General features: G+C 36.4%; 1 protein-coding gene and 1 long non-coding RNA gene across 2 annotated transcripts; one reads left to right on the top strand and one right to left on the bottom strand.

Moving 5' to 3' along the window:
* Positions 1–11,694: 11,694 nt before the first annotated feature.
* On the bottom strand, positions 11,695–47,705 carry LOC129902291 (bifunctional aspartokinase/homoserine dehydrogenase, chloroplastic-like). The gene is made up of 18 exons (XM_055977461.1): positions 47,421–47,705; positions 42,387–42,460; positions 41,925–42,299; positions 41,483–41,571; positions 41,069–41,372; positions 40,908–40,960; positions 40,604–40,818; positions 40,441–40,528; positions 40,250–40,363; positions 30,692–30,790; positions 30,296–30,490; positions 28,459–28,541; positions 27,541–27,766; positions 27,191–27,336; positions 26,901–27,036; positions 25,982–26,065; positions 25,807–25,899; positions 11,695–12,266 (listed from the first exon to the last, which is right to left on the bottom strand). The coding sequence occupies exons 1-18, from the start codon at positions 47,693–47,695 to the stop codon at positions 12,021–12,023; spliced, it is 2,895 nt and encodes a 964-aa protein (XP_055833436.1). The 5' UTR covers positions 47,696–47,705; the 3' UTR covers positions 11,695–12,020.
* A 6,605-nt stretch (positions 47,706–54,310) lies between these two features.
* LOC129902034 (uncharacterized) lies at positions 54,311–56,491 on the top strand. Its single transcript, XR_008770030.1, has 3 exons — positions 54,311–54,514; positions 56,064–56,187; positions 56,307–56,491. It is a non-coding gene; the product is annotated as an uncharacterized LOC129902034 (long non-coding RNA).
* The last annotated feature ends 15,598 nt before the right edge of the window (positions 56,492–72,089 follow it).

Here is a 72,089-nt window from a genome sequence, read left to right as displayed (position 1 = left end):
CTACTTTCTTTGAGTAGGCGCGTCGTTTCCTTATTTCTCTTCTGCAGGTTTGTAATCTCGCCTTACTTTAAGAGCCTATGCATTCCTTGCTACTTAAGCTCGACGTTTACTCAAGTAACTTAGTTATGTAAGACGTCTAAGTCGGTGGCTTACGCGAGTAAGTCGAGTCCTACGACTCACTACTTGACATCCCACTTCTTCTGGATTCTCATAACCCTATTTCTAATCTTCTCTATTATGGAGTATCTCATTCTCCTTTCCTTAGGATTCTTTGATAGAGTTATAAATTATCCGACTCACATGACAACTTCTAAGAAACTTAAAAGCCTTCCCAAAAACTTAAGAGGCATAAGAAGCGTTCCAAGGTATAAAAGTACGGGGTGTAACATCGAGGATATTTTACGGGCTTGTGTTATGGATTTTAGGTTTTAGTGGGATCAGTTTTTGCCTTTTGCGGTGTTTACGTACAACAACAGCTACCAGTCTAGTATTCATATGGCCCTATTTGAGGCCTTATATGGTAGGCATTGCATTTCTCTAATTGGTTAGTTTAAGTCTACGAAGCCCAGGCCATGCAGTACAGACTTCATGTAGGAGGCCTTAGATCATGTGAAGGTGATTTAGGATAGGCTTAGGACAGCTCAGAGTAGACACAAGAGCTATGCAGATCATAGGCATCGACCTTTAAGGTTTGTCATTGGTGATAGAGTATTCCTCCAGCTGTCTCCCACGAAGGGCGTGATGAGATTTGGGAGGCGAGGCAAGCTTAGCCCTCGGTATATTAGCCCTTTTGAAATATTGAGGACAATTGGTGAGGTTGCATATGAGTTAGCTTTGCCCCTGGCCTTCTCATCTATTCACCCAGTTTTTCATGTTTCAATGATACGCCGGTATGTTTCAGATGAGTCTCATGTGCTTCAGTATGACGCGGTTGACTTGGATGATCGTTTGAGCTACATTGAGGAGTCAGTTGCTATTTTGGCCAGAGATGTCAAACAGTTGCATTCCAGAACCATTCTTGTGGTTAAGGTCTGTTGGAGGATTTTCTAGTCGAGGAGGCTACCTGGAGACCGAACATGAGATGTCGGCATAGTTTCCTGGCATATTTGAGCCTTCCGGTACTTTTTGACTCCTACTTTTGCGGAAGAAAGTTCTTATAGTAGTAGATGTTGTAATGACCCTCTAGGTTATTTTTGAATTAAAGCATTCATTCCGCATTCCTATAGCGACTCCAAGTCATTTATGACTTGTTGGCACTTACTGTTCGGTCGTCTGGTCGCTCATTTGGGTTTTAGGCCCGTTTTCTTGTATTGGAGCTTTTATAACTTGAAAAGCTTACTTCATTCATAAATTTAGGAAAATGACCTCAGAACAGAATTTTAATAGTTCCATCAGCTCCGAAATGGCCAAATTAGGCTGATAGCATGGTCGGCATAAGTACCAAGACAATCGGTACAAGTTTAAGACCATTTGGCATTTTTGCTTATGAAATTTGGCATATAGTTGACTTTGATCAACATTCTTGGAAAATGCGCTTGGATGAAAATTCGGACAGTATGGTTAGTTCTACAATGTCGAGTTTAGTTTGGAACGACCTTTCATTTGCTTCCAGAGGCTTTCAATCTGATCATGAGGCCCATTATGGAATTTAGCTCAAAATGACCCTTGGGTGTGGGACCCCCTTTCAATTGTAACGACCTTGTATGGAAATTTTGACTATGCCATCAAGTCTGAAATGTTGATTTTGGTAGGGTAGCATATCTGGTTTGCAAGCTCGAGATTCTGAACAAATTCCGAGCACCCCCATCGAAGTATTTGAACTTGGTGAAAACACAGCTTTTAGCTGATATTTGGTGTAGGCTCCGTGATCACGGGCCCCAAGCCGTGTTTGCGAAGGTCCATGAATTTGTTCTCCGCGATCGCGGAGCCATGGTCGCGTTCGCAGAGGTCCATGAAGTTGGTCTCCTTAATCGCCGGCCTCTTGCCGTATTCGTGAAGTTCAATTTTCTTGATCGTCACATTCGCTGAGTACTGTAGCCGCGTTCACAAAGGCAAATGTCCTAGTCTTTTAATAAAGACCAAAGATGATTTTCAGCTCATTCTTCAAACTTCAAACATCGATATTTCCATCATTCTAATTAGTTGATTCAAAGGTCCAAACTCAAGAGAATTTCGTAGGGAATCTAGTGGTGAGCTCGGAAACTAGAGGGGGAGCTTCATCTGAGGTAAGAATTCGTAATTAGCTATTGGTCTAGTGAATTTCGGAGTGGTATTTTGTTGAATTTGTAGAGATTGTATCTTGATCATATGAACTCCATTTTTAGTTATTTTGAGGCTATATTGTGGGGGTTTTCGCAAGGAACGTCATGGTTATCAGAATAGTGTTTTCAAGAGAGGAGAAGAGGGAGAGCAGAGGAGACGGCGGAGGAGATGAACTCACTAGAGTTTTTTATCACACTCCTTATCTCATTAACTTAACCATGCTCCTTCCCTTGGAACCAAGAACCATCTTCTTCATTGCAATTTTTCTTGGCAGATTTGATTTCTTTTCTTGAATAGTCTTGGAGTCACATGGGTGATGCCTCAAGATGGGAGAAGTTACTAATTTTCTAGCAAGGACAGAAGATCAGGAAAAGAAAGAAGCAAATCTGGCAAAGTATCCCATTATGCATCATGTGCATATACTTGGAATGAAATAATAGGTGTTTTGAAGGAAAGAAACAACCTCCACATTTTGTAAAGTATAGAGGCCTTCAGTTTGTTTATACATGGTGTAGGAGCAATATGCTGGACTATCCAACTTCTCTTTTGGATTTTTGGAAATTTAGACATTGCAAGTGTTCAAGTGATGTGAGGATGGAATAAAAGAGATAGGAGGATTTGGAAGGAGATTGGCAGATTCGGAGAGGAGAAATGGAGGTGGTGCGGCGATGGTTTTTTGGAGGAGAGGAATGGGTCAAAAATTTAGGTTTAGGGTGTTAGTATATTGAAACAAGAAAATAATGAGGGATTAAATTGTGGTCATTGATCAATATAAATGAACGGATGTGATTGAAAGTTAGGATTTAAAATTAGGTCATATTGAATTCAATTAGGCTAGAATTGAAATGAATTGGAAAACCTTTTGGCTAGAGCTTAAATATATTGGATAAAAAGGACTGCTTTAAATAAAAATAGAGAAAAATTGAATAGATTGCTATCTAATTAATAATCATCATATATATTGAATAAGTAAATTACAAACTTTATCAAGTAATAACTTTTATATATATATATATATATATATATATATATATATATATATATAATAAACACATATGTGCATACCATGTAAATAATACGTACTAAAATAGGTGTATAATATATATATAATTAAGTAAAATATATAATAAACTTAAGTAAGTAACAACTTTTTATATGCACACATATATGAGATGTATAAAAATTGATATAATATATATAAGTAAATTATAAAATAAAATTAATTAAGTAATAATTTTTATATAAAAAATATACACACATACATAATATATACTATAATATACATGTAAAAATATTTGAACATACGAACCTTGTTATTTTAAAAAAAATTAATTAAGAATACCGATAATAAGGATAAAAGCAATAATAGTAATAATAATAATAATAATAATGAAATAATAATAAAATAATAATAATAACTAAATTTTGTAGATTAAGAATGTCAAAATATACGATTTATTGAGTAAAATTAAATATAAACTCATTCCCTTAGTAAAGAAATAAGTTTTGAGAAATGCCTATTTATTAAAATCGCAATCTGAAAAGTAATTATAGATTGGTCAAAATTGGGTGTCAACAGCTAGTACTCAGACTTGCATCACGAAACAGATGCAGAATGTAGTATGAGTACCAAAATAATAGGTACCTAGTAGGCATCATAGGCTGACTGAGCAAGATAAGCAAAAGTAAGCTGAAATGCGAGAAAGTAATCATAACCAAAGGCAGGGCAAGAAGTAAATGTAGGTATGTACATGAGCGTACTCAACACGCAAAGAGAAAGCACTAGCTAAATCCACCAGGCTCCTATAAACCCGACGGGTATGCTTGTGCACAAGCCTGAAGGTAACAACCTGAACGGACCCCCATAAGTCCGACAGAAGCAAAAGTAGTTGAAGTAAAAAGAGCAGATCCGATAAAGTTCCAACAATGCTACCAATTTTTCGGGCTTGAACCGAATCATCCTAAAATCCTGAATCCTTAACCCAAAGTTGAGAGTAGATAAGGACTTGAAACGATGATTCATCAAAGGATCAGGGACCCGAACCGAGATTTGAAAGCAGCCAAGGACTTGAACCGAGTGATAGATAATCCTAGATTTGAACCACGTGTAATCTAGACCACGGACTTAAATCGGGTAACAGTAGCTAAGGAGCCGAACCAAAGTGAGTAAGGAGTGACGGACTTGAACTGAGGTTGTATAAAGGCAGTGGGATCGAACCATGGCTAAGTGAAGAGCGATGGACTTGAACTGAGGTTATGATAAAGGCAGTGGGATTGAACCACGGCTACATGAGGAGTGATGGACTAGAACCGAGGCTACAATAATAAGCATGGGGCTTGAACCCCCCCAGTGGAGTGAAATGGGGACTTGAACCACGAGCAGAGGCGAGCCGGTCCTAATTAGGATCAATGGCCAACCGAGCGTCACGGGGAGTACCCCCAAAGTGAGCGCCATCAATGAATCACTCCAGCCTGAACCACATCAAACCAGAATCATCAAAAAGACTTCCAAAATTAAGAACCAAGTGATATAGGACCGATAGGAGAATAGGGTATTATGGAGGTAAAGTCTCAAAGCTGTGTTACTGCCCAGATAAATCTCAGACTATCAGACTCAAGTCTGTTATATCAGTCTATAGGGAGCCAAGTTATCCGAAAACATCGAAGAAGTTCTAAGTCCCAACGGCACCAAAATCGTGCAAGTCTAAGGCAACACTAGTCTAAGCCTAGACTAAGGAAAAACATGCTCCCAAATATATAAACCAAAGGCACAACACACACCACAAGGTATGGATGATCAATAATAACCAGATACATGCTTTAACAGTCTTACAATACCCCAAAAATAACACCTAGGGCATGAAATCTAGGAATTTAGCATGCTCGACACCCAAACCCTCCAAATCCATACAATTCAGTATACAAATGCCTAAACATGCTTGATCTAGAGAGAGAAAAACTACAGCCTACCTATAGGTCGACTGCATGCTCCAACTCGTGAAATCTGAGTTTTCCCTTTTTGAACGGCCTCAAAATGCTGCCACATTGTCAAAAATAGAATCACGTCGTTGTTACGGTCGTTTAGACACTAAATTCATAATTTTCAAAGATGGACCAATTTTGAGGTCCAAAATGGGAAATATGGGACCCGCGTCTGAAATTCTGAAATTGACCCCAAAAAGTAGGTCCTAGACGTTGTCCCAAGCTAGTGTTCCAAAAAGAAATACATTTTTTGCAATAGAATTAACTACAACCACACATGCATCAAAAGTCCCACATTTCAAGCTAAAGGAAACAACTATGGCGGCTCCTATAGGCAATGACTTATCAAAAACGAAGCTCCCATGACCCAAACCAAACATACTACGATGTTCCTTGTGGAAAAACCCACAAATTAGCTTCAAGAATCATTGAAAACGGACTCAAATCAGCTAAGAACCAACCTCCAAAAATTCACTAAAAGAACACTCCGAAAATGGAACATACAGAGCTAAAATATCAAATTTACCTCCAATGAAACTTCTAATTCACTACCCGAGCTCACCAATGCCTTTCCCTAGAAATTCTCTTGAAGTTCGACCTTTGAATCGCCAAAATTGATAAAGGAGAGAGAGAGAACATGAGTTCTAAAACTTGGTAGAGGGTTGATTCCCGTTTCTAGTCTTAATTAAAAGATTAGGTAATTGCTCATCGCGATCGTGGGGACATATGTCGAGATCGCGAACGGCTCCCAAAAAGATCATCACGATCGCGAAGGTCAGATCTCACGACTGTGAAGACCAATTGGGTAAACCTCTAGTCAACTCTTCATCACGATCGCAAACAAGATGAGGAAAGCCACTTGCACCAACAACTACTGCAACATGGGGGTTTTGGCATTGTCTAAGTCTCCGATGGAGTTCTCAAAATTTATTCGAAATCTTGTGTGTGCAAATGAGATATGCTACCCCACCAAATTCAACATTTGAAACTTAATGGCGCAGTCAAATTTTTCGTACGAGGTTGTTACGACTGAAAGTGAATCCCACACCCAAGTGTCATTTTGGGCCAAACTCAATAATGGGCCTCGGTATTAGATCGAAAGCCTCGAGAAGCAAACGAAGGGTCGTTCTAGATCAAACTCGATATTTCGGAGCTAACCGCGTTGTCAAAATTTTCATCCGAGCATGTTTCCTAAGAATATTGATTAAAGACAACTATAGGCCAAATTTTAAAAGCAAAAGCACCAGATGGCTCCAAACTCGTATTGATTGCCTTAATACTGGTGCCGATCATGCTACTAGCCTAATTTGGTCATTTTAAAGCTGACGGAACCATCAGAATTCCATTCTGAGGTCATTTTTCTGAAGTTATGACCAAAGTCAACTTTTTAACTTATAAAAACACCAAAATAGGGAAATGGGCCTAAAACCCAAATGAATGACCAGGAGACCTAACAGTCAGTGTCAGCAAGTCATAAATGACTTGGCGAGGTTCATTACAGTTAATAACATTCTAACTTCAAAAATACTTCAATTCCAACTCTAAAATACTCAATTCATAATCTAATTCATAAAACTCCAATTCAAAGTAAAGCCCTAAAATTAAAACTATAACTTCATTCACCAATTCACAATCAAATATACATATTAACTATTTGAATAGAATAAATTTAATAAACTAAATAAAATAAATAAACTAACAAATCAAAAAATTCTTAAATTACAAAAAAAAAACTAACTAACCAACAATGAGAGAGGGAGAGAGAGGAGAGAAGAGAGATAGAGAGAGAAAGAGAATAGGAAAAATGGGAGAAAACTCATAAATCTAATCAGATATTTTAAAAGAAGTGATGGAATGCGTCGCTAAGTCCGTTGTTTTTAAAAAAAATAGTTGATCAGACTTTGACCAAAAAAGCGATGAACTAAGCGAGCTAATTTGAAATAGTTGACCAAATTAAATTGACCAAAAGCAATGGACTTACACACGGTGTCCGTCGCTAAAATTTTTTTAAAAAAATAAAATTAATATAGAATGACGGACTGTGTCGTTAATATTTAATTTATAATAAATTAGTTATAATTATGGGCGATAGACTGCATCGTAATATATTAAAAAATTTAGTAATTAATTAAATATATATATATATATATTTGGCACAAAAATCTGCTAAAAAAATGACGGAAAAACACACACTTTCCGTCGCTTTTTCTAAAAAAATAAATAAAGTGACGAACAGAGTTGCAAATATTGTCGCTTTTTTGCAACGACGTTGTCCGTCGCTCTTTGTCCCGTCGTTTTTAGCTCTTTTTTAGTAGTGGGTATATAGGAATTTTCATGAAAATAAACTTTCTTGAACTCTTTCTTGAAATAATGCACTTGAAGCTAAATACACTTCCTAAAATACTTCTTTAAAACTTGAAATATATATTTTACTCATGAAAATAATGTATATAAACTACGATGATCAAGTTTTCAAATAACTTTGGTTAAGAATGTCTCATGTGATAAAATAAACATGAACCATCAATCAAAGACCATCAATGCTATGAAGAATATTAATTTCAATAATAGGATCAAGAATCAACAATCTGAAATAGAGAGAATTTGAAATCATAGACTTTTATCTTACCATCTGAAATTGTAGATGTAGGGGCATTAGAAAAAACTAAGTTCCTCACTATGATAGCCTTACATGCCTTGAATCTCTCCAATTGAAATCATAACTTTGAAGAAGAATCACAAAAGTCTATTCTTGAACCTTAAGATGAGTTATCTTGAAAATCCTAGATTTTGAGCATAAAATTCTTGCTTAGGATACATAATCATATGCTAAAATCACTAGAAAATCTTTAGAGTATGTATACCTTGATTTAGAAGGAAGAAATACGGATGGAATTATTTACATCGTTAGAAAATCATTTAGAGTATGCTTATCTTGATTTGGAAGGAAGAGCTACGGATAGACTTACTCCAAAATTCAAGTCTTGAACCCTAGAATTGAGTTCTTAATTTTACTAGAGATAGGAGGGTGATTTGATGTTAGAATCTTGTAAAACAAATTAGGATTTATATTGTAAGATCATGGAGATACTTATCTAGACTTGTTAGGGTAGAAGAGAGCTCTTGAGGTTGTTGGGGTCGATCAAAGAGTAAAAAGTGAGAAAAAAACTCAAAATATCATTATAAAATCTAAAATAACTGATATATATTGATATATGGGTTGTATACATGGCCTACAGACCATAGAATTGAAGGAAGGTCTGTCATTTGACTTGTTCTACCCATAGGAAACTTTTCCACTCGCTACCAAGAACCAAGGACCATCATTTGGACCCGTGAAGCGAACCACGGTTCGTCATTTTGGGTCGTCAATTGTCATTGTTTGATTGTGCTTTACTAAAATGCGCATAACTTTTTACTCAACACTCGAATTTACGAATGGACGGTAGTGTTGTAAAGAAGACTCAAAGACCTATAACTTGGTGGGTAATACGACATATGACTCTTCATATTCTAAAATATATGATCATTTGAAGTTGATCTTTGCATATTCTTGTGACAAAAATTTAATCAATAGGGAAGCTTTGAACTCGACTTAGTGCTAGAGGTTCCTTATGACCCTAATTCACATCCAATACACTTTCCATACTTAGAATTTTATATTAACACCTATGTACAATTTGCATTTTCCGAATTTAGGCTTAGGAAAATAAGAAAAAGATGAAAATATCATCAGGAAAACTCTTATCCGATCGAGACCACGAGGACCTTCCACGACCATGGAATTCCTTCGTGGAACTCACACGTCTTGTCATCTATCAGGTTCTCATCCACTATTTTGTTCCATGGATTGTGGAATGATCTACAGATTGTGGAGTGACTGTGTATAACTCAGGCTTTTTGATAACTTTCATGTACGAGTCTAGGAGGTCATTCCACGACTCGTGGATGCCGGTCGTGGAAAACCTGTTACTAAAAAATTTAAGGCTTCTTTTTCCAGCTTAAGCGTTAAATATTTGTTTGCTCAAAATTCGAGGTATTATAGTTTTGCCTTTTATCACAGTATAAGTGTGTGAGTCTCATTCTGGATGAATTTGTATATTTATAGTCAAGTTGTGCTTTCCAGTCCACTAAGAACTCCTGCTATACAAGAACTCTCACCTTGCTTTGATGTTGAAGTCTATATGTTTGTGAACAGAGTCTTGGATATTTTTTGTACAAACTTTCTGATCTTTTCTCCTGGAGACTCCTTCATTCCAGAGAGTCCTTCATCAACATGGACTCTGAACTTTAGAACATGTGTCTTCAACCTAGTTCAACAACTTATTCCGTGTCTTTGTCAATTATCAAAATATATTGAACACAACTTATCTCATGAAAATGTAGACATAAACCATAATATGAACTTTGTACTATATTACTCTTTTAAAAAAATTATTCATGAGTCAGTTTTTGAACTTACAAAAATATATATTAATAATTCAAAATCATAAAAAAGATTCACTATTTGTTAAATTAAAGAATTTAAGCTCATAATGTGTGATAAATGCACATATATAATATATAAAAAAAAAGTTCAAGATAGATTGGACACCAAAATAATGAATTTGGCACTTCATTTCTTACTCCACTAAAATCTTTTCAGAAAAACTTTAGAAATTAAAATTTCAGATTATGTATTCAACAACTAACTTATAGAATTCACATCTCCTCCATTCGATATCGAAAATTCACTAACAATAAATAATTGAAAATATTTTGAAAGGATCTTTGTAGTGATATAGTAACTGCAAACATCAAAAGTGTAAAGAGGGAGAAAACGAGCTCGAAAGTTTGAAAGTTCATGCTTTAGTTTTTTTCTGTTGGGGCAACCAACTTTCAACACCTCATATCTCCTTCATCCGATACTGAAATTTTACAAATAATATATCGTTAGAAATATATCAAAAATATATTCATATTGATATATGATTCACATATTGTTGAATCCTAGAGAGGGAGAAAACATATCGCAAATCTGAACATTTATGTTGAAACTCCAGATTTTTTTGCTTTGGACAGCCGATTTTCAACAATCGTCTCTCCCTCATCCGAAATTAAAATTTTATAATTAATATATCGATGAAAAAATATCAAAAAACTCTTTCCATAAATATACACTTACATAATGAAGAAGCCTATACATGGAGATAATGCAATCTAAATAGAAATATTAATCATATTTTTTACAAATCTTGTGGCATGCAGCATCTCTCAAATGAAAAATTCAACTTCTTCAACTTTAAACCATACAACGATGAAGAAAACACATCTACCATCCTCTAATACAAATGAAAGATATTGCATAATTAGACATACCTTCTTCTAGGATCGATTTATGTTACTACCACCAATTGTCTCAGTGGTTTCCTAATAGGTCACTTATAAAGTCTTGTAATTAATCTCCTTTAAGCGAATCCGATGAATTTGAATAAAGATTTATAACAAACATACTCTAATACAAAGGGATTTCAGCTGAGAGTTTGATTATGGAGGGACCTCAAAGTTATTTTCTTTCATTGTAACTATTTTAACAGTTGTGCAAATATGAACTCTACGTCATAACTTCTTCTTTCTCCTTCACAAGCAAAAAATTTGTATTCCTTCTACTTTTTTTCTTTCTCTGGTTGTCTCATCTATTTATTCACGCTTGTGTCTCACATAAATTCTTAATTTTAAATTTTTCTCATAAGCGAATACAAGATCTGAAAATGTTTTCAATGCTTTGCATATGGTTTCTCCTTGAGGAAGATGAATTTGTCTTTCACTTTCATTTGAGACAATTAACATAACACAAATACAAATGGTCAAAAGAATCTTTCAAATGATTAGAATCCATTACTTGAACGAAATTAGCTCTTGTGGAATAATATTGTATACTTTCAATACATTTTGTTCCTTGCTAGCTTAGGCAATCCAGCAAGACCTTTGTGAACAACTTAACAAGAAGGTAGAATGAAGATGGTACGAAATTTCTCTAATCCGGCAAAACTTGGGAACAATTGAACAAATACTGACAAGTTTAGCCAATACAGCAAAACTTTTGAACAATTTGTAGTAAAAATATATCTTCTTGTCTTAACTTGTAAACAAGACAACTTTTATTAATCCAGCAGAATTTTGTGAACAATTTATACCAAAGCTATGCCTCGCCCAACTTGCGAACACGATAAATTTCATCAATCCAATAAGACCTGTGTACCAAGGTTATGCTCAAGATGTTTTTGCACAAATTCCTTAAACAAGGAAAAAAATTAAATGGCGTTGTTGAAGTATCCTATTTGTGCAGATCTCCTAATTTGAAGTAATGCAAAATTTGGAAATTATCAAAACACAACTTTGAGACTCTCTCCTTAATGAAATTGCAACTATGAGCTCATACAACAGATTTGAGCAAAGGAAGCACGAATATGGAGTAATTAACTCTAGACAGTCGAGAGAAACAATGCCTTGAACACTTGATTGCATCGAAATACATCACCAATCTACTTTACTAAAAAGGGAGTATCCCTGCAATATATGTGCATCTCGGCCAAAATACAGCTTAATCAAACCAATTCATAAATGAGCAAGTTACAATAACTCCTATAGAAGAAGAGGAGAGCCTAGTCAACCTAGTCACAGAGTGAGCCACACTTTTGCTGAAACTGCAACACCATTCATGTGAAACATTACAGTGGCAGAAGAAAACCTGATGGTACTCAGAAAGGCAGATTAAGTGGATCGCAGTAAATGAATTATGATGGAGCGCCAAGATATGATGCAAGCCGCAAGATGTCACAGAATACTCCACCGGCTGTCACATCAGCCCCAGCACCAGGACCACGCACTATTAGAGGTTGCTTCGCATATCTTTCAGTTGTGAATGCAATTATGTTATCTGATCCAGAGAGTTGTGCAAATGGATGCTCTTTGTTGTATCTTTGCAGCTCAACAGTCCCTTTTCCGTTGACAACATCCACAACTCCAACGTATCTCAAAACCTTCATCACACATCAATTTTTCATATAAAAATGGACAAATACAAGAAAGCAGATCATATAATACATGCAAAGTGACCTACTCCAACAAATGGTAACAATTTTGAGACGGAAAATACTTTGTCATGCATGTGCAGATGTGCTGCTGCTGAAATAGATTGAACCACACAAAGATGATGCTTGTGACCTAAACAACCATTACATTAGACAAACAATTTCTAAGATCTCCAGGCATCTTCCAGCAAAACTTCTCTCACTCAGTTTTTGCCACAAAAGATTGAATCAAATCAGTAACAGCTCTACATTCTATGAATAATCAGGCAATTCTTTGATTGAAATGCAAAATGAATCAGCTATGCAATAATTTTTAACGAGTGAAATACGCAAATATTTCATGCTTCTCTCTTTCCTATTGTTCTCTATCTTATTAAAAGTTGTATTACATCCTAAATTTAACTTCCACGTTCAACATAGTACAGATATTAAAATGGCATGGGAAAAGGTGTGTTTGCCAAAGTTAGAAAATTATCGTCAGCTTCAGCATTTTCAAGAGTATAGAGAAAAAGTTTGAATGTGAAGTGTCAAATGAGTCCCATGTAAAGTTTCCATAGTTGTGTAATGTGTGGGAGAACTTCCCATTCTTGGAAAATGATTTTTTTTGCAATTGAAAGGCAAACATCAATTTCTGATGGAAGGAGTACGAGAGTAGGTTTCTTTCAGAGAAGATAATACGATCTCAAAAAAAAGAAATGAAGAAATTGTGATAGTCTAAGGAACAACTTGAGAGTTCCTGAACAAATACCCAAAGAGAAGAAGAAGTAGCAGTTGACTGATTTCAAATTAATTCCCCAAAAGATGATTACAAAAGGCTAATGAGCCCAGCTTATATCTAATTGAAATTGCAAGGAATGAGAATTGGTGGTAGTAGTTATAACTAATTGAATCCAGCACATGCCTCTCATGTGTGTTGTAACAGAATTATGAGTTAACTTCTCCTAATTACAATCTAATTGGAAAATCAGATAGAAAAGATACACAACAATGCCTTAGAATCCTTGTCCTCAAGGATGAAAATCTGGAAACTTCAAGGTGAAATCCTGCATCTTCCCAAGTACTATCCTCTTCTGAACTGTTCAGCAAGTTGACAAGCACCTGAGCGATAGCCCTCTGCCCCTCTTTGGGGCCATCCTCCTGGCTAAGATGGACTCAAGTGCTAACAAAACCTGACCAGAGTCTGAATGAACCTCAGGAAGGTGAACTGAAGCAATGTGATTACCTAGATGCTTCTTCAGCTGAGATATGTGGAAAGTGGAGTGAACTTTAGATTGAGGAGGCAAAGCCTACGTATAGGCAACAAGTCCCACTCTAGCAATAACCTGAAATGGTTCATATAACTTGGCTGAGAGTTTCTGAAAGGAGTGATCTTTGAGGGAGAACTGTCTGTAGGATTGAAGCTTGACATATACCCAATCACCAATGGCATAGGACATGTCAGTTCTCTTCTTCTCAGCCTACACCTTCATCCTATTCTGAGCCCTGAGAAAATGACACTTCAAGGCTCTCAAAGTGGCCTCTCTAGCCTGTAAACTTCTGTCAACAGTCTCCAAGTGGGAATCAGAAGGCATGTAGAAAAGCAAGGGGGTGGTTTCTGGCCATACACTACTTCATAAGGATTCATCTGTGTAGAGAAGTGATAGGTGGCACTGTACCACCATTCTGCTAATGGTATCCACTGCAGCCATTCCTTAGGTTTCTCAAATGTCATGCAGCTGAGGTAACACTCAAGACCCCTGTTGACAACCTGAGTCTATCCATCGGTGGCGTTGGAAGTCAGCAATGAGACCTTCTGTAGCTTGAACAATTCCATCCAGAACTTGCTAGTAAAGATCACATCCCTGTCAGACACAATGGAATTTGGCATACCATGTAGTCTGAAGACAGTGTCCAAAAACACCTTAGCCACATCTAAGGAAGACTAAGGGTGCTCGAGGGTCATGAAGTGAGCAGCCATACTGAGCTAATCCACTACTACAAAAATCACATTCTTGTTTGCAGCTTTAGGTAGCCCCTCTATCCAATCCATGGAGCTATCCTGCCATACCATATCAGGGATGGGAAGAGGTTGGAGTAGGCCAGGTGAAGGAAGCAACATTCTCATGTTTACACCTCTGGCACACCTCACACTCCCTTACAAAAACATAAACATCCTGCTTCATTTTCTTCGCATAAAACTCCTGCTTGAGACTCTTCAAGGTGGCAGAAATGCCTGAATGACCCCCTATTGAGCTCCCACGGTAGAAAGCAATAAGTTGCTTTCTGATGTTAGGATTGTGGCCAACCATAATCTTACCCTTTCTACTCAGTATGCCCCCTTGCAATTTATAGTAAGCCTTGTGAGTAGTCCCTGCATTGATTGCTTGCAGTAGCTTCTGTAATTGAGGGTCCTGACTCCAAGTCAGCTTGACCTCATCCAGTAGGGCAACCTGCACACCAGATATGCTAAACAGCTGGGGTGGCTCCTCTTTTTATGGAGAAGGCATCAGCCGCAATGTTTTCTTTCCCTTTTTTATAAGAAATGTCATAGTCATAGCCAAGCAATTTCACCAACCATTTCTGCGGGCTAGGTGTTATTTACCCTCTACTCCAATAGGAATTTAAGGTAGTGATGGTTTGTCTTGATAATAAAGTGCCTTCCCAACAAATAAGGCCTCCACTTCTGTACTGTAGTAACTAATGCCAACAACTCCCTTTCATAGACTGACAAAGCTTTGTCATTCATGGATAAGCCCCGACTAAAAGAAGCAATAGATTTGCCCTCTTGAGTCAACACTGCTCCAATGCCATCTCCTGAGGCATCAGTCTCTACCACAAACTCTTTAGTGAAATCAGGAAGAGCAAGGATGAGGGCTGATGTAATCAGTTGTTCAAAAGCCTGAGTGGCAGTGTCAGACCAACTGAAACTTCCTTCTCTTTAGCAAGTCAGTGAGGGGTCTAGCAATGCTCCCATAGCCTTGGACAAACCTTCTATACTATCCAGTGAAGCCAAGGAACCCCCTTATAGCTTTAATGGTTGTTGGTTGTTGCCAACTGAGAACAGCATAACCTTCTGGCCATCCATAGCAACACCATGCACTGAAATGATGTGTCCCAAGTAATTAACTTGAGTTAACCCAAAAGCACACTTGCTTTTTTTGACAAAGTTTGTTGGCTCTCTGTGTCCTGAAAACCTCTCTTCCAAGTGCAACAAATGATCCCTCTAGCTAGAACTGTATATCAACATGTCATCAAAAAATACCAGGATGAATTTCCTGAGATAAGGAGAGAAAACCTGGTTCATCAAGCTTTGGAAAGTAGAAAGAGCATTGGCTAAGCCAAATGGCATGACCAAAACTCATAATGTCTATGGTGTGTCGTGAATGCAGTCTTGGGAATATCCTCCTCAACCATCCTAATCTGATGGTAGCCAGACCTCAAGTCCAGCTTTGAAAAGTACTCAGCGCCATGTAGCTCATCCAGTAGATCCTCTATCACAGGAATTGGGAATTTATTCTTCACTATGCTGTTGTCCAACTCCCTGTAGTCTACACACAGCATTCGTGTACCATCCTTCTTTTTTACCATCACAATTGGAGAAGAATAGAGGTTAATACTATTCCTTATAACTCTGATTCAAGCAGTTCCTCCACCATCTTTTCAATCTCATCCTTCTGAATTACAGGATACATATAAGGCCTAATGTTTTTTGGTGAAGTACCCTCCTTCGGTAAAATCTTGTGGTCATGTTGTCTAGAGGGTGGTAGTTCAGAAGGAACTTTAAAAAGATCCTCATACTTATCTAACACCATTTGTAAGTCTTCAGGGGTTGCAGGGTCTTCTACCTACCCTTCCATAATCAAGTGGCTATCATCTATCTATGGGGCCAACAATGCTTTGCTGGAATAGTTTAGCAGCAGGAGGTTGGAAACCTTTGAGACACCTTCTGTCCGATGAGAGTAAACTCCATTTTTAGCTACCTAAAATTCCATACAATGTCCCCCAGTGTAATAAAACATTGTGTGCCCAGCACCATGTTACAACCTCCAATAGTTAAAACCAGCATATCAGACTCAAACACCACACCTTGCATTTTCTAAGTTAACCGTTTACACACATAGTTGTTGTTGACTTTGTTCCCATCTGCTACAGACACAGCAAAAGGGTTAATGGTTGTCGAGCAACACCACAACCTATAAGCTGTGTTGAGGTCCAGAAAGTTGTGAGTACTTCCTGTATCAATCAAAACTTGTATGGCCTTTCCCTTTAGAGATGTGGTGACCCTCGTAGTTCTGAAGTCATATATGCCATTCATAGCATGCACAGACAGATATGGCATGATGAATCCTTCAGAGTCAGTAACCAACCCTTGGTCTATCATTGACAGCATTTGAGAAGGATCTATCATACAGTCTTCTTCATTGATCTCTTCCTCCATAGACAACTCCAATTCAATTGAAATAGTTGTCTTTTCCTCTTACATATATTACCAACAGTGAATTTTTCATCACAATTGAAACACAATCCTGTGAAACCCTGTGGTTTTTTTTTCTTGCATAATATATGTAACGTGGCATTGTTATATAAGGTGTATATGACTTGGTATAGCACATCGGGAGAATAATACTGCAAATGTCTGGTAATATCAAGAAATTGAACTAAAGTTTTAAGTAAAAGGAATCCCTTAAAAAAAAGGTTCGTGGTTAAAGAAATGGCTCAGGTAGCACCCCACCTGTTCGGAAGGTATAAAATAACTTGCACCTTCGGGATAAGACTAAGAGTGTCTAATATGCTAAGAATAATGTGTTATGAGGTATTATAATAGCACAATGGTCGTATGTTACGTTTTGAAGTCAAGCTAGTTGCAAAATAAAGGTAGGCAAAAGTTATAGTTAATTTTTTAAAAATTTGGGTCAAATGTCTCAGATCATTTCTCTCAATATATAAAGAGTAATGGGCCCATGACCTATCAAATCGAAGGTCTACAAGTCTAGTTTGCAACCAAAAAAGGGCACGTCAAACCGACATCAGAGTAAAAAGTTATAACAATTTTACCACGGACTGTTTAAGCTGAAACCAGGTACGAACCGAGTCGGGTCAAAAATTTGGTCAAGTCAGCATTTGGATGTTTTAAGCCATCAAAACATTTCATTTCGGCTCATAAACAGTGAACAAACTGAAGAGAAGGTTCCATGGTGTTCTTGAATGATTAGGTGTGTTTTTAGCGATTTCTATCATTAAAGTTTGCCCTCGTGCCTAGAAACGCGATCTCTACGCGTGGCAATCGTTTTCCCCTTCCATTAGCTACGTGTTGAGCTATTTTTGGAAGATAGGACTTCATAGTTTATGGTGTTTTTTCAAGCTTTACACTTGTTTTTCAAAGGTATCATCTCGCGACTCTTTTATGATCGTTTTTATGAAGTGCTACAAACGTTTCTCCAAGTTATAATCCTATGGCAAATCTGCCGATTTAAGCTCAATTATAAATTGTTTATAGGTGCGTATAAGCTGCGTATATATAGTGTTTGTGAAGCTTAGGATGTAAGGAACAACTTTCGTGAAGGAACTACGGGCATTCGAACGTTCGTTGGAAAAGTATGTTAAGGCTAAGCTTCATCCTTCCTTTTAGCATGAATTCTGGGAAATTCCTAAAACGCCAAATGTGATATTTTACTATTCTATTGCTAGGAAGACTTTCTGTGAAAGGCATTGTGATCGCAGGTTAAGTATTTTCATGATGCTATTAGGTTGATATTTCACTTGTTCGGCTAAATAGGGTATTCGACATATTTATATGTCATTTTGTCGGCTTTCTTGACCATATGTCCATATGTATGAATTCTTATTCGTCTTTGGGTGGTGTGACTTAAAAATATTATGAAAGGCACTCAGTATTTGCGATCAGTCCTTCTTCCTTGTTAAAATGTATTTTAAAAACTTTAAAGTAACACGTCGATTCCAAAAATCTCAAATATAATTTTCACGTTTAAACTACTAAAACACTTTATTTTTGAAAATTTTGTCTTTCACTAATTATCAAGGAATCAGGAACAAGAACTAAGTGAAGCACATTAAGCTCTTTATGAACATCTTCAGGGTTAAGTTATCTTTCTAAAAAGTCGAGTTAAGTTTTCAAGCTTATTTGAAAAACATATGAGGTTCCACGAGACATTTGTATGTGATACGAAAGTGATTATGAGAATAAGAGTACTAATGAGCGATTGGCTAAGTTTTTGTAATGGCCTAATATGTGCATTCAAAGTTCATATCATACATGGCATGTTATGCATGGACTCTGAGCTATAATCGAAGGTAAGGGGCCTATGCCCAGAAGATTATATTTATTGTACAGATGGCCACAGGTTGGCAATATGATGCCGGTTAGCTACCGGAAGAGACCGCCATTGCTAGCATTTGGTTGAGTATGTCATGCATTTGCATCAGTATATATATATATATATATATGTAATCACAACATACTATTACACGAGCATACCATGCATGTTTGATTACTATGAGGTCAGTTGTCAACCATGGAGGCTATCAGAGTTTCAGTGTCGGGTGGTATCTCGATTACCCTTTTTACAGTAGCTATTTATGATTCTACTTTCTGTCTTACATACCAGTACATTTTTATTCGCACTGATGTCCTGTGGCCGTATCCTGGGGACACTTCATTTTTGTTTCATGCGTGCAGGTCCAGTTCGGGATTCTAATCGACCCCTCCATTAGGATTCTGGGTTCAGCTGTGAGTTGGTAAGCTCCACCTCTTGCTGGAGCTTTCATAGGATGATTATTTTTGTTGTACAGTTTAGGTATAACCGGGGCTTTGTCCTGACAGTGCTTATGACACTCTTAGTGGCTATTGTGGACACAGTATTCTAGGTTTCCTTTTTACAGCTTTCAGTCTCTAGCCCATAGGCTTGGCATGTATATATATGTGTGTGTGCATGTATGTCTTCAATTACGGCCTCGTCAGCTACCTAGTACTTTATCATTTTGGCTTATCTACCTTTGTTTATCTGACTTATTGTTATTCAAGTCATGACTTTAACAGTCCAGACTTATATTTCAGATGTTGTGCTGCCCAATCTTTTGGGCCCCAGTTTAGTTAGCTAGTATGTTCAGTGGCTAACTCAATCGAATACAGTATCGAGTGCCAGTAGCGCCTCCCCTAGTTTTGGGGCGTGACAAATCCCTTTGCTCTCCTTTCATCCATCTCAGTAGGAGTCAACAATTTTGATCTAAGGATTACTTTGGTGAGTAACTTAGGCCTGGGAAGGGTTGGTTTTGGTTATGGGATGGCTGGTGGTAGGTTGGGAAAATGCTGGATTTCTGTAATTTGATCTAGGTAGGGAGGGGCTGGAAGGGTAGCTATTTTTGTTAGATGGTGGTTGTTGTAAGGCTAGGGTTTGTTCTTGGATTCTGGCTAAAGCTAATAGCCCTCTGTACAGACGGGTGTAACACCCCGTATTCTCCATATGATAGTTCTATTCATATGACACTTGATATAGCCTCATCGTGTAGGTGATGGACCATGTTTTTTATATGAGTAGTGCTGGCTTAACATAGATTGGAAGGTGTTATAACGCTTTGCACATTTCAGCATGTATACTCAAAGTTAACCTTGACGGAAGTATTTAAACTCGAGGTAGTAAGGTGGTATTTGGATTTAAACTTTAAAGTGAAGTGTTAGGCTAAAGCAAAAGAGATTAAGATTTAGAAATGGAATAAAATAAGTTGTTTGCTTGACTTAACTAAGCTAGTAGGTGACAATTAGGTGCATCACCTACTTAGACTTATTGACCAGCCTAAGGACCAAGTAGATGTATCACCTACTAAAACACTTTTGGACAGATTATTGGGCCAAATACACTACCACCTACTTGCATTAATTCTGGCCCAAGTTGAATTGAAAAATAAAGGGAAAATGGGCAGCCAAGGCCTAATAAACATAAGTCCACAAAGGCCCAAGTAAAAAGTCCAAGTAGGTGCATCACCTACTTGATAAATTATGGCCCAAAATAAGTGTGAAGGTCGGCCAAAGAAGTTCTCTTTAAAAGTGATTGAGATCAGCTCATTTCACTCATTTTTAACTTGGAAAAAAAATCTGATTCTCTAGGGTTCTCTCTTGTTTTCTCTTAGCTTCTTATAGTAGTCATAAAATACATTAGGGTTCTTAAATATCCCTATTTTTAAGCTAAGATTGTAGGAGAGTTCAAGCACTTGGAGGGTATAAACTAAGAGAATAAAAATCTCCGCCAAGTAAGGTACACTGCAATTTTCTCCCTCTCTTGTGCTTGAGTTAATTAGGACGTTTGGTATGTGTTAGTGAACTTGGGATTGTTCCTCTTACATGGTGTAATCTTGGGGAGGATGTTGTGGTAGTTTGTGCATGTTGGGACAGCCATGGAGGGGATTCCCCTTTAACTTCAATTGTGAGTTCATTGGAGTATTTTAAATGTAATGTTAATTGGAACTCATTGAACAATGGTTGGATGCCATGATTTCAGATTTCTTCTGCCACACTATGATGTTTAGCTACTGTTTTAAGTATATTATAATAGAGGTGTATAGCTGGAGGTGTGAAGAAGTTATGAGGACTTCTTAAAGGACAAAACGTAGAGGATGGCGATATACCACTTAATCGAGTATTGCATGAGTGTGCTGCCCGCCATACTTTGGTATAATATTTTGTATGTGTTATGAAGTCCAAGGAGTTTTGTGGCTCCTTATAAGAAGGTTGTATGGTATATAGACGTAATTAGAGGAGAAGGGAGGGAAAGGATACCCTTGGTTTGATAAAGTATGGGTTTACTGGTTTACTGAGATCAAGTAGCGTAAATCTGTTGATTAGCTACTACTACTAATTTTATTACTTATTGCATTGTAGATTAATAATCTAAAAGGAAGGAGGTTAATTCGTTGCACTATCCGAGTGGTACATCAAGGTATGTATTTGATTCCATATTTTTTGGCATGAAATCATTGTGTGACTACCAACAAGTGAGCTTCCTAGGTGCTCTTCCAAGTAAAAGATACATAGTGGCAGCATACAATCTCCAACGTAGCTAACATTCTTTTTTCCCCTCTTTCTTGTGTGTCAAAAGACCTCGGTATGTGCTACTATTAGATCTGCAGTTTTACTTTTCCAAGCACTAGTATGAAAAATGTACTTTCAACAGTAAGCTTCGTAGAGTCAATTGTGTCATTTAAACTCCTAAGTTATTACATTGATGTCACATTTGTTCCTTATGTCGTTGTACTGCCTTAAGTGATATTCCCATGTCTTATACTATTGGTCCATAGTTCCAAAGCTTAAAAATGATCATGACCACCAAAATAACAATTTTAAAGATTAAAGAACGAGGAGCAATCTGTACAGTACGGGTGGCAGCCCAGGGGCGAAAGCCTAGGGTTGATCCCAATTTGTGAATAAGGGTGGCAGCCTAGGGGCGAAAGCCTAGCATGGGCCAATCCCATTTATATATTTATGAGTACCGCATCCCAAGGGTCTAAATGCCTAGCATGGGTCATCCTCTCTTACCACTGATCAGTTGGTCATTTGTATCACATGCCTTACAAAGATTATAAAGCACAGAAGAATAAAGAAAAGAATATAACGCACATGATTCCACAAGAATAAACAAAGGTATTTATTCTAATTTATACATTGAGGTATTGATACTGGATTTATTTGAGTTCTTGATTTACATATGCTACTTCCTTACATATTCAGTACATTCTTTCGTACTGACGTCCCTCACGGGGGACGGTATGTTTCATGCCACAGGTACAGGTACTCCAGCTAGCAGACCTCCTCAATAGGAGCACACGACACTCAGCTAATTTTGGTGAGCTCCAAGTTGATTCGGGGCTGTACAGAGTCTTTGGTAGATGCATTTTGGTATTGTATATTAGTTATTACGGCAGGGCCTGTCCCGACCTAGACTAAGTTTCTCTATCTTATAGAGGCTTTGTAGATTCATGTATGTAGTGAAGTTATGTTTGGTTCTGTAATGACCTTGAGGGTGATTTTCGAAAATTTGTACAAAACACGCGTGAACAGTAACACGCGTGAACAGTAACTTTTTGGGCAGAAAATGTCCCTTTCTTCCCATTTCAATATTTTTCATCATTTGTTTGAGTTATTGAACTCTTTGAGGTGATTTGAGAAGAGATTTTCGAGGCAAAGTGTTGGGTAAAGTGATTTTTGACCTAAAACCTTCCTTTTTCATTAAGTTTTTGACGATTATAACTCTTAAATGTTAGTTTCAAACCCCAAAAATCTTTGTTTTTTCCCTAATCCGAATTTAAGGAAAATTGTGATTTCCAACTCGTTTTGAGCTTTATTTTTATGGGTTTTTCAACCATGAGTTCCTTATTACCAATAGAATGGGATTGTTCAATAAATTTCCAGATTTGACCCTTTTCGAAAATAGTTAATTTTTGGACCATTTTACCCCCGGTTCCGAAACCTATCAATATGGGTGTCATTGGACTCCTTGTGACGTGTATGTTTCATTGTTGATAGTGGGTTGTCATTCCGGGCGCTGAATTCGAGAGTTGCTTGTCCGGTGGAGGTATTCGAGTGCGGTTTCGGCAATTGAGGTAGGTTTGGCTATCTTTCTTTGAGATTGAGATGGGGTAATTAGTCATTCATATGTTATAGACTTTGGGATGGGGTTGTAGTATGAGTTGAGAATGTTATATATATTGTGATGCCCGTGTGGGGGCTTATTTATTAATGTGTTGCCGTGTGGGGGTTTATTCGTATTACATAGCCCGTGTGGGGGCCTTATTTGTTATCTTATTTGCTTTGAGAGCATGTGATTTGTGATTTGCCTAAGAGAGAGGCTTGAGTATATTATTTGACTTGTGATGCCGCCTGAGAGATTGAGTTGGGTTTTTTGAGCATACTTGAGTATTGAAATATTGTTGAGAAAGGGGTGAATATTTAAAAGAAAGTGTTTCCTTCCCGTTACTATTTATTGAGGGTGAATATCATGTGTAGGTTAAGTTTTGAGAACTTTGAACCTTATACCACATGTGAGTTGAATATTACTTCCATGCCATATGCGTTTTGATGCATTCATCCTCATTCATCATATCATGAAACATGGGAAGTTGAGAAATATGGAAATTCTTTTTGAGAAAGAAAATGAAACACCTTTAAACCTTTGTATCTTGAGTCCCTGACCGAGGCAGTTTTCCGGCAGGGTAGTGGATGCATTGTGATTTCAACCTTTGTATCTTGAGTCCCTGACCGAGGCGGTTTTCCGGCAGGGTAGTGGATGCATTGTGATCCCTTGACCACGAGGAGGTGGCAAGGATAATGAGATATTGTGATTGAGGTATATGGTCTGTGAGACCCCCATGGGTCCTGCTTGGTAGCATAGCTCAGCAGGTGTATACGACAATCTTGATTCCACCGTACCACCACATCATTGCATCATCATATTGCATTGCATTACATTGATATTTGTGCTGCTTGAATTATTTGATTAATTATGATTATGAGCTGTTATTATGGGTTTACTTTACTCGTGCCACTATATATATAAAATGGCGGCACCGATGCCGAAGTGGGACTTTTCTGTATGCAGGTGGAAACGTTCCTTAGTTTATTTCACAGGTTTGATTAATTCCTTCTACTCAGTCAGCTAAAACCTACTGAGTACATGTGAATTGTACTCACCCCTACTTTTGTATCCCTTTTTGATGCAGATACTAGTCGGGGTACCTCACGTGGCAGTTAATATTCTAGCGGATTGTGTATTCTTAGATTAGTGGTGAGGTCCCAGAATTCGAATCGTCACTAGTCTATCTTTATTTTTCAGTCTTTTGTATCATTCAGAGACTTATGTTGTATCTTCAGATTCGAACCTTGTATTAGATGCTCTTTATACTTATGACACCAGGTTTTGGGATAAATTCTTCATTGTTTTTTTTCTTTTTATTTAAATCGTGGCATCACTTTCCCCTTTGGGAGTCTTGTATGAGTTTTATTTTTAGGGTTACACATCAGATTGGGTTTTGAGATGTGTGCCATCATGACCTCAGTTTTTGGGTCGTGACAGGTTCCTTGACAATTGTGGTCTCAACGGCCAAATCATGTACATAAGTTATGTCCCTAGGTATGTTGGCCTTTCCTACTGTATCTTATATACGTATCAAGCTTCATGATTTTCATATTTATTTGCATGGTAAGTACAGGTTGTAAGCTAGTTCTCCCGAGTCGTGAAGGCATCGGGTGCTTGTCCGTCTAATGGGATTTGAGGCATGACAACGGGGGACCTAGGAGCAAACATCTTCACAATTAGCCCAATTTCAAGCTTCAATCCCCTAATAAAACAGCCCACCACATAGTCATCTGCCAATTCTACTCTAGTTAACAGTTCATCAAATGTATCAACATAATCTTGTACAAATGATACTTGTCGAAGGTCTGTGGAATCCCCCGTAGGATCATCAAACAGCTCTGTCCCAAACTTGGAGTAGAAGCATTTCACATATTCTCCCCAACTTGGAATCCCCCGTAAGGTCATCAAACAGCTCTGTCCCAAACCTGGAGTCCAACCATTTCACATATTCTCCCCAACTTGGACATTCCCTGGTAAGTCGATTCTTCACGTAGGTTTGATGCCACAACAATGCTTTTCCCTCCAATCAACAAGAAGCCAATTTGACTTGAGAAGTTGTTGGTATCTCATCCACTTCAAACAACTGGTCACATTTGTACCGCCAGTCTCACAACCCACAACCATCAAATTTGGGAAATTCTACTTGATAATTCTGTGTGGGTAACTGATATTCCTCCCCTCATTACTTCAGGCCTTCTGACTCCATTTTCCCTCACAGGAGGCAATTCTCCATTTTTCCCCTTGTTAATTTCAGGTTCAGCAAGTTTTCCTGCTGACATAGCAGCGATCATCTTTTTGATCTCTCATCCATGGCCTTCGTGACCTCCAAATCAACTGTTCTGCCCGATTCTATCACAGATCCCACTACTCCATCCATGTAGCCCTTCAAATTATCGATTTCCCTTCTCATCTCTTGCATTCTTGTACTGTGATCACCCATTCCACCAATCCAAGGAGCGATGGCTTTGATACCAATGATACAATCTCACAGAAAAAAGAAGAAATTGTGATATTCTAAGGAACAACTTGGGAGTTCCTGAACAAATACCCAAATAGAAGAAGTAGCAAGTGACTGGTTTCTGATTGATTCTCCAAAAGATGATTACAAAAGGCTAATGAACCCAGCTTATATCTAATCGAAATTGCTAGGAATGAGAATTGGCGGGAAAAGTAGTTATAACTAACTAATTGAATCCAGCACTGCCTCTCATATGTGTTGTAACAAAATTCTGAGCTAACTTCTCCAAATTACAATCTAATTGGAAAAATCAGATAGAAAAGGTACATAACACAAGATGACCATCACAAAACAAAGTATCTGTAACATTCAAGCTCATTTCTGCAAAACTTAAGTCCAGAGTACTCACCTCCCCAGTGTCTTCAGCCTCTTGCCTCTGCGCAGCCAACTGTTGATCAAATTGTGGCAACTGCTGCATAAATTCCTCGGGAGATGCACTAGCCTGAAAAAAACAGCCAAAAATTACTTTATGGGGGAAAACAGCTATCTAACTAATGCTGCACATAATTAAACGAAGAACTCACCCTTAATGGTTCAGGCACAAGGCTCTGAATGGGGATATCTGAAAGTTCTAGCTGTAACCCACTTTCCCTAGCAAGAATTATCACCTGGAACAGGGAAGCCATTGTATAAGAAAGTATAGAACTAATAGCTGTGGAACCAGGACTTGTTTTAATTTTTTATGTTTTGGATGACAAGGAAAATCTGCACAAGTAACAGCATCAGCTGGACATAGTATATGGACAGAAACAAATTGATCAGTATGGTATTTGCAACACAAATTCATGACTTAGATTTTCATTATACAGGGACCATCTTTAAGGATAAAATCAGAGTATTATACTCTGGCCATGTAGTGCTCCCAAGATGTCATTTTCTGCAGAATGCAAATCACAGACTTAGTGGGAAAATGGAAATGATGAATCAGTTTACTTTAGGCTACCGAGGATATATCGGAAACGGACTCTCTACCATACAAAGATAGGGGTAAGAATCTGAGTACATCTTATTCTCCCCAGACCCAACAACAACATACCCTGTGAAATCCCATTAAAGTGGAGACTGGGGAGGGTAGGATGTACGCAGACCTTACCACTACCTCGTGGAGGTAGAGAGGTTGTTTCCGAAAAACCCTCGGCTCAAGTGCATCAAACTCGACTAAAAGAGGAAGAAAACAGTGAAGAAAGCATAACAGTAAAATATAAAAAGTAGTATAACGTCTACACGAAAGGAACAATACCAACAAGTAATGTGATAATCGAAACACAATACACAATATATGACAGTAGATAACAAAGGAAAGACAACACTCTACCCCTATTAACCTTCTACCCTAACACCCCAAACCCCACTTGTGGAATTACATTGGGTATGTTGTTGTTGTTGTAGTTATTTAGGCTATCAATGAAAAGAAATAAAATACTTGAAACCATCACCAAATACCTTTCTGGCAACATCTATTCCAGATAGGTCATCCCTTGGATCTGGTTCAGTATAACCCGCCTCTTTTGCCTCCTTCACAACTTGGCTGAACGCCCTTGAGTTTGTAAAGTTATTGAATATGTAACTCAAAGTTCCACTGCAAAAACGAGAGAAAATAAACTGAATACGAGGAAACCAAACTAACAAATTTTATTTCCCATAGTGCATGAGATAGTGAAGCATGAGTCACCTTATCAGTAACAATTTTATATTTAGAAATTTGCAACAAGTGCAAATCACAATGTACCAACCTAAAAATGCCCTCAATCCGCAAGATCTTGTCCCCAGTTTCAAGAAGTCCGCGTAAGGTGCTAATGATTGGTAGACCAGCTCCAACGGTAGCTTCATAGAAGTAATGAGTGTATGATTGACGCTGTAGAGCTCTCAGCTTCAAGTACTGGAAGCAATTACGGAAAGAAAAATGCAATACTCAACTATTTCATAATTTTCAGTGAAGAGAGAAATACAACACTTCCAAAAATTGTCATCTTTTCCCTCTATGATTGAGTGGAAAGAAGGTGAAAGCAAAAAATTACCAGAAAATGATGAAAAGTTGAAGATCTATTTCCAGAAAGCGGGCAATATGAAAGTACTTAGTTACCTGGTCTAGCGGTCCTGAATTAGCCTTTTTATTCGGGGTGACAACATGTATTCCTCTATGCAACCAGCTAAAGTAATGGCTTGCGATATCAGAGTCTGCAGTGCAGTCCACCATTACAGTGTTTGGGATAAAATGATTGCCACGTACATGGTGAACAAACTTATTCATGTCGGTCATTTCTCCTTTTACACTTAGCAGCTCTCTCCATCTTGACAAGTCAATACCCCTGTCAACATTGACAAGAATGCCTTAGCATCATAATCCTAAAAAGCATTTAATATTATCAATAGACGATATGTACAGCATTTATAACCAGCCAGCTAAGAAACATTTGAAGTGTCATCCTTCTGAGTTGAAACTAAGTTTGTATTTTCTTTGTTAATAATTCTTCAACAAACTCCCTCGTATTTAACACCAAATCAATTATTTTAAAAGTATTTCTAACCAAATAAACCATTCAAACTTTTTTTTCTTGTTCTTTTTAATAAGCCATTCAAACTTTATTCTTATCCCTTTTTCCTAGTGAAAGGATAAGATGGAAGGAAATTTAGAAGACTATATTTCTCCCCTTAGATTGACTACAAATCTCAATATTATTTTACTGAAGCAATACAAATTTCGAAATTTGACTTCCATTATTCTGCGACCTCAGCAAGCAAGGTTTACAAACTGTCATGCAAACCAAATCATAATAAAACTTCTCTTGGAGGATTAACTGCAGATAACTTAGTTCAAACAACAGAACAACTTAGTTCTATTTAGTTCATCAATAACTTGCAGCATGCTTAAATGTGCTGCTCTTTCATCTTTTATTCATAAAGTGTTTTTTCCCAATGTCAAAGCTGGGCCTAAGGCCATATTAGAAGCATAACATACATCAGTGAGCATCTAAAAGAACATATGACTTTCAAGACTTACGACTCGCTCAGTAGCATTGTCCTCGTTCCAGTTATACCCATCACACGTAAGTCAATGTTGAATTTCTCCTTTAAGACAGCTGTCTGCCAAAGAAAGAAAATTGTTGAAGCGCTTTTAACCAAATTTTCCTTGAAAACTTGCCACAAATTGCAGAAGAAATTAACCGGTTAATTAGCACTCTAGTTTTGTATTCCTCAAGAACCTGAGTGTTGCATTCACAGCACTAATGCATAAAAAATCATAATCAATTTAACCCAATATAATTCTAAGCTACTGGGAGAAAGACCAGGTGTTTGAACTTGAAGAGATATGCAGGCTTGCAGAGTATTCAACTAGTAAGAGAATAATGAAAGGTTTTCCTATGCATGCCATATTGTCTTTCCACGAAAGTTCTAACCTTTGAAACAAGTCATATACAATATTTTGATAGTGTCCTCAATAAATGTCAAACAACATTCCAACAGAAAAAAAAAACTATGATGGCTCCATGACATCAAACACAAAAATACTCTGGTTCAGGTCCACTTCCAAACATACTAACAACCACAACAAGTGAACCAGATCACCAGAATATTCCTTACTGGAACTGTGGCATTGCAGAAAGAGACCCTTCAGAAAAAGAAGAAAACAATTAAGCAATAAGCAGGAAAACATGTATAACAGGCATGCAAACTTGGCCATCATATCCTGATGTGTTTCTTTCTACTTATGCTAGTTCTTATGTGTTTTACTCGCTTCTCTTGGTTCCTACTTATTTCTTTTCCAGGAGTAAACAAAGGGGGAAAAGATAAAACAAACAACATCAATTTGTTGACCACGGCTTATATCTAGCAAAATGGTTTATGAAAAGATATTATTAATTTAAAAATGAGGGGCAACGTGCCATAACCTGTGAAAAATATTGTTCCTCAAACAGAAGAATAACATTTGAAACATCCTTACAAGCAAAAGACCTTATCAGACAGAAGCTAACATAGACATAAAAGTTTAAAATAAAGTGTGACTTGTTAGCTGATATTGTGTAGTGTTAAAAAAATTGAAACAGTTAACCACATCTTCCGGCACATGTAGAAATAAGGAGAAGTAAACTACTACAACAAGAAAGTTTTTAAGAAAAGTAGAATGACCTGCAGCTTGGAAATGCTGAAAGTCTCAACTAGATTAGATCTTTAGAAATTTAATGGATGGGGAAAGGGGAACAACTTTCTATATAAAAGAAGTTAATAAAGCAATAAATATAGCAAACATCACTCAAGACACTAAAATTATGAATAAAAATCAGCATACTAAATGTTTGTAAGCCACTAGCAACAAAGGAAACTCCATGGCACAAAAAGGGAGGAGAAAAGAGTGATCAAAGAACAAGGAGATTCTAAACGATACATGACCAGAAATTAATAGCCAACATCAAGCAAATGAAATCATGTCAAAATTGAAATTTAAAAGCAAAGTTGCAAAAGGCAGGTAAAATTTCAATTGCAGTAGGTTAGAAATCATTTTATTGTATAGTTTTATGTGCTAATCAAATTTGAAAGAAACACCTATTGTTCAGAGCTGAACAGATAGAAATGTGAAATTGGACTTGGCCTTCCTCTGACGATAGTTATGGGCTATGTTCCTGAGATCAGCCTTCAAAATTCTGGAGACTCAAAATATTACTGAGGGGCATGGAGGGAAAATCAAAATATATTCTAGAAACAGTCATGGATATTAATATTATAAAAGAAATGATAACCAAAGATTAAAAAGTAACTTAAAAAGTAACTACTTAATTTCAATTGGAGAAGTCAGAGCAAAACAGGAAAGATCAAATTAACAAAAGGTTGAATTGACAAACCTGATCCTTTAATTGGTCAAGCAATGTGCCTCCAATCAATCCAGGTCCAACAATGCCCACAGCAATTATTGTTCTTGACAAATAAAATTTTGAGTGCACAGCACGTAAGGCTCTTACACAATCTTCTCGCTTAACAACTACTGTAATGTTGTACTCTGTGCAACCTTGAGCTATAGCACGGATGTTGATATTAGCCTGCACTAAAATGCTACTTTTTGAAGACTGACATTCAGAAAAATTACCAGGATCCAATATAATTACATTATTCATATTATAGTGGTTTGTATAACTTCGCATGACATTTTGTTTGTGCTACTGTTGTTTTCACGAGATACAGCCACATACATAGTCACATAGAGAATTTTTTAGATAGATAAGGGTAGAAAATTGTCAAACCTTTGCAAGTGCAGTGAAAAGTGTAGCGCTGACTCCAGGAGTGCTAGCCATTCTCTGACCAACAGCTGCCAAAATACTACAATTCGGAACTACTGCAATCTGAGAAGAATTGAAAATATTAGCAGGTTGTTTAAAAGGTACCTTTAATCAGGTAGCTATAGTATTATAATGCAACACCTCGGAAGTTGGAAATTTGATTTGGAAAGAAAGTTGCAGAAAAGTTGTTAGTGCACTGGTTCTACGAGCCCAAGTACGGACCGTAGATGGTTGTACGGGCCATGGAAACCAGTAGTGGTTACAGCCTTGAAGGCCTGGAAAGTGTAAAGTTTCAGATGACTTTTTACGAGCCAACAGTACGGCCCGTGGTTGGGTTCGTAGATCATGCCACTGGACTTCAGGAAAATTTGGATTTAAGGATAGTTTACGAGAGGTTGTATGATTCGTATAAGGTTCCACAAACTGTAGACATGGCCATAGATAAAACTTCAAAAAGTGGAAACTTACCTTGCACAGGACGAAAGGTTGTACGGATTGTGGAAGTGTTTACAGACCGTAGACTGATCTGTAGATTGAAGCTCTGAAACTTCAGAAATTCAGAGAGTCGCCTGCCTTTTACGGACGACCAGTATGAGTCGTAGAACCCTTTACGAACTGTAGAAAGGGGTCGTAGAGTGAACTTCAAATTTCAGAATTTTTCCTCCCGTCTTCTACAGAACACTTCAAGGACCGTAGAAGTTTATACGGCTGGTAGAACCTGCCAGACAGTTATTTTCTCAGGGCTAATTGGGTCTTTTCCAACTCTTTTAATATCTAGACTCGTCGTTTCTAGACTATTCCTAAGCCCCATAACTGTTTTTACACTTCAAATTTCTCCCATTCACTCATTCTCTCAAAATCCCAATGGCTCTCAAAGTCTTCTCCAAGGTTCCCTCAAGGTGATTCTAGAGTTCTTCCAGCTTCAAGTCTCCCCTTCCAAGTTCAAGGCTAGGATTCGTCAAGGTATGTGGAAAATTCATCAATGGGTTCTTCTTCACCCATTGAGTCCCAAAGAAACCTCAATTTCTCAATGTATGATTTTTCTAAATTCTAGGGCTTTCATGATTCTTCCATGGTTCAATTGATTTTAACTTTACTCTTTTAATATCTAGACTACATCGTTTCTAGACTATTCCTAAGCCCTATAACTGTTTTTACACTTCAAATTTCTCCCATTCACTCTCATTCTCTCAAAATCCCAAAGGCTCTCAAAGTCTTCTCCAAGGTTCTCTCAAGGTGATTCTAGCGTTCTTCCAGCTTCAAGTCTCCCCTTCCAAGTTCAAGGCTAGGGTTCGTCAAGGTATAGAGGGAATTCATCAATGGGTTCTTCTTCACCCATTGAGGCCCAAAGAAACCTCAATTTCTCAATGTATGATTTTCCTAAATTCTAGGGCTTTCATGATTCTTCCATGGTTCAATTGATTTTAACTTTACATGTAACGATTGATTTTATTATGCATGATCTGATCATAATTTAATGTTTTCAATGATTTTTACATGAACCCATGTCCTATGATTATTTTGATTATGAAATCAAGCTTTGAGATTATGCATACATTATGAATTAAAGAGCTGCCTGTAGAAATCCCCTCATAGAACTCCTCTCCGTCTCTCTCTCAAACACACACACACACAGCAGCGATGGCTTTGAGGTTGTGTGCATCCAAGCTTTTCAGCTCCTCCCAATCCGTCTTTTCCAACTCAGGTTAATTCCTGCCCCTTTTATTCTTGTTTTTTTTTCTTCATTTTTTATTGCATTTTTAAAATGAAGTTGATAATCCCACCAAATCAATCGGAATGAATATGTTCTTTCATGTTTGTTTAATCTATTGTGATTTTTCTTGGAAATATGTGCTTTGATGGGTCTTTATCTTTCTTTAGATCTATTGATTTTCTTGGTTGTGAACTTCTCTGCTGACCTACTTGATTGAATTGTAAAATCCCCACTCTGCCCAAGAGAAAATAAACAGAAAAGTTTTATGTATACCACATATCATTTCTGACCACATATGTTTGCATACAGCGGAAAAAAGAAAATCTTTCGGGACAATGAGGTGTAGCGTGACCGAAAGATTGCAGGTTCATTGGTGATCAGGTCCATCACACAAGTAAATATACGTGGTTGACAAGTAATAAAGAGATAAGTAGAGTACCGATCCCATGTGGATGTGTTGTTAACTATTTACTGAATACAAATTATTTATTCCAAGAAGTGAGTATATCTAAGGAATACTACAACGACACTATGAAAGAAGCAACTAAAGAACATGAGGAGAGTTCAAGGGAATGTGAGATCCTAGGGTTATGGTAGCTAACAATTCTGTTGAGTTATCCATGAGAATTGAGTAATTAATTTTTCTATTGCTTATAGACTCTCCCGAGACCTTATTTGCCTATTCAAATTACTCTTAACACATATATCCCTATGGAATTATCATTAATAAGAACATAATTATATTTCCTTTATCTGACCAAGCAAGCCGAGTAGGTATATTTCTATTCTAAACGCAAATCCATTTTCCGATGCCCAGGTTCAAGAACAAGTCCTATCCAATCTTTTATGAAGTATATAATTCCCTCTCATGAGTTCAATTCTGGATTAGTAGATAGTCCCTCTAAGTCAGCTACACAAAAGATAATTGAGAGCAAGATTGAATAACTAAATCAATATAATCAAGTCAAGTATCAAACTACAACAATCATGTAGCACAAACCTAAGAACTAACAAATTACAAGAGAAGAGATAGAATAACGCTTAGGATCGACGTCGCTTGAGCCGTTGTTCTACCCCTCATTGGATCTCCTTTTCCTCTTCGGTGTTTCTCTCCTTTAAACTAGTATAATCCCCTAAATATGACCCAGTGTTGTGAAAGGCGGTCGCCTCGAGGCAACGCGACCCTTCATCACCTATTAGCTTTGTAGTGAGGCGATCTTCAAAAGGCAACGCCATGGCGACAATGGCGACAATGGCGACAAAGGCAAGAGGCGACAAACGCAAGAAAGGCATCGCCTTTTGTATTTTCTTAAAAAACGGCGACCAATTTAGACTTTTAAAAGTTAAAAGGTAATTTTAGGATTTTTTCTTTCCAAATTTGCACAATTGCACTCTTAGACTGTGACTGAGACTCCGACTCCAACTAGTTGACTTGACTAGACTTCTCCAGCGATCAGCCAGACTTTTCCAGCCACTCCAAAGTCCAACAGACATTAATCTGCTTGGACCATTTGAATTCATGAAGTTTTCAAATGACTACGGAAAATCAATTCTCTTGGTCATTGCCTGCTGTATTTCTTGATTGCGCTCCGTGTCCTCAATTAATCTTCTTCGTACAAAGTAGCAGTAGCCCACCACTGCTTGTGCTATCCGGCAAACAACAGGATCCTTTTCCAGCGAAATTCTCTTTCTTACTTTCTTCTTCTTCTTTCTTTTTTCGTTTTCCGGTGAAATACCTCCAGATCTGTTTAGATCGGACCTAGATCTAGTGGTTTCCGGTGAGATCTTTCCGGCGAACTTTCCATCGAATTTTCCGGCGGCTAAATATCTCCGAGCCAGGTTTTATCTTTCCTCTCCTCAACTAATTATTTGAAGTTTGATTACTATTCTTCTTTACTAGTTCCTACCTTTAGTGTTTTAGTTATTGTTATTCACTTTCCTTCTTCACTTAGTGTCTAAGGTTGTCGATTTGCATATTAGCTAGTGTGTGTTGTCTCTTTATTATACATTCTATCTTGTCAATTATTATCTCGTTGCTTGTATTCTCTTAATTTATTTGTTATCAGTTTTTTTTCACTTTGTAGTTCATATCGTTTTAGTGGCTTTGGTTACTGATGGTGGACTAGGGTCATGTCCTCAATTGGGGTGAAGGCGAGGGGAAATAGCAGTAAGAGGGAGACGGATTTTCATAAGTTAAGAGTAGGATTGTGGAACATAGGGTCGCTTACACGAAAGTCCATAGAGCTAGTAAAGAGTCTTAAAAGGAGAATAATTAATATAGTCTGTGTTCAGAAGACTAGATGGGTAGGTTCCAAAGCTCGGGATGTGGACGGATTTAAATTATGGTACTCAGGAGGCTCAAGAGATAGAAATGAAGTAGGTATTCTAGTCAACGCGGATCTTAGGGAGTGTGTGGTAGAGGTAAAGAAGAACAGTGATAGGATGATGTTTATTAAGCTAGTTATAGGCAGGCTTTTTGTGAACGTTGTTAGTGCGTATGCACCCATGTGGGTCTGGATTAAGAAGTCAAAAGGCTCTTTTGGGAGAATTTGGATGAAGTAGTCAGTGGTATACCTAGTACTGAAAAGATTTTCATTGGTGGAGATTTCAATGGTCATATCGGTACAACTTCTAATGGTTTTGATGATGTCCATGGAGGCTTTGGTTTTGGGGAAAGGAATGGCGGCGAGGTTTCTCTCTTGGAGTTTGCCAAAGCTTTTGAGTTGGTTATTGCTAATTCGTATTTTTTGAAGAGGGATAATCAATTGGTCACTTTTAGTAGCACGGTAGCTAGGACTCAGATTGACTACTTACTCCTCCGGAAGGTGATAGAGGCCTTTGTAAGGATTGCAAGGTTATTTCGAGTGAAAATATTACCACATAATATAAGCTTTTGGTGATGGACTTGGAGATTAAGAGGGATAAGAGAAAGAAGACCATTTATGATCGACCGAGAATTAGATGGGGGGCCTAACTCTCGCCTTTTCTCGGGAGATGGGGGAGAAGTTGAATGGTTTAGGGGCCAGGATAATAGCGGGAATGTGAACAACATGTGGAACATGACAGCTGGTTGCATTAGAAAAGCAGTTGTCGAGGTTCTTGAGATATCAAGAGGAATCTTTGATGGTCGTCAAGGAGACTGGTGGTGGAATGGAGAAGTACAAGGCAAAGTGAAAGCCAAGAAGGTTGCCTATACGGAGTGATTGGAGTGTGTGGAGGAGAAGAATAGGCTTAAAGATATCTATAAGAATGCAAAGACGGAAGCGAAGTCGGCGGTCATCAGTGCTAAGACGACAGCTTTTGAACGCGTGTATGTTGAGTTAGGGGAAAAAGATGGGGATAAGAGATTGTATAGGCTCGCCAAAGCGAGAGAGAGAAAAGCACGCGATCTGGATCTAGTAAAGTGCATCAAGGACGAGGAAGGTAAAGTGTTAGTGGATGAAACCTCTATCAAGCAAAGGTGGCAAACTTACTTCCACAGACTCCTAAATGAAAAAAGGAGACAGCGACATTGTACTGGGTGATTTGGCGTACTCTCATAGTCTTCGAGACTTTGGGTATTGCAGGTGTTTTAAGGTTCAGGAGGTTAGACGTGTTGTAAGTAGGATGAGGAGGGGGAGAGCATCAAGGCCCGATGAGATTCTGGTGGACTTTTGGAAGAGCACTGACAAGGCAAGTTTGGAGTGGTTGACTAAGTTGTTTAATGTTATTTTAAAGACTGCTAAGATGCCTGATGAATGGATGTGGAGTATCATAGTTCCATTGTACAAGAACAAGAGTGATATCCAAAACTATAATAATTACAGAGGTATCAAACTACTAAGCCGCACTATGAAGATTTGGGAGAGAGTGGTGGAGATGAGGGTGAGGAGAGAAGTGTCAATCTCAGAGAACCAGTTCGGATTCATGCCAGTGCAGTCAACTACTGAAGCAATCCATCTTATGTGGAGACTGGTGGAGAAATTTAAAGAAAGAAAAGGGGATCTCCAATTGGTGTTCATTGACCTTGAAAAGGCTTATGACAAAGTTCCGAGGAATGTTCTCCGGAGGTGACTGGAGACTAAAGGTATCCCGATGGTATATATTAGGGTAATAAAGGACATGTATACTGTTGCCAAGACTCGGCTTAGGACGGTGGGAGGTGACTCAAAGCATTTTCCTGTTGAGGTGAAGGTGGGACTACATCAGGAATCGGTGTTGAGCCCTTTTCTTTTTGCCTGGGTGATGAATGAGCTGACACAGTCTATTAAAGAGGAGGTTCCATAGTGTATGCTATTTGTGGACGATATAGTGTTGATTGATGAGACTCGAGACAGAGTTAATAATAGGTTGGAGGTTTGGAGATAAACGCTTGATTCTAAAGGGTTCAAATTGAGCAGGACCAAAACAGAATACTTGGAGTGCAAATTTAGTGTTGCGATGTATGAAGAGGGCAGGGAAGTGAGGCTTGCCACCCAACCTATCCCCAAGACAGAAAACTTTAAATATCTTGGATCCATCATCTAGAGTAGTGGGGACATCGATGATGATGTCACGCACCGCATTGGGGTAACATGGTTGAAATGGAGGCTAACCTTTAGAGTCCTGTGTGATAAGAAGGTACCGCCTAAACTTAAAGGTAAGCTCTACAAAATGATGGTTACACCAGCGTTGTTATATGGAGTGGAGTGTTGGCCAGTAAAGAACTCTCAGATTTAGAAGATGCATGTTGCGGAGATGAGGATGCTGAAAAGGATGTGTGGACACACTAAGAGTGATAAGATCAGGAATGAGGTTATTTGGGAGAAGGTGGGAGTGGCATCCGTGGTCGACAAGATGAGAGAAGCGAGACTGAGATGGTTTGGGCATGTGCAAAGAAGGGGTGTCGACGCTCCAGTTAGGAGGTGCAAGCGGTTGGATTTAGGGGCTATGCAGAGGGGTAGGGGTAGCCGAAAAAGTGTTGGAGAGAGGTGATTAGACAAGATATGGCGGTACTCCATATCACCGAGGACATGACCTTAGATAGAAAAGAGTGGAGGTCGCAGATTAGGGTAGAAGGCTAATAGGAATAGAATGGTGTCTTACCGTGTGTCGGTTTAGGGTAGTCGCAGGTCTAGGCGTGCCTTTATAATTGTGTTTCTATTGCCTTTGATTATTGTAGTACTTTGTTATAGTTATTGTTCTTGTCTTGTAAATTTTGCATTGCATTGCATTTTTATTTTTATTTCAATTTTTACTTTTTATTTATTTATTTATTTATATTTTTTATTTTCTTTTTTTTTATGCTATATATTTATTTTTTCTCTCGTACTTGGAACTGTGACTTTCGAACCGAGGGTCTTTCAAAAACAGCCTCTCTATCTCCATGAGGTAGTGGTAAGATTTGCGTACATCCTACCCTCCGCAGACCCCACTTATGGGATTCCACTAGGTATGTTGTTGTTATGAATTAAAGAGATTATGATTTTAGGATGCTTTCGAATAAAGTGCCAATATGATTTTTATGAAATTAGGTTACTTTCGATTGAAGTATTCTTATTATGAAAGATTACTATGATTTAGCCACTTCCAATTGAAATGCGGTTTTACTATGAAAAGACTACCATGATTTAGATGCTTTCGATTAAGTGTCTCTTAGGAATATGCTAAGAAATCATGATTTTATAGGAGTTATTCTTATGATATGAAGTTATTATTCATTTGGTACTACTAGATTCTTACCACTTCAAAGATTATGAATACGATATGATTATGCATGTGTTCCATTGGGAGATTACTTAGCACCGAGTTGGACTAGTGGCGATTACCCAAGTCCCAAAACTCGTGCCCCCGTAGGATTGTCCCGAATGGACATTAGCTAGTGGATCCACCTAAGCTTAAGATTATGGTCCTTCCCTTGGCAAATAAGACACTCTCTTTTCGGTGTGGGAGCAGTAAACTAAACTCCATATTATAGCTCACATGATTTATGTCGGTTAATGGCATCTCCCACAACAGTTTATCATGTTCAGAATATTGCATTGACCTTGTATTATGTTTTATGAACTCAGCTTATCGGATTACTATGTCATTTTTTTACTTGGTCATGCATTATCATGTTTTCAAACTTATCATGCTTCCATGTTGTATTCATGCATCTTTCCTCATACTCAGTACATTCCATAGTACTGACCGCATACTTTTGTCTATATTGCCTCATAATATAGGTTTTGACGCACATCCTTCAGGACTCAGTTAGTATTGGATCCTATCAACTTGCTTATTGCTTGGTGGGTCCTCATGTTTCGAGGACATGCCTCTTATGACTACTTCTTCAAACTTTACTTTACTTTCAGTTTCAGATTTTAGAGTTAGCTAGGGACATGTCCTAGCAACTCACCTATGTTAGTAGAGGCTTTCAGACATAAGAGTTAGATTCCGCATATGTGTCTTCAGATATTGTCTTTTTGCTATATAAGACTCTTATTAGACTATTCATGGTTTTAATCTGCTTTCATGATTATTTCAGTTCAGTATGTTATCTTTATGCCATGTGGTTTAGCTTAGGGTCTTTCGGAACTCTAGGTACCGTGTCACATCTAGGGATAGTCTTGGGTCGTGACATAGAATGTTGCAACTAGTGAAGTGACTAAAAGAAGTGGAAATGATAACTTGATAGAATCTGAAGTTAGAAGAAAAATCCCCAAAAACTCCAACCCTCTTTGCTACAGTAGAAAGAAACAAGCAAATCACACTGTTTCAAAGCTGAATCCAAAGGTCAAAGAAACCCTACACATTGAAACCATAAATTGCAAAATCTGGAAAGTTGAGAAAAGAGTGGCTCAAGTCCTTTTTGGTCTTATAGTCAATGCTTTGAATAGTGGGAATTTGTTTAGCAGCAGCATTATAGGTCAAATTAGTTTGTTTATTGGCTGGTTTGTAAAATATTTTTAAATCAGAGTAGCTCTGCAGTGTGACTATACTTGTGAATTGTGATGCCCGTAATCAACTTAATCAGCCCAGACAAAATATAGATGTTCCAGGCTTATCCTCTCTCCTCTCATTTCTGCGGTGTTAAGCCTCCAGATCCATAATTTCTTAGTTTGTTTCCAATTGGTAGGCCATCTTTATTATCCTCCCTAGAGAAGAAAGACGTCTCAAGCAAGACTGAGTTAGTGCATATATCACTGTTGATCAGGCATCCAAAAGCTGTTGTTTCGGGTTTTCCTCTTTTCTGTTTGCATCTAGTAGACCTAGATTTTGACAGCCTTACCAATTCTTAGGCTCTCTTGAGCCGATCTTTAAATTTTTAAGTTAGTAAAACCCAGAACCTAATGCCACAAATATTCAATCTGCCTATCATCATAACTTGTCCAATATGCCGTACAATGCTCAATCCAACTATGTCAATACTCTTCCTCTTTCTGCTCAAATCAACATCTAAACTTCTCTTGGCTTTTTTCTCAAGCAAGAATTAATGATCCTTGGAGCTCTCAGTGTTGCACAATGCAAATCTTCCAACCACCGCATGAGGACGGGATTATATTCTCCAAGAGAAGACCTATTGAAGCTCTGTCACACAGCATCTTTACTGCGAATTTTCTTTTTCTCATCTAACTGGTCTTGTACAACATCTAAATGAACAAGTTGAAAGATAAAAAGAGCAGGGGGCCTTTATCATATAACAGGGCTCAAATTAAAACCTTAACCAGGAAATGGAAAGTGCAGTTGATGCAAAATGCATTTACAAAAGATGTTCCCAAGAACTGAACCCCCCGTTTTTCACTTTCTGTTACTATTGGATCGACAACACTGTTAACTTCTCAAACGCAATTAGGAAAGCATAATACCTGAGAAAGTCGTCCAGAACTCAAAGCCTGACCAAACCTAGACTCCAGAACATCCGCAACAGCTTTCACTTCTTTCTCAGGCACAGCAAAGCACACTGAATGCTCACTGCTAGCCTGTAATATAGCCACCAATTAAAGTTCATGTAGTCATAATAGTAACAAGTACAACAGGAATCAGTGGATTAATGTACCTGGGATATCATGATTACATTAGCACCAACATCTTTTACTGCACTAAAAATGGCACTAGCAGTACCAGGAACACCAGCCATTCCGGTTCTGAAAAGGGTAATAAGCATCATGTAAAATAAGGAAATCGTACATGTCACTACTCCTGAATGAGTGCAGCCTTACCCCTCAACATTCACAAGGGCTACATTGTCAATTGTTGCAAATCCTTTGACAAGGGATTCCAATTTTTGTCCATCTTCGTATTCATTTCCAGAGGATCGGCAGATCATTGTTCCAGGTGCAGAAAGGTTGAAGATATTTTTTATAACTATTGGAATGTCATATTGCATCACTGGAACAATTGTTCGAGGATGTAAGACATTGGCGCCGAAATAGGACTGCAGAAAAAATAAGAAAGTTTGCTGTTACAAAGGGCCATAAGAGGCCATACTAAATTCAGAAACTGCATAGAATGTTATGATTTCACCATTTCCCACGCCTCTTGATACGACAATGTCTTCAGTATAACTGCCTCACTAACTGCAAATGAGGCATCTTTTAGTTGGAAAACATCCACATCAATGATAAATACTTGATAAAATTTGGGTCTTGAAAGTCCAGAAAGGCATTCAATGAGCAAAGACGAACCTTTTCTAGGATCTGCACTATATACTCCATCAACATCTGTCCAAATTGTAACTTGACCTGCTTTTAAAAGAGCCCCCATTATAGCAGCGGAGAAATCACTACCATCTCTCTTCAAAGTAGTGGGAATATTCTGTGGCGTGGTGGCTATAAAGCCCGTTGCAATGATTGTTTTAGATGGATTGTTAGAGTACCATTTCTCAAGTCTCTCCTCTGACTTCAGATAATCTGGATCAACTTGGTTAGAACTTGTCGGGTTCACAACAAGCACTTCCCTTGTGTCCATCCACTTACACTCTACACCATTCTGCAAATATAAATTTAAAAGGTAGAGCCAAGATGTGGGATGATTTTAATTTCATAACTAGAAGAACTAATTAGCTATGTAAGATTGGACAAAATCTGCAAGAAACCCACCTTTCTGACAGCAGATGACAACAATTGTGCAGACCACAACTCTCCATACCCTACTACAAAATCGGAAAAAGACTCTGTTGCATGACCAGCTGCAAAACAAGTAAGCTGTAAAGTTAATGCCAGAGAAGGGAGGCAGGTCAATCAAAGGAACTCCAACAAGGAACCAATTCAGTTCTAGCAAAAACAAGAGACTACAGCAACAACCAGTATGCTAACCAGAGACTGAAGTAAAACCATAATTATTGCACCGCAATATGCTTCCAATTAACCACGTGCAAAGGTGTGAGGGGAGGGGGATTGGAGTACTCTAAATTATTTTTCTTTTACGTCATCCTTTGTAGAACTAGAAATTTGCAATGGAGTTTACTCAATTTGAGCATAGAAGCATCAGGAAGCTTTTACCCCCAGACATCAGGTAAACAAACGGGAAAAGCAAGCATACCAATATATATTGCACGGAGCATGGCTTTAAGGTTGTTGATGTCATCTTGCAGTTTAGATAAGAAACTAGCTAGGTCGTCTCCGTCAAGTAGATCAACAGCTGCTAATTTATGTTTCTCTCTAACAGCATCAAGTGCTATTATATACGAGTCATCTCGAGAATGCGCCTTGTAAATCAGATCATACATCATGTCAGTTACTTTTGACATTGCAGATACCACTACCAACTTTCTCTCTGATTGATCAGCAGTTATTATCTCAGCTACATTCCCAATTCTTTCAGGTGTTCCCACACAGGTACCACCAAATTTATGAACAGACCAGCAATCACCCTTAGGGAGCTGAGTATTTTCTAGCGCTCCATCCAACGAGTATTCTGTCACAATATTGGATAATGGAAGAGGAAATTAGCAACCAGGGAAAATCACACATGGATGACAAGAGCTTTAAGTGTAAAATAGACCTTTGCTGGTCACAGCAGCACTTATGCTGAACTTTGATGATTCTCCTCTTTCCCATTGTGAACAAAAATCCACTCTGAAATGAAATTATAAAACAAAAGCAAGGAAAGACTTTACCAGAACAGAAAAAATGAGATGAAAAGAAGATTCTCAAAGGAAAGGGGCAAATCATAGTAGTAATTGTCCAGGATGCTCATTAGAAGTTTTTCGCAAAATAGCAAAATTATAAGGACCTTTTACCTTAAAGTATATGTCACAGATGGCGACAAAATATTCTTTTTCGTTTTATAATTCTTTTCTTATTTTTGCTGTGGTGAGTGGCGGCATAATGAAAACCCCACACCTCCAAACCCCCTACCCATGAGCCCAAAAGTGGCATTGCCAGTTTTGCTCCTTCAACAACTTGAAACCTCAATCTTATGCTTAAAGGTGGGAGGGTCCTTACAACTATGGTCAAACTTTTTTTTCTGAGAATGGTAAGTATACAAATATGGTCCTAATATTCCTTTATTCCTTTTGCTCTTTTCACCTTTTGGGAGGGTACCTTAAAGTTGAACTAGAAGTTTAGACATGACAAAAACTACTCAACTATTTCTTATGCCTATACAGTTGTTAGCCCGAAGTTTATTTATATAGGAGGACCTCTTCAATGTTATGCCATGCATTAGCTAGACAAACTAAATTTTGAAGAGTCCTACAACAGTCGACAAAATGGAAGAAGTAGAATGATGTAATTTCAATTCTAATGGATCAGAAATCTCTTCTAAATTAGCAAGAGGAAGGTAAAAGGAATTGGTCTGCCTCAACCACCTGCAGATCGTTGCTTACTGTTTTTTCTGTAATATCAACATGGCTAATAAAAACGTGCAGACTCGGCATTTTTTAAAGAACAAAGACAAAAAGGCAAAAAAATTATATATAAAAGAGAAAATTGACATGATAAAGTGAAACTAAACAACTTTTTCTTTTTCCTTTTTCACATCTCATGATATATGAATGACCTAAACAGTTTAATTAAAGAGCATTATACAGGTATGAGATGCAGCTCTATGTATGTCTGAGAAGAGTATCATTAAATAAGCATGCACTAGCTCTTTGTTATAATGATAAACGAGGTTTGCATCTCAATGGTACCCTAGTCTTTTGCTAACTTGTGTTCACCAAAAAAGAGAATCGGAATAGTAAAACTGTATTAGATATGAGTATCCGTGTTGATGAATGGACACAGTGTGCATTATAAATTGGCTTTGTCAATTAGCTCTACACATCATCTGCATGTGTATATAGTACATGTTCATTCATAGATGGTTAGTCCACCTTATCCCCATGGATTGGATAATTTTCTCTCTCTCTTTGTTCTCTTTCCAAAGTTTGTAGCCTTAAATTCCACCAAAGAAGACATCAGGCATGTCAGAGAAACATGTCTTTGGGGATCAAACATCAGGCTTATTTAACAAGTTTCCATCTCTTACAAGATCAAACATCAGGCTTACATTTGCTAGGACACACTCCTCAAATGGATTTAACTATTCTCTTGACCTTTGCAGAAAATCTTCACTTCTTTGCTAATCAATACTGTGGGACATCAGTTAGCTGCTTTCTGTTTATGTTATTTCTTTCAAGTGATGACATTGTCCCAGTAAAACCACAAATGTGGCAAATTTTCTACCATCAAACTACAGTATCTGAATGGATAAAAAGAAATTTTAGGAAGGTAGCATTCTATGCTGAACTAGAAGAGAAAGGTGGGGATAGAAAATTGTTCAGGCTAGCTAGGGCGCGGGAGAGAAGGGCACGCGATGTGGACCAAGTGAAGTGCATTAAGGACGAGCATGGAAAAGTATTGGTAGACGAGACCCTCATTAAACAGAGATGGCGGTCCTATTTCCATAAACTCTTGAATGAGGAAGGGGACAGAGACTTTGTGTTGGGAGATTTAGAACATACAGGGAGGCGTTGCGATTTTGGGTATTACAGGAGTATTAAGGTCGAGGAGGTTAAGAGTGTCGTTCGTAGGATGCGCTGGGGAAGAGCAACCGGACCTGACGAGATTCCTGGGGAATTTTGGAAGAGCACGAGCTCGGTAGGTTTGGAGTGGTTGACTAGGTTATTTAATGTCATCTTTAAAACGGCAACGATGCCCGAAGAATGAAGGTCGAGCATAATGATCCCTCTATACAAAAACAAAGGAGATATCCAGAGTTGCAACAACTATAGAGGTATTAAGCTACTAAGCCATACTATGAAACTGTGGGAAAGAGTGGTAGAGATGAGGGTGAGGAGAGACGTGTCTATTTCAGAGAACCAGTTTGGATTTATGTCGGGACGCTCAACTACAGAAGTCATCCATCTTATGAGGAGACTGGTGGAGCAGCATAGGGAGAGGAAGAGGGACTTGCATATGATATTCATCGACCTAGAAAAGGCTTATGATAAAGTCCCAAGAGAAATACTATGGACATGTTTGGAGGCTAAAGGTGTACCTATGGCATACATTAGGGTGATCAAGAACATGTACGAGGGAGCCAAAACCAGGATAAGGACAGTAGGAGGGGACTCAGAGCACTTCCCAGTGGTGATGGGGTTGCATCAAGGATCAGCTCTTAGTCCTTTTTTATTTGCCTTGGTGATAGATGGATTGACGCGACAAATTCAAGGTGCGGTGCCATGGTGTATGCTTTTCGCGGATGACATAGTTCTGATCGATGAGACTCGTAGCGGAGTTAAGGCTAAGCTGGAGGATTGGAGACATACCTTGGAGTCTAAAGGGTTTAAGTTGAGTAGGACAAAGACAGAGTACTTAGAGTACAAGTTCAGTGAGACACCTCAGGAGGTTGGCGTTGAAGTTAGGCTTGGTGCTCAGGCCATCCAAAAGAGAAGTAGTTGCAAGTATCTTGGGTCTATCATGCAAGGCAGCGGGGAGATTGACGATGATGTCACACATCGTATTGGGGTAGGGTAGATGAAATGGAGGCTCGCTTCCGGAGTGCTATGTGACAAGAATGTGCCACCAAAACTTAAGGGCAAGTTCTACAAAGTGGTGGTTAGACCGGCTATGCTGTATGGGGCGGAGTGTTGGCCAGTTAAGACTTCTCACATTCAAAAGATGAAAGTTGCTGAGATGGATGTGTGGGCACACCAGGAGCGACAGAATTAGAAATGAGGCTATTCGGGACATGGTAGGAGTGGCCTTGGTGGAAGACAAGATGCGGGAAATGCGACTGAGATGGTATGGACATGTGAAGAGGAGAGACACAGATGCCCCAGTGCGGAGGTGTGAGAGGCTGGCCATGGATGGTTACAGAAGAGGTAGGGGTAGGCCGAAGAAGTATTGGGGAGAGGTGATTAGACAGGACATGGCGCAGTTACAGCTTACGGAGGACATGACCTTAGATAGGAGGGTGTGGAGGACCCACATTAGGGTAGAAGGCTAGTTCATAGTCTCGTTATTTTTCTCTATTCATAGGCGTAGTAGTGCATTACGATCTCTTGCGCTTTGACTTCTGATTTCTGTTATTTCTGTTATTATTTATTACTTTCTATGCTTTGATTACTCAATTTTACTTGTGACGCATTCATTATTTATTTAATCGTTATTTGTTATTTGTATTTATTTATTTGTATTTATTTGTTATCTATTCGTTATTTGTTTGTTGTTTTTCTCATAAAGCTTTTAATTTTCTATTCTTATCTAACATTTTTTTATGCATTTATGCTTTTACTGAGCCGAGGGTCTCCAGAAAACAGCCGTCCTACCTTGGTAGGAGTAAGGTCTGCGTACATTCTACCCTCCCCAGATCCCATGTTGTGGGATTTCACTGGGTTGTTGTTATTGTTGTTGTTGTTGTAGCATTCTATAAATCGTCAGCACAATAGGTTGTGCTGGCAGTCTTGTATACAGATTTAAATGAGCAAAATAATCTTTGTTCTTACAAGAAGAATGGATAAAACTTTAATGGACATAACATTGAAACTATACCAGTTGGAATTCATTTTGGACTTGTTCATTTCAACAACCTTTTTTTTTTGAAACTGGTTAGTTCATTTCAACAACTATTTATTGATTCAGTGTTAACTGCAGGGATTGAGTGGCTAGGTCCAAACGTCATGCGCTTCTTTATTTCTTCACATTTTTCTGCTAATTTCATTGTCCACACCCTATATAGAGGTATAGCTGATCTGCTTCCTAAAAGATCCTGAATCCTTGAATTATTCGTCCTCCACGCCATACCAATTAACTACCCATCAAATCCTCTCATTTTCTACATGTTTCAACCCACATTCAGTAATCATAAGCATCTATATTTAGGCTCACCTTCCCTGCCTTCTGGCACCCTCATCAATTATAGTGCCAAACCAAAGAAGATAGTATTATCTAACACGGTGATATAGATAAAAGTTTGCCCTTAATTAAAACATCAAATTAGGAGGGCTTGTATTGGTGATATAATTTTTTCACCAAGAAATACTTGCTCTCTTTATTTTCTTTCTGTTTGCTGATCACGTACACACTATGAACAATTATTTTTCTCTTTAAATTGACGAGGATGTGGACCAACAACGGAAAATGTGAACTTCCCAAGCCCCCTCTCTCCATTATTGTAGCAAGTAACTATCTCAGAAAAATTAGCAAAAGGACATCCATTTGACAGCCAGTTCCTGATTTCGTAGAAGATATGTAATTCTGTGATGTTGTAGTTAGAAGTGTGAACCCACAAAAACAAAGCACATTAAAACTATGTGAAAGAAAGAAAGTTGCCGATCCTGCTCTCACTACTCAATAGAAGACCATAAAACCACAAAAGGCAGCATTAGTTTCTAACTTTATTATTATACTACCAATACTTACATTACCCAATAACAAAGTCGTGATGTAACTAATCTGAAGCATTTAACACCACATGGATGTAAAACCCATTATCTTTCGGTAAACGGTGACATTACTCGCTCTTCCCATCCCAAAATAGAAATAGTATAAAATAAATAAACAAGATTCTTGACATCAGAGTAAGAGAGAAAGAAAGTTAATTAGTTACTTGAGAAAAGGAGAGCGTTGGAGGAGAGAAAATGGGTAGATCTTGTTAATGGTGGAAAGCTTGGTCCCATTGGCCTTGAAATGTTTCAAGGAGAGATGAGATGAATAAGATGGAGAAATAGGAGACGAGAATGCCATTTTTGATTGAAAGAGAGTAGGAGAAGACAGACCAGGGGAAGGGGAAGGGGAAGGGGAAGGGTTTAAAGTGGGGGAAGTAGGTTTAATCACTGTCTCATCGTTACTAATATCATCTATGCTTGCTTGCTTACACCTCATCAATGAGTCTGTTTCATACACCTCGTTGACACTGTTTTTTAATTTTCTCATATTATGGTATTTAAAATATTAGTATACATATCCGTGCATATTAATCTAATATTTTTAAGCTAATATTAATTTAATATGCGGATAATATTAATCTAATATTTTTAATCATTTCATATTGAAATGTCTCATTTAAGCATGTTAAAATTATATAACTTTAAAAAAAAAGTTTAATTCATATTATTCCTCAATAAAATATGAAAAAAAATGTTTACGCTTTAAACCTACATTACACCCTACCCTCAACTTTTATTTTTATTTTGAAAAATATTCTACTCACCCACACCTCCACCCTTCCACCACCTCAGACCCTAATACCCCAACCTCTAATTCAATTTATAAAAAAAAATTATTCATGTAATTATATAAAAAAAAAACTTTTATTCTTCCTAATTTTTTATTATATTATTCAAAAAATTAAAAAATTAGATTTTTAATATTTCTCTGCCCACCCTCCCTCCCCTTTTCCCCTCCCCTTCCCCTAACCAAACTCTATATGAGTGAAAATAATTTTATAATTACAAAAAAGTTTTTTCGTTTAATTTTTTTTAATCATTATGTTGTTTACCATATAAAAAAAATGATTGTCCAAAAAAAAAATTATATATTTTTTATTTTACTTTTCTCCCATCTCTCCATTTAAAATTTATAAATAGTATATATGTATTATCTAATTACTTCATTATATTCTCAAAAATAGTTCAAATGCCCCCACGCCACCCGCACCTCAATCCCCCGTTTATATTTTTCTTTATTTTAATTACTTTACTTTCCTCTAATTTGATTTTGAATTAAATTATTATTTTTTGTGTTCAAAGGATAAGTAGTTGAATATTATTTACTCTTATATCAAAATATAGAAATTGGAATGAATTATTTTGTTATGCATGATAAAACAAATAAAATATCTTAACACTATCAGGTGGCTTTCAATATCTTGCCACTTGATTTAACTACATTGCAAAATACTCTCATTTATTATATATATATATATATATATATATATATAAATCTTAGTATTGCATTCCATTAACAGAAATTTGACAATAGAGATTAATCAACAATTTAAGATGAAAAAACCCAGATGCTACAATGAAGAGACCCAAAAGAACGTGTATGTGTTTCATTGAATTATAAAAACGTAGAAATTAAAATTAAAACTATACAGGAGAGATAATGGTGCAATAATTTAGGAGCATTCGACCAAGAAATAACTTATTTTCAATTCTAATTCAAAATTAATTACACTAATTCTAAACAAACTAATTGTATCACTTTATTTTTTTTCCCTTATATTTGTTGAAAGGGGTGTTGAAAGGGGGGATGGGTGGTTAATAATTAATTAGAAGTTAATTAGTATAAAATATAGTTAATAAAAGAAAAGAAAAGAAAAAATAATAAAAAATCGAATTGGTAGTTAATAATTAATTAGAATTTAATTAGTATAAAATATAGTTAATAAAAGAAAAGTTAATTAATAAAGAAAAAAATATAAAAAATCGGATGATGGTTAATAATTGATGGGTAGTTAATAATTAATTAGGATTTAATTAGTATAAAATATAGTTAATAAAAGAAAATTTAATTAATAAAGAAAAAATATAAAAAGTTGGATGGATAGTTAATAATTAAGTAGGTGTTAATTAGTATAAAATATAGTTAATAAAAGAAAAGTTGATTAATAAAGAAAAGAAAAGAAACAAAAATATAAAAAAAATATAATTTTTAATGTGGCGATGACATGGCGATGACGTGACACTGACTTGGCGCCACGTGGCAGGCTGTATAATACACCACATACTATGAGAGTGGTATTATGCGTTTAGTTGTGTAATAGTTTCACTTTTAGGTAATTTAGGTGTGTAATAGGTCGTCATTATAGTTTAATTGTGTAACTAACTTTTTGGTATAACTTCCGAGGAAATTTATGTCTTTTCCCTTTTTCTAAAATAAGATTACCCTCCCCCCCTCCGCCCCCCACATTTTCGCATTTATCTTCCTTCTTTTTCCTTTTCTTTTTCTTCTTTTGTTTATTTTTATTATTATTATTATTTCTACTACTACTACTATTTTTATTATTATTATTATTGTTATTGAGATTATTCCTGCTACTATTACTATTGCTATTACTTTATTATTATTATTATTATTATTGTTTTTATTATTATTATTTGTAGTTATATTTTTATATTTTTATCTTTTAATTTAATATTTAAATTAAATGCATTTAAATTTATTTTATAATATCTTAAAATGATAAGTTTATTAAATAGTAAGAGTCCATTTAAAACTCTTCAATCATAGGTTTCTACTTTTAAGCTAATCAAAAATCTTTTTTTTTGAAAGTTTAATATTAGTATATCCAAATACTTTTATTTTTTCAATTAAAAACTTTCATTACAATATTTGTTAACTTTGTCTTAAAATTATCCGGTAGCTTTTTCATAGCTTACCATTGGCTTAACCACATTGCAAACTACTCTCTTTTATAATATATATAAATTTTAAAAAATATTTTACTAAAAAGCATAACCTACTCAATGAGTGTGTTTGATACGGGGCTAACATTTTCTAATCGCGCACATAATATTTTTACTCAATTATATATATATATATATATATATATATATATATATTTGGGATAATATTTTTGTCGCTTACTTATCAAATATTAGAAAATAAGTAAGAAACTCAGTTTTCAACAAACATTTTCTAGAAAAATATTGTTCTTCATACCCGCCCCTATAATTCTAGGTTTTCTTTTTTATATTTATTTTTAAGCATAATATTGGATTTATTTGGTACCTGAAATAAAATTAATATAATTTACAATTTGTTATAAATGGGTTAGTTTCTCCATTTTAAATTGATGTCCAATTTTGATTTGACACATAATTTTTAAAAGTAAAAAAAGATTTTTAAATTGTGTTATCATAAATTAAACATATGTAAAATATATCAAAATGTCATTTAATTTTGTGATTTTAAACATGTAATATAGAAAATTAAAATTAAAGTATTGTCAATAAAGAAAAGAGTATTTCTTTAAAAAAAATGAACTAAAAAGAAAAGGCAAGACAGGCAAATTAAAATAAAGGGAGTATTTAACTTTTTGTTGGCTTGTTTATGAATAAATAAATAAATAATAATAATAATAAAAAAAAAAAATATATATATATATATATATATATACACACATACTATTTAGGGAAAATTACGCGAATTGGCAAACATTACTATTATATTATGCGATAAGGGTATAGTTTCAATTAATTAAGTGAACTGGCTACAGTTTAATAAAATTTGTTATTATACAAATTTTATTGCTCATATAAAAATCGTAGGCACGTTGACCATTTGTCATACTGACTCATGGGGAAAGATTAGAGACTTGGAATTTTGCAAGTTTCAGGGGTTGCAGGACGAGGGGAGTTCACGAGTCGTAAACTCAAGGACGAGTTGTGTCGTAAACACGAGTCGTGAAAGAGAATCAGAGACCCCAAAATTTCAGGGATTCTCAGACCTGCAGCACGACTCAAGTCTACGATCCATAGACTTGAAGACGAGTCGTAGAATCCAATTCGTAGGGTCCAATCCGAAGTTTAATGAAGGGTAATATTGTTTTTTCCCCAAGTTCGGTCCAATAAATCTAGACATCTTTTGGGCCAAGTTCAAGCCTATAACTACCTATCCCTTCAAATTTCCCTCCTATTCTAATTCATTCTCCTAAATTTCCCTAAGGCAAGATAAAGCAATTCTCTCAAGGTTCTCCTATAATTCCAATCTAGGGTTTCAAGAACAACAAGGTTCTTCTTCAAATTCTAAGTTAATTCATCAAAGTATGTGGGGATTGATTCATGGGTTCCTTTCACCTATGGAGTCCCAAGGTTTTCTTCAAAGATCTCTTTAATTTTTAATTAATTTTTTAACCCTAGTTTGATGAATTGCATCGGGCTATTTCAATTACATTTTTAATTGTTATCAATGATCATTATAAGCATGATTCTACATAAATTGCATAATTTTAAGTTGATTTATGAATGCTCATACATAAAGCTATTTCCAAAGATGAACTACATGAATTATGATTATGATTTATGAAGTCACTACAACAATGTGCACCTATTGCTTCAAATTCTGAGCTATTAATTTAAAAATCGTGGTTAATACTTAAGAATTGCCACAAAAATTATAACTTCGTGGCTACTTATAATTTTGTAAAATTTCTCAGCTACAAAAATTAAATGACAAAGCTGATTCCTTATTTTTGCTATAGTTAGTAAGAATCGTGGCAATAATTATCTATATAGCTACAAATTAATTTCTACAATAAAATTTCGTAGCTAAATCATGGGTTTTTGCCACGAGTTCAATGTTACTGTAGCAATACTAATCTTATAGCCATAAAAAATTATTGAAACAAAATATTATAGTTTAATAAATATTTTTGTTATAAGTTACAAAAAATTGTGGCAATAATTACCCAAATAGTTATAAATTTATTGCTACAATAAAATATGGTAGCTAAATCGTAAGTTTTTGCTACGAGTTTGATGTTATTGTAGCAATAGTAATCTTAAAGCAAGAAAAATTGTTTGAAACAAAATATTATAGCTAAATAAATATTTTTTATAAAATTTCTGCGGCAATAATTTTTCAAATAGCTATAAATTTATTGCTACAACAAAACAATGTAGCTAAATCATACGATTTTAGCCACGCATTTGGAGTTACCATAGCAATAATAATCTGTTGGGTTAAATGATAGGCTGAATGAAAAATGGAGGAAAAAGAAGTGGAGAAAAAATGATCTATTCTCTCTTGCTGTATGAAATAAGCATTTGTCTTACATAGGTGGTGGAAAGAAAAAGTCTCCTACTTAAAAGTAGAAACACTCCTTCATATTGTTAAAGGGTCAAGAAGAGGGTCTCCCCTCGCGCCGTCGTCATCGTCGCTCGGCTTCGACTTCGGATTTGGTCCCGTGACCCGGCCCGTTTCTTTCTTTTCCGGATTAATTTAAAAATATTTCCCTCTATTTTTCCAACGGATTTTTTGAAAAGGTTGCAACCCTGTCCGAAAAGTTGCAAACCTTTTCTCAACAGACAAACTTTTCCCAACATGTGCTTTTTCTTAAAAGGTTCAAACAGACTATATATATCTGTTAATCCTCAGAATGCTCCATACGAAAATTCTGATAGACATCTTTTTTTTCTGCACTTCTTAAGACACGTGTGATATACTGCCTTCGAGTGGTTCGCAGACACCAGAATTTGCAGTACCTCTATTTTGGTGAGTAAATCGTTCTATCCTGGGAGGAAAGATTCCAAAACCTCGGGTACGTTAAGGGAAATAATTTTCTTAAGGACACACTGTGTATTCAGTGGGCTCGATTTTTGTTCTGACATTAATTTTTTCAGATATTGTTATTATTTTCAGTTTCAATCCAGATTCTGTCTTTTATTACTTTCAAAAATTTTTGTTGCTGTTTCATCATTTGTTTATAATACAGTTTGCTAACATAATCTTATAGCCACAAAAAACACTTGAAACCAAATATTATAGCTAAATAAATATTTTTTTGCTTCAAGTTAAAAGATTTTGTGGCAATAAGGTTTCAACTAGCTACAAATATATCTGTATATATAGAGCCGGTTTGGATGAGCTTAAAAAAAGTAACTTTTATGTATGAAGTGTTTTTAGAACTTTAAAGTGCTGAAAGTTATTTTTATAAATAAGCAGTTGAGTGTTTGGATAAAAGTGCTTAAATTGGAAAAATGATGTGAATTTTAGGGTTAAAAGAATAAAAAGGGTAGTTTGGGAATTTAGTTAAAATATAAGGGATATAAAAGTAATTTCCATGGTCAAAGAAAATGACTTTAAGAACTTAGAAAAAAAAAGTTAGGAATCCTAACTTTTCATTTTTGACTGACTTTAAGAACTTTATAACTTAAAGTTTGCATTAGGCAAACACGTTCAAAAGCTAAAAAGGGGCTTTAAGTTGATTTTAACCAACTTAGAGCCCATCCAAACGAGCTCATATAATTAAAAGGAATAAAGTCTAGCCTACGATTATGCCAAGTGACTGCATAGGATAAAGACATGTGTTAGTTTTTAGGACAAAATAGTTAAGTTATGTAATTATTAGTCATTGTTTGCTTTTTATTCTTACAGATTTTTTTAAAAATTCCAATTTTATTAGTATTTTCATTTTTTTATAAAGGGAAGTGGGTTTATAGTACATTTTAAAAAAATAATCTTGGTACTTTTTTACAAAAAAATTACAAAAATAAAATAAAATCATTTATTTGAACGAAAGAAGGATACAATTCAAATTATGTACAGGTAGAATAGGACCCTTAATTAAAAAAAAGAAGAAAGAAGATAGTTTTAACATTAATAAGTAAAATTCTGGCAGTAATTTTATATTTTATAGTTTTTTTAACATTTAAATTTTTGCAGATTTTTGATATTCAAACTTTGACAATTTTTCCGTAATAGATGGTTCTATTACATTTAAATTTGAAATAAGTTATTTACAGTTACAAATTTCATTATACAGAGAGATTTTTAAAACTTATTAAAATAGTCATAATTATGGCTCTATAGGTCCCTCTTCTGTCTTCACTTTTATAGGTCCATTGTCCCATCTTATTTTCTGGAGCAGCAAAGGACATAATTTGAGAACCACAATATGGGTCAGCAAAGTAACCCGAAGAAAGAAGCATAATCCACCATAATCAGAGCAAGAAAAGATAAAATCGATGAATACAGGTATAACAATCCCTTTCTACGTTTGGTACTTGATTTTGGCATTTGTCTAGCCTAGGATCATGCCAAGGGGCTGAATTGGATCAAGAAATGTGTTAGTTTTTAGGACTAATTAGTTAAGTTAGGTAATTATTAGTTATTGTTTGCTTTTTGCTCTTACAGATTTTTAAAAAAGTCTCAATTTTATTAGTATTTTAATTTTTTAAAAAAGGAAAGTGGGTTTATAGTACATTTAAAAAAAAATAAACTTGGTACTTTTTTACAAAAAAAAGTACAAAAATAAAATAAAATCATTTATTTGGACGAAAGAAGGATACAATTCAAATTATGTACAGGTAGAATAGGACCCTTAATTAAAAAAAATAAAATAAGAAGATAGTTTTAACATCAATAAGTAAAATTTTGGTAGTAATTTTATATTTTATAGTTTTTTTAATATTACAATTTTTACAATTTTTTAATATTCAAATTGTGACAATTTTTCCGGCATAGATGGTTCTATTACATTTAAATTTTAAATAAGTTATTTACGGTTATAAATTTCATTACACAGAGAAATTTTTAAAACTTTTTAAAATAGAGTTTTTTTTGTTAAATAAAAAATATTGTTTTACAAAGACTTTGTAGATCAATATTTAAAAAAGAAAAACTTATCTGAAACTACCTGAAAATGACAATAACTTTACATAAACTGCCCTACATGGCTGCATCAATGTGTTGAATAAGTATACGGTTGAAACAAGAAAGTGTTTGGTTTGGTGATCTATTGAAGTTTAAGGGATTAGATATTTCAGCTTTACAAATCCTTCGTATTATTATAAAGTTCAGTATTAACTATAGATATATAATTGTATGTTGACCTCTTTTCTCCCAGATTAGTGAAAAATGTGTTATTGTATAAAGGGCCTATTCATGCCTATGACTTTCAAAAAGATTCATAACAAATTCAACCTTTATTTGGGAGGATGATTTAGAAGTTCTTGAACTACAATTAACGACTAACCTCAATTTTGAAAAATAATTTGCTTTCACTGTTAAAAATTGTAGTGTAAAAAATTCATTTGAATTACTTTACAGAGATGAAACTAAAAATGTCATATAAAGTGGTGGAACCACAACTGTAAAAGTGCTTAGATAAAAATTTAATAAACAAAACGCATGAGGCCTTTTGTATGATTATTTTCTTCTATACAAATTGTAATTAATCATAGCAGATCATTTCCCCATGATTACATCGTTTCTTTTTATAGCCGTAATATATTTTCATTGTAAAACTACTACAACTTTAACCATTAGGACTTAAGGTATTCTTGATTTCCAGTCAACCATTGTGAATGTCAATAGAGTTTTGGCTACAAGAACTTGGAGAAAGAGAGAGGCTTATATTTATGTGATATGATTCTTGACAATTGCTTACTGCACTTGCCTGATAAAATTAGGTGTATGTTAGTATGGAATTGTGGTTTATTAAAATTTGATGTCTTCAGATTATATATGCTTCAACTTGATTAGGTACAAAACTTTTAAATTTTTTTGATCAAACATTATGCAGGCATATCCTCAATATATGAAATGTTGGGGGCCATAAATCTATACGATCTTATTGGAGAAAGTAACATTGAGCAAACTAATATCTTGACTGCAGATACGAGCTACATAATCTTCTGATGGAGAAGGTATATCACATTGATAATATATGTTTTTGTTGAACACCTCAGATTTTTTCTCATATTAAAGAGCTTTACTACATGACATGGTGTTTTTTAATGTCTCTTTATGATTATGTTTATGGCAGGTTAGCATGTTGTTTCTGTCTCTGAGATTGATTATTAGTTTTTATGTATGGTTCTCTTTCTTACCGTATGAAAAATATTATTAGATGATTATGGATGGACGGAAAATGTGAAAAAAGAAACATTTAAGACAAAAGTAAAATACTGAAAAATTGCAAAGTATCATAATCTATTTTTAGTTAGATGTTGAATATAGCATGTCATAGTTTTATTCTATATTTGTTGTTCTTTAAGTCATGTTTGTTTGATGTGGATATGAGGAATTTATAATAATTTCTCGCTATGCAATTGACATAGACCGTTGTTGGCATTTTGGCCACTCTTTTTTCCCATGAATTGTTAGAATGCCTGAAAATGTTTCTCTTTCAATTCATTCTGAAAAAAAAGTTTGTTAGATAACATATGAGTGAATAGTGACTCTCTTCTTTATTGGTACTATGGAATGAAAATTCCAAGGTAAATGTTCATTGAAAATGTGCAGAGCTATATAGGATTTTTGCTTAGAAGAATAGAGGAAAAATCTTTGCCTATTAACGCCAAAAATTTCAGATATGAACTTAGCTATGCCTAGGATTCAAATTCAATTTTACGCCTATCATCTGAAATAAAATTTATTCTTTTGGGAATAATAAACAGAGGGGGGATTTTCTTTTGATTTCAAACAATCAATACCATTGTCATCATTGTTGTTAGATTCTTGAATCTGATGTTATAATACTCTTAGTAAGAAGGAGAGTCTTTTTATTTTTCTGTTAGCCTCATCATTTTACTTTCTCCACTAACATTTGATTTATTCGTTGTTCAATTTGAGGATCATTCCCCAAGGCCAATCCATCACGATTTGTACATTGAGATGCAATTCGTTATTCTCATGCTATTATTTTTCTGTTATAGTGAATTCAAGAGATGAAAATAATGTAATCATTTACAATTTATTAAATATAAATTTGTAGAATGGTTCAATTTATATTAAATTCAAGATATATTAGTCTAAATAAATATTTTGGATTAATAAAATTGGGTCAATTATTTAAGCCCAATAAATGTGGATTTAATTAAAAAAAAAACTAAATCCATTGATTTGGGCTATAAAGATGACTCCACTTTGTTAAGCCCAATATCATCTCATCCTAGAGGCCCAAAATCATGCCACATGTCAAAGTTAGGTGGCAATCCAAGTCAAATTAAATAAGCCACTAGAATTATGCCATGTGCCAAAATTAGGTGGCAATCCAAGTCAAATTAAATAAGCCACTAAAATCATGCCACATGTCAAAGTTAGGTGGCAATCCAGGTCAAATTAAATAAGCCACTAAAATCATGCCACATGTCAGAGTTATGTGGCAATCTAAGTCAAACTAATGATGCCACTAGAACAATGCCACGTGTCTATGTGACATGTTCTGACCAATCAAATTAAAACTCTTCAACAAAGAAATCTGATTGGTCAGTTCAAACCAACCAATCAAATCACACCCTCATACCACTCCCTACAACTATAAATAGGGGTCCTCATTATTCTGAGAAAGAAGGTTTTTGGAAGAACAAGAAGCAAGAAGAGAGCTCGTGGATCAAAGGCCGCAAATTCTCTACAAAGCTACAAAGTTCAAGCAATCAAATTCAAGCTCAAGTTCAAGATCAAGAACGAAGACAAATATCAAAAAGTTCGAGATCAAGTTACTTGTTCATATTTATTGTTCGTCATAACCATACAAGTGTTCGTGACGAATAATTCAAATCCAAATTTGAAGACGAAGATTCAAGATCAAGCTATTCAAGCCCTTGACTCTAAATCAAATTCAAATTCAAGTTCAACATGTTTCATATTATTTGAAGAATCAGAGGATTATTATAGAGATTGTAACCGCATTACATTTTGAAATCAAATATTACACTTTGTTACTCCAATTTTCCGATCTTGATTATTTATTTTTCCCGGCTCGAAAATTTGTTGTTTACAAATTTTGGCACGCCCAGTGGGACGATCTCTACTTCTCATCTCTTCACATCGATCATCAAACTTCAAGAACACTTAAATGTCATCTAAGAAGTTTGACTCCAGGACTATTATTGCTAAGGCTACTGATTCCAAGTTTTCCTCTGAGGTGGAGAACATACTGGATGCTACTATGGGAAGTTTGGGACCCATCACTAGGAACAGAGCAAACTTGCTAGGACAACAAACACTTCAAGTGCCGTCCGCATCAGTTCCTATTTTTGATCTTCCATCTTCAAAGGGGGCAAGATTCTTTCCCAATGAATTGAAAGAAGGAGAGAATATAGCTGATATTGTTGAAAAGACGTTGGCTCGACTTAGTCCTTTTAACACGAGGAATTGCACTATTCAAGATGAAGATGATGTCTTGATCGCTAGATCTGCCTCAGTCACTCCACGTAACTTGTTTCAGACAGATTTCAGTTTGAGGGAAAATCCATGCTTTGCTCCATCATCCATAACGGCCATCCAAGCGATGATGACTAACACCTCAACTGTTGAAGAACAACTGGCGAATTTGACGAAGGCAATTGAAGGTCTAACGAAATATGTGCAAGATCAGGATAATCGAATTGTCAAGTTGACGGACAGAGTTGAGAATGTTATGAAGGGGGACTCAAGTCATGCACCTGGAAAACGTCCGATGATACAAGAAAAGGGAGATTCAGTTACAAAGCAAATAAATGTGGGTGATGAGCTGCAAGTATCTGCTGAAGGAGGAATTCCCATTCATCAACTGAAGGACTTCATTATGGGAACTATCAAAGATAAGTATGACGTGTCTTCAAAGTCATCATTCACGTATGCAAAGCCATACACTTCAAGAATCGATGTTTTGAAGATGCCTGCAGGTTATCAACCTCCAAAATTTCAACAATTTGATGGAAAGGGAAATCCAAAACAACACATTGCCCATTTTGTTGAAACCTGCAATAACGCTGGAACATATGGAGATTATCTGGTCAAGCAATTTGTGCGCTCCTTACAAGGAAATGCTTTTGACTAGTATACGGATCTCGAGGCATGCTCTATTGATAGTTGGGAATAACTTGAGCATGAATTTCTTAATCGCTTCTATAGCACAAGGCGTACTGTGAGCATGGTTGAACTCACAAATACACGTCAATGGGAAAATGAACCCGTCATTGAGTTCATCAACCGATGGAGAAATGCAAGCCTCAATTGTAAGGATAGGCTTAGTGAAACTTCCGGAATAGAAATGTGTATTCAAGGAATGCGTTGGGGACTTCGTTATATCCTACAGGGTATTAAACCCAAATCATTTGAGGAACTAGCCACACGTGCTCATGATATGGAGTTGAGCATGTCTGCAAGCGGGATTGAAGGACCAATTATTTATGGGCCTCGCAAGGGAAAAGACAAAATGGAGGTAAAGAAAGGGGGAAAATCGGCACCTAAGTTTGGAAACAAGGAGTCGATGAGTGTTAATGCCGTACCTTTGAAAGTGGCTACAAATCTAAGCAAGAATCAAAGGGTGAAGACCACAACTTTTCAGAATAACGCTGGTAGAAAGCTGACTTTGAAGGAAATGCAGGCAAAAGAGTATCCTTTCTTGGACTCAGATGTTCCAGCAATTTTCGAAGAGCTTCTGGCGTTAAAACTCTTTGAGCTACCTAAAATGAAGCGTCCAGATGAGGCTGGGAGGACTAATGATCCAAATTACTGCAAATATCACCGTTTGATGGGCCATCCTATTGAAAAGTGTTTTATCTTTAAGAAAAAGATTATGGACTTGGCCCGTGAAGGAAAGATATTGCTTGAAGATGAGAAGGAGAGTTCAAATCAAGTCTCTGTCACTTTTGGTTCACTTGACCCCATAGTTCTTTGCAACTTTGTCGAAATACATGATAGTGGTGATGACCTAGCCACATCACCATCAAAGATGATTAAATTTGGTGACTTCAAACCAATAAATGTTAACGTATCATCGCTTGTTCCTTTGATGAATGAAGTAATATGGGAAGATAAATCTCTAGAGAAAAACCAATCTTGCGGTGCTTATACTGATGATGAAGGATGGATTTTAGTGACACGACGAAGACGTCGTAAAATGAGCTTGCAAAGAGAACCAAATAAGCAAGTGACTAGAGCGAAGATAAGAACAAAGTGGTGCCATCCACCTACCCCTAAAACTCAAAGGGTAAAGAAGAATGTGAAGAAGTCAAGAGTCGAGGGAAATTACTATCAAAAGCAACGTCCTCTGGTGACATTAGAGGAATTCTTGCCAAGTTGGTTTCGTGAAAAGATTTCTCATCGTGACACCAAGGCCTCGTGTTGTAACATTGATAAAGAAGAGACGATGGTAGAAAGCTCATCACCATCATTACCTCCATCACATGAAGTCCCTATAAAGCCTCACTCTGAAGAAGTGGACACTTGTTATGCGAAGTTTACATTCACTAATGATGATCTTTTATTGGGTGAAGTGTTGCATAATCGTCCTTTATATATGGTAGGTTTTGTGCGTGGACATAAAGTAAATAGGATCATGGTGGATGATGGATCTGGGGTCAATATTCTCCCTATTTGTACTGTGAAAGAACTTGGAATACCGATAAATGAATTGTCTGAAAGTCGTCTGATGATTCAAGGTTTTAACCAAGGGGGGCAGAGAGCCATTGGTGCTGTCAAATTAGATATAACAATGGGGGATATGCGTTCGAGTGCATGGATGCATGTTATTGACTCAAAGACCTCGTATAACATCTTGTTAGGAAGACCATGGATACATGAGAACAAAGTAGTACCGTCCACCTACCATCAATGTTTCAAATACTTTGAAGATGGGGTTCAAAAGAAGGTAGTTGCTGATGATGAACCTTTCACCGAGATGGAGACTCACTTTGCTGATGCAAAATTCTACTTAAAGAATCATGTTTCAAAAGAAGTTAAAGTTGATAACATGATACCTGCTGATATCACGAAAAGGGTTGATGTAGCACCTGCTAATGCGAGGGTCATGATTGAAAAGGATAAAACACTTTCAGATATGAGTAAAGTACCTAAGATAAGTGAGACATCTTCAAGTAAGAGAATGACTCCTGTTTCTCACTATGTCCCAAAGACAAACAAAGTCAAGATCCCACCCTCTAAGTTGCAGAGTAGTAAGTTGACATTCCCTATCAAGCAAATTGATGCAATCAAATCACCTTCAAAAATGATACAAGGATTTGTCAGACCATCGAATCATGATTCACATGAATCACTCCCTAAAAATCGTACAAATGAGGGTTTTGACCCGAATGCATATAAGTTGTTGGTGAAAGCAGGATACAATCCCAATGAAGCTTCTAAAGTAGGAAAGCTTCCAAATGAAGTTATTGAAAGGGCAAATCATGGCCTAAATCCAACTCAAAGGATGATGATAGAGAAAGGGTATGATGTCAAGCAATCGCGCGAAGGCCTGGGTTACAAACAACCGTCACCAATCCGAATCTCTATAAAAAGGATGAGCATCAACTATATTACCCCTGTGGAAGAATCGATGATGTTCAACAAAAAGCCTTCTGTGTTTGATCGACTTAGTGGCATGACTCCTAAGGTTTCTGCATCTGATCGACAAATAGAATCAACTCCAAAAATTTCAGTATTTGATCGTTTGGGACCAATGAAGAAGAAATACAAGCGCCAAGGAGATTATAGAATAGTGGAAGAACGAGTATATGCCCGGGAGCATAATTCACCCAAGAATTGGCCCAGTTTGATCCCTTCTAGAATGAGGCGAGAAACAAAACTTGTAGTTTCATGTGGAGATATTCTGAGAGCAAAAACTCATACCATAGGTCACACTAGGGAGCGAGATGAAGATGAAGAAAGTGTGGGATCATCAAATCATATCACAATTTGTGACGAAGAAAGTACTCCACTATATGCAAAAATTGATGATGGATTTGTTAATATTCATGCATGCCATCACATATCTTTTAATGATGGTGATCCTCAAGAAGATGAGGATGCTGAAGATGCGCCACCTAAACTCGAGGAAGGGATAAAGAATACTGTTGATGCATTGAAGGAAGTAAATCTTGGAGTTGATGATGATATAAGGCCTACATATGTGAGTGCTTTGCTGGATGACGATGAAGAGAAGAAATATATTGAGCTGCTTATGGAATTTAGGGATGTATTTGCTTGGAGTTACAAAGAGATGCCAGGGTTAGACCCTAAAGTTGCTGTTCATCATCTTGCTGTAAAACGAGGTACTCGTCCTGTTAAACAAGCGCAACGTCGCTTTAGACCTGAATTGGTTCCTTTGATCGAAACTGAGGTTAACAAGCTCATTGAAGCAGGTTTTATTCGTGAAGTCAAATATCCTACATGGATTTCAAGCATTGTACCTGTAAGAAAGAAGAATGGCCAAATACGAGTTTGTGTTGACTTTAGAGATCTTAATAATGCATGCCCTAAGGATGAATTTCCTCTTCCAATCCCTAAGCTTATGATTGATGCTACAACTGGATACGAGGCAATGTCCTTCATGGATGGTTCATCTGGATACAATCAAATTCGCATGGCACCAAAGGATGAAGAACTTACTGCATTTCACTCTCCTAAAGGTATATATTGCTACAAAGTGATGCCTTTTGGTTTAAAAAATGCTGGAGCCACTTATCAACGAGCCATGCAGAATATTTTTGATGACATGCTTCATAAAAATGTTGAGTGTTATGTCGATGACTTAGTAGTAAAATCAAAGAAGAGTGATGACCACTTGAAAGATTTGAGAATGGTGTTTGAACGGCTTCAAAGATACCAACTCAAAATGAATCCTTTAAAATTTGCCTTTGGAGTTACTTTGGGAAAGTTTCTCGGTTTTATTGTTCGACATCGAGGAATCGAGATTGATCAAGATAAGATAGATGCTATTTTGAAGATGCCTGAGCCAAAAAATATTCATGAGTTGAAAAGCTTACAAGGAAAATTAGCATATCTTAGGAGGTTTATCTCAAATCTGGCTGGGAGATGTCAACCATTCAGTCGCCTTATGAAGAAAGATGTTCCTTTTGAATGGGACCAAGCTTGTACCAATGCTTTTGAGAACATAAAGTCTTATCTGATGAAACCTCCAGTACTTGTAGTTCCTATACCTGGAAAACCATTGATTTTATACATTGCAGCACAAGAAAGGTCAGTAGGAGCTCTTCTCGCACAAGAAAATGATGAAGGGAAAGAAAATGCCCTATATTACTTGAGTAGGATGATGACACAAAACGAGATCAAGTATTCACCTATTGAGAAGTTATGTCTGGCACTCGTGTTCTCAATTCAGAAGATGAAGCATTACTTCCAGGCTCATATTGTACAACTTGTCTCTAAAGCGAATCCTATCAAGTTTGTCATGTCCAAGCCTGTCTTAAGTGATAGGCTAGCAAGGTGGTACCTCCAGTTTCAACAATTTGAGATTGTGTATATATCTCAGAAGGCAGTAAAAGGACAAGTGCTAGCAAATTTTTTGGCCAATCATCCAATTCCGAATGATTGGGAGTTATCTGATGAATTACCTGATGAAGACGCAATGCTAGTGGAAATTCAGCCACCTTGGAAGATGTATTTTGATGGTGCTGCACATCGTAAAGGGGCCGGTGCTGGAGTGGTATTTTTCACTTCCCATGGAGAAGTTTTGCCATACTCCTTCACTCTAACACAAAACAGCTCCAATAATGTTGCTGAATATCAAGCACTCTTACTTGGGCTTGAGATGGCCATTGATATGAAACAATTGCAACTACAAGTTTTTGGGGATTCCAAGTTGGTGATCAATCAAGTCTTGGGTAATTATGAAGTAAGGAAGCCTGAGTTAATCCCATACTATAATTACGCTCAAAAGATGATATGATGGCTTGGAGAGGTGACTATTCAACATGTCCCAAGAAAGGAAAATAAAAAGGCTGATGCATTGGCAGCTTTAGCTTCTGCATTGGTATCTCCTGATGAAATACAAGTTGTGTTTGCCAAAGATGGATAACTCCGCCTCCAAATGAGCATGAAGAAGAATTTCGACAAGTTATCGCCACTTCGGAAGCTGAAATTGACGATTGGCGACAACCAATAATAGATTATTTGTGTTATGGAATATTGCCAGAAGACCTTCGAAGAAGAACGGAAATACGACGACGAGCCCCTCGTTTTCTTTATTATAAAAATACACTTTACAGGCGGTCGTTCGATGGAGTTCTCTTACGATGTTTGGGGGCAGATGAATCTACTCAAGCTATGCAAGAAGCGCATTCTGGAGTATGTGGAGCGCATCAGTCTGGACCAAAACTTCATTTTCACATAAAAAGGATGGGATATTACTGGCAAACCATGGTGAAAGATTGCTTGGATTACGTCCGAAGATGTAAAGCTTGCCAATTCCATGCGAATTTTATACATCAACCCCCAGAAGTATTGCACCCAACTATTGCCTCATGGCTATTTAAAGCTTGGGGTTTGGATGTTGTTGGACCATTGCCTAAGTCCTCTGGTGGACATCTGTACATCCTGGCTGCAACTGACTACTTCTCAAAATGGGCAGAAACTGTTTCTCTTAGAGAAGTAAAGAAAGAGAATGTCGCCAACTTCATTCGAGTTAATATTATCTACCGTTTTGGTATTCCTCGATACATATTGACAGATAATGGCAAGCCATTTGATAACAAGTTAATGACAAAGATATGTGATCTTTTTGGCTTCAAGCAACGTAATTCCTCTATGTATTATGCGGCTGCTAATGGTCTCGCTGAAGCATTTAACAAGACACTCTGCAACTTGTTGAATAAAGTTGTTTCCAAGTCTAAGAGAGATTGGCATGAAAGAATGGAAGAGGCTCTTTGGGCATATAGGACTACGTATCGCACACCAACACAAGCGACTCCCTACTCTCTTGTTTATGAAGTTGAAGCAGTTCTTCCACTTGAACGTCAAATACCGTCATTGCGCCTTGCCATTCAAGAAGGGCTCACTGATGAAGAAAATACTCGGTTGTGCCTTGAAGAATTGGAGGCTCTTGATGAAAAAAGACTAGATGCCCAACAAAGTCTGCAATGTTATCAAGCTCATCTAGCTCGATCTTTTAATAAGAAGGTTCGTCTTAGATGCTTCCAAGTGGGTGATCAAGTTCTTGTTGTAAGAAGGCCCATTATTACTTCTCGTCAGTCTAGAAGCAAGTTCTCCGCCAAATGGGATGGACCATATGTGGTACAAGAAGTATACTCAAGTGGCGCTTACAAACTGGTTGACTCAGAAGGATTGCGCATTGGCCCCATTAACGGAAAGTTCATAAAGAGATACTATCCTTGAAGAAAAGAAATGCACTCCTTAAGTACGAGTATAAACTGCATGTTACTCCTGGCCCGCAAAAGTATAAACTGTGCACGGCACCCCATAAAAAAAAATGTCTGCTAGGTTGAAAATCTCGAAAGAGGCGGCCTAGGCAAAAGTTAGGACCCAAAAAAAAAAAAAAGTCTCTCAGAACTACGTTATGACTTGATCCTCTTCACTGAGGTACGTAGGCGCTTAGAATTACATTCTGAGTTCAGTCGCATGAGTATCCAAAGAACTCATAGTCTCTCTTGACCCTCTCCACCATAATCCATGAGTTACATCCTAATTTTAGTATCATAAGCTCAAAAGAAATGGGGCACACTATTATTTGAGCATCACATTGTTCTTGTATATTTTCATATATGACGTGTGTATTAAAGAGGGCCAATCAAGACAGAATTTGAATTGACTTCAAAGAAATATTCGTACAAATCCATAAAGCTATTAGCTGTGATTATTGTACATGTTATAGTTTTTTTTTGGATTTTCTACGCTAAGATACAAATATTTTCTTTTAATAAGATCATGCAAATGTGAACCTGTCAGCTCTTCTGTATGTGAAATTCATTTTTGAAGTTTGCTTAGAACTATCCTGCAGGACTTGAACTATAAATTTTGGATATGTTAAGAAGCTTGGTTTCTGATAAATTGAGCCTATCCTGGCTTGGTGCTCTCATACAATGATATATCTCTTGTACTATCGAAACACAAAAGGTATCGCAACTCTGAAGAAGAGAAAGTCAAATCTCTAAAGTAAATCATGATTCAATTTGTAAAATAAAATAAAATGTTAGCGCTTAAATTAATAATTCAATAATCATGGTAATGAATCTCAATAATGGACGATTATATTCTTTGAGCAAAACCTATGTCTGACTCAGACGGTGTAAAGTCTTTGCCACAAATCATGTAAAGTCTTTGCCTTAGACGGTGTAAAGTCTTTAGCTCGGACTATGGAATGCATCTGACTCAGACAGTGTAAAGTCTTTGCCACAAATCATGTAAAGTCTTTGCCTCAGACGGTGTAAAGTCTTTAGCTCGGACTATGGAATGCCTCTGACTCAGACAGTGTAAAGTCTTTGCCAAAAATTATGTAAAGTCTTTGCCTTAGACGGTGTAAAGTCTTTAGCTCGGACTATGGAATGCCTTTTCTTTGCCACAAATCATGTAAAGTATTTGCCTTAGACGGTGTAAAGTCTTTAGATCGGACTATGGAATGCATCTGACTCAGACAGTGTAAAGTCTTTGCCACAAATCATGTAAAGTCTTTGCCTCAGACGGTGTAAAGTCTTTAGCTCGGACTATGAAATGCCTCTGACTCAGACAGTGTAAAGTCTTTGACAAAAATCATGTAAAGTCTTTGCCTTAGACGGTGTAAAGTCTTTAGCTCGGACTATGGAATGCCTTTTCTTTGCAATAAATCATGTAAAGTCTTTGCCTCAGACGGTGTAAAGTCTTTAGCTCGGACTATGGAATGCCTCTGACTCAGACGGTGTAAAGTCTTTGCCACAAATCATGTAAAGTCTTTGCCTTAGACGGTGTAAAGTCTTTAGCTCGGACTATGAAATGCCTTTTCTTTGCCACAAATCATATAAAGTCTTTGCCTCAGACGGTGTAAAGTCTTTAGCTCGGACTATGGAATGCCTCTGACTTAGACAGTGTAAAGTCTTTGCCACAAATCATGTAAAGTCTTTGCCTCAGACGGTGTAAAGTCTTTAGCTCGGACTATGGAATGCCTCTGACTCAGATAGTGTAAAGTCTTTGCCAAAAGTTATGTAAAGTCTTTGCCTTAGACGGTGTAAAGTCTTTAGCTCGGACTATGGAATGCCTTTTCTTTGCAACAAATCATGTAAAGTCTTTGCCTCAGACGGTGTAAAGTCTTTAGCTCGGACTATGGAATGCCTCTGACTCAGACGGTGTAAAGTCTTTGCCACAAATCATGTAAAGTCTTTGCCTTAGAAGGTGTAAAGTCTTTAGCTCGGACTATGGAATGCCTTTTCTTTGCCACAAATCATGTAAAGTCTTTGCCTCAGACGGTGTAAAGTCTTTAGCTCGGACTATGGAATGCCTCTGACTCAGACGGTGTAAAGTCTTTGCCACAAATCATGTAAAGTCTTTGCCTTAGACGGTGTAAAGTCTTTAGCTCGGACTATGGAATGCCTTTTCTTTCCCACAAATCATGTAAAGTCTTTGTCTCAGACGGTGTAAAGTCTTTAACTTGGACCAATAGAATAAAAGTTTATTGCATATGAAGTAATATTTTCATTTGCAAAAAAAAGAAAAGAAATAATAAAAACGAAATAATAAAAATAATAATAATAATATATATATATATATATAAAAAAATGTACCTCATATGTTGATGAACTCAAGAGGATATGCAAAAAGGAGTATCAAAACCATCAATACCAATGATGAAAATAAATAGAAGGAGAGAGTCTATTTATAGACAAGTAGTGATGGTGAGAGAGTCCTTTTTCTAAAGTAATTGTAATTACTTTTTTGGGTAGGACTCTAGTAAAATGATACAAATTTATTCTCTTCAAATTCTAATTGGATGTGAAATTGTGAAAATTTGGGCTATCCATATTCTAAAAGGAGTGTGTCCTTTCAGAATTCTAATTGGATTTGGAAGACAGAATAAAGGGTAGGCATTTGCAAAAAAAAAAAAATGTGAAAAAAAAATGTGAATAAATAAATAAATAAACGATATTGAAGGAGTTTAAATCTAAATTTTGGATATGTTGTATAACTTTGTGTCTAAATTCAAAATAATCAAGCGGCTTGTGATTTTGAAGTTCCTACACGAAGATACAAAAGTTTTAATAAAATCACTCAAATCTGAAACCGCCAGCATGACAAAATCTAAATTTATCTAGAACGATCATGAAAGTATTAAATTCTCAATTTTGGATGTGTTGTAAATCGAGAAGTCTAGTTTCTAGAAAATCACACCGTTCGTGATTCCTACGTATCTACAATAAGATATGAATTTTCTACGACAGAAATGTCAAGATGAGGAAAAGGCTGTTGAAAATCAAAGAAAAGAAAGAAGAAAGTACCACGGCGCTGATCGTCAAGCCACATTGACGCAAAACAATGAAGGTCAGACATCTATTTATAGAGGTTTATTAGCACCTATTATAACTAGATTCAAACTTGAATTAGGCTTCTACAAAATTGACTCCTAAGCGGATTCCAATTAGTGGTGGAATCTTGCATGACAAGTAAATACCCCCCCCAAAAAAAAGGGCAAAAAAAAAAAAAAACGTGAAAAAAAAACATGAAAAAAAATCATTTTTTTCTTCTCTTTCCAAGGGCAAAAAAAAAAAAAAAACGTGGAAAAAAAAAATAAATCATTTTTTTTCTTCTCTTTCCTAATCCTCATTGGATATAACTAATTTGATACATTCCTACTCCAACAATGATGAAGGGGTGCATCAATATAGTATGAATTCACGGTACATCTCAAAATACATGGCATGTCATTATCCTACAAGTAATACTTCAAGCCTAGTCTTCAAAAGATAAAATATCTCGACAAGACTTGAAGCAGGGGGCATTTGTAATCATTTACAATTTATTAAATATAAATTTGTAGAATGGTTCAATTTATATTAAATTCAAGATATATTAGTCCAAATAAATATTTTGGATTAATAAAATTGGGTCAATTATTTAAGCCCAATAAATGTGGATTTAATTAAAAGCAATTAATTAAATCCATTGATTTGGGCTATAAAGATGACTCCACTTTGTTAAGCCCAATATCATCTCATCCTAGAGGCCCAAAATCATGCCACATGTCAAAGTTAGGTGGCAATCCAAGTCAAATTAAATAAGCCACTAGAATTATGCCATGTGCCAAAATTAGGTGGCAATCCAAGTCAAATTAAATAAGCCACTAAAATCATGCCACATGTCAAAGTTAGGTGGCAATCCAGGTCAAATTAAATAAGCCACTAAAATCATGCCACATGTCAGAGTTATGTGGCAATCTAAGTCAAACTAATGATGCCACTAGAACAATGCCACGTGTCTATGTGACATGTTCTGACCAATCAAATTAAAACTCTTCAACAAAGAAATCTGATTGGTCAGTTCAAACCAACCAATCAAATCACACCCTCATACCACTCCCTACAACTATAAATAGGGGTCCTCATTATTCTGAGAAAGAAGGTTTTTGGAAGAACAAGAAGCAAGAAGAGAGCTCGTGGATCAAAGGCCGCAAATTCTCTACAAAGCTACAAAGTTCAAGCAATCAAATTCAAGCTCAAGTTCAAGATCAAGAACGAAGACAAATATCAAAAAGTTCGAGATCAAGTTACTTGTTCATATTTATCGTTCGTCATAACCATACAAGTGTTCGTGATGAATAATTCAAATCCAAATTCGAAGACGAAGATTCAAGATCAAGCTATTCAAGCTCTTGACTCTAAATCAAATTCAAATTCAAGTTCAACATGTTTCATATTATTTGAAGAATCAGAGGATTATTATAGAGATTGTAACCGCATTACATTTTGAAATCAAATATTACACTTTGTTACTCCAATTTTCCGGTCTTGATTATTTATTTTTCTCGGCTCAAAAATTTGTTGTTTACAAATAATATTCATAAAAAAAAACTAAAATCAGCAACCCTGATAGAGAAGTTCAGTGATTGAAGACACTTATGCTTGCCGTATATGAACAACAGGTATAGTTATTCATTTTAATCTTTGTTCTCTATGTATATAACAATTTAGTTTAAGAATTATATCCTTTAAGAATTCTGGGATTGATGCCACAGATTATAGTTTTTGCTTCTCTTGCCTTATTTGGTAGTTAATTAGTTGTACAAGTTTTCGATTTTTGTCTTTTAGGATTCTGAGGTTCATAATTGAGGTTGAAACCTATCTTGGTCAAATACAATTGTATGAATGATAATTTAAGACGATCGAAGAGTGGAAACTAAGATTTTTTAGCAATCTGCCTTAAGCTTGTAGGACCAAAAATTTGTGAGAAACTAAGATTAGAATTATTTAAAAAGTATCTTATATATTGTAGTTGTGTATGTAATTAAGATATGAACTTTGGTAGTATAAAGATTGGAATTGGAAACGGATGGCCGTTAGTGAATCATATATAATTTTATTGTCTGATTTGTGGGGTTTGAAAACTAGAGCCAAATTTGTATTTTGTTTTGATTGATTGAGTCATGAGGTGAAATTGGTTTTTAAATCTTATTTTGGGATAGTTTACTGAAGTACTGCATATGTTTATGTGTTTAACTTATCTCTTAAAGGCATAACTGTTAAGTCGTGTGTGAGGAAAGCTCTGACAGCAAATTCATGACTTATGAGGCCTGTTACCGAGAATTCCTCCAAGGCTATTCTTTGAAATACTAGAGTAATTAGCTCAATCGCTCCAACTATATATTGGTACAATGACCTATATGAATCAAATCGTATTTGTATGTGTCAGTAGTCTCTCCCTAGCAAATTGCTTTATCCTCCTATATTAAGTTCCCTCGATACATGGTACTTTTTTGACCTTTAGGATGGAGTGGTTGGTGCAGACTATTTAATTGAGAGAAGTTGACTTCAATAAGGAAACATCAACGTCATTCCGGATTTTTAGGTATATGCATGATTTGCTATGAGATGTTAATGTTATGATTCCATTACAGTGTATAAAGGCTTAATTCATGTGGTTGACAAACTTAAGTTTCAACTCTACGTCTTTCCTACTTATATACAAGTCCAGTTATTATGTATTGTGAACAACTTTTCGAGATACTGCAAATAACTTTGTGAAGATTAATAACTATTTCTAATTTACGCATCAGCTATAACTTTTTCCTTTCAAGACTTTTGTTTTAAATTGCATTTACTTTAACAATTTTGCAGGCCCTATTTTATCGTGTTATTTTTATATGTTCAACGATAGAGACTCAGTAAAAACATTAAAAAATACAGTCATCCTTCTCATTGTTGGGGTTATATGCTGATTTTGAAGTTTTTAATCTGGACATAAGGTTGAGCAACACAAATCTTAAGGAAACAAATCTTCAACAAATGGTTATTGTCATCCAAATTATACATATATTAGAAGTGATAGCAAGATTGTTGTTGGAGGTTACATGGTGCCGGCTCAGTCGATCAGTGCCAATGATATTCGGACACTTAGAATTTGGATCTACAGTTTTGGATGGATGAATAATATCTCTATAGCTGCTTTGCAAAAATTGGAGATGTACTAAAGTTTCTAAAATACAGTATCGTTGCTCAATGTTTTAATGTGAAAACTGTTTTAAGGAGAAGAATAAATCTTTTAAATTGTTGTGAAATTTTAAAGTCTTTACTGTTATCATATGCTTTGGATTGACTTTTTTACTGAGTGTTATGTAGGTTTATCTAGGTAAATGAACATTATACACTATGCAACAACTAATTTTATATGATAAACTATCAGCAAC

Source organism: Solanum dulcamara, chromosome 9 (genome assembly GCF_947179165.1).
Source record: "Solanum dulcamara chromosome 9, daSolDulc1.2, whole genome shotgun sequence".
Lineage (NCBI taxonomy): Eukaryota > Viridiplantae > Streptophyta > Magnoliopsida > Solanales > Solanaceae > Solanum > Solanum dulcamara.
Note: the sequence above shows the minus strand (reverse complement) of the source record. Positions and strands in the feature narration are given on the sequence as shown.

Excerpts from the sequence above, each read along its gene's own strand:
- LOC129902291 (XM_055977461.1), bottom strand. The coding sequence starts at position 47,695 with ATGAGGTGTAAGCAAGCAAGCATAGATGATATTAGTAACGATGAGACA. Across the intron at positions 40,961-41,068 it reads TAGTGCAGATCCTAGAAAAG|TTAGTGAGGCAGTTATACTG; the intron begins GTTCGTCTTTGC and ends CCTCATTTGCAG. Across the intron at positions 27,767-28,458 it reads ACAATGCTACTGAGCGAGTC|GGGTATTGACTTGTCAAGAT; the intron begins GTAAGTCTTGAA and ends CAATGTTGACAG.